Raw genomic sequence first — 72,089 nt, forward strand, 5'->3', positions numbered from 1 at the left:
CTGTAGTGTTGACTACTTCCTTCTAGTATTTGATAGCAACATTCTTCTCTGTCATCAATGTCCTTGCACAATTCATGATTGATCTATTCCTTCTCTCAGCTATGGCATTCTGTTGAGATGTACGAGGTGCAAATACATGTCTTTTGATTCCTCTTTCATTGTAGAATTCATTGATTTCATTTGAGATGAATTCACCTTATTAGTTTCTTTCTCAACTCTAGCCAGATACCATTTGAACTTTTGAAAAGCTTTTGATTTATACTTTAAATACATAACTATCATCATCTTAGAATAATCATCATTAAAAAAATTTAAAAAGTACTTATCTCTAGAGTAGCTTTGTATGTCAATAGGTCCACAAAGGTCTATATGAACCAGCTCTAGGACTTCTTTAGAATGGTAATTCTTGCTTTTGAAACTTGTCTTTCCCATCTTTCCAATTTGATAATTCTTGTACATGGCCATATCAGATTTTTTTAGGTTTGGAATATCTCTAACCCTTTTATTCTTGCTTATGTTGACCAGGCTATCAAAATTCACATGACACAACCTTTTATGCCATAACCAACTTTCTTCTACTTGAGAAATGAAACATGAATTTTTAATTAGATCTAGGTAGAATAGACTACCTCTTATTTGATTGCTAGTCCCAACTAGATTCCTATTTCCATCCAATAGCTTGGCTTTCCTATTAATGAATTCTACCTTGAATCCAATGTTCTTTAATTGTGCCATAGAAAGCAGATTATGTTTCAATCCTTCAACCCAATAAGAATTGTCACATCTAATATCATTAGTTAGTGTAATACAACCTTCTCCCTTCATATAACAAGGTTCATCATTTCCAAATCTAACACTCCCACCATCATAGTATTCCAAGTACTCAAATTTAGATTTATCACCAGTCATGTGGTGAGAATAACCACTATCAATAATCCATGTATCATTCTTACTAACATGAGAAATGAGGGTCATCTTATCATTCTCGTCATCTGATTCATCCTTAACAACAATGTAGACCATTTCATCTTCTTCACTACTATCAAAATCTTTAGCAATTTAGTAAGATTTCTTACCTTTGTCCTTGTAGTCTTTGTAGCTTTTGAAATCCTTCTTGCCTTTGTACTTGTCATGCTTCTTTTCTTCTTTTCTTTCTTTGTTTGGACACCTTGCAACAATGTGACCAACTTCTTTACAAGAAAAGTAGATCAAAGTAACTTTTCCTTTGTACTTTCCTTTGTCTTTGGAAAATCTTCTTTCAAGTAATGCTTCAATGACTTCAAGATCACCATCAGAACCATCTTCATCTTCACTATCAAACTTCTAGCTTTTAGATTTTGCAATTTTCTTCTTGAGTGATAATTTTTCTTGAAATGCAGTCTCAAGGTTACTAGAGTTAGGAATATAATTATCAAAGTTATCTAACTCAAATGTTGTCAACCTTCCCACTAGTGCATCCAAAGTTATATCATTCTTAGGATCACATCTCATTTCTTAAATAGTTGACACTCTAATTTCATAAACAGGAAGAAGTGTTTTGAGTACCTTGTTGACCACTGTTACATCATCAATTTTCTCACCCGAGGCTCTAATTGCACTTACACTAGCTTTGATTCTTTCACTATACTGTGCAATGTTCTCATCTTCTTTCATCTTCATCTAAGCAAGCTGACCTCTAAGACTTTTTGCCTTAGATCTCTTCACACTGTCATCACCTTCGTAGATATCATTTAGTTTGTTCCAAATTTCATGAGTAGTACCACAATCTTTGACTTCATCAAATTCAACATAATTTAGAGTGGAAGCAATGCTAATCATCATTGTGTTATGGTTCTTCTTTTCCACAATTTTATCCATAGTCAAATTTTTAGTTGGTGGCACATATTTTTTCTCTAGATATTTCAAGCCTATGTCATCTATGGTTTCCAAATGGAAATTCATGAGTTCCTTCCATGCTTAGAAGTTATCTCTATTCAACTTAGGAATCTCCCTTCTGTAAGACATCTTGATCTTTAGCTTAGTTCCTTGAAACATTCTCTACAAGCACCAAAAGCTCTGATACCAAATGTTGGAAATATAAGAGGAGTAATTGAGAGGGTAGGGGTGAATTAGTTACCTCAAAAACAAATCCAAGATCCCTTAAGATGTCAATACAATTCAAAACCAAATTTTTCTAAAACTAAAATATTGTTGTAACTCGGTTAACATAGGAACACTCGATTTACACTAACAATTACTATCACTAGGAAAACACTGAAATAATCACTTATTAAGATGTTTAATGTGTTTAACCTTAATTAACTTAGTTGCAAAATCATAAAGCAAACAACATGAACACAAGAGACACTAAGATTAAATGTGGAAACCCAATTTGGGAAAATTACCAATTGCAACTAGTTATTGTTTTTCACTATTCTGAAGTGAGTCCTATTAGGAGCCAACCCTATCAAAGGTTACAAAACACATTGTTAGGTGTCACCCTATTAAAGGATTTAGTTTACCCTATTAGGAGTGTCCTTGCTAGAGGTCTTTAGACACTTCAATCTAGAAATGCCACCTTGTTAGAGGATTTGACAAATAGCTATTAGGCTAACTCTGTCAGGAGATTTGATTCATTGCTACAATTATTAGATAGTAATAATGACTTGACCCGATTGTTGATGCAACTATCTTTGCTAATTTCATATCTCTATGATCTCTATTCTAGCTTGAATACTTGATCCTCCTTTATTAGAATATTCTTTGTAGTTCGATCAACTCAGATACTTTGATATCCTTCTATTTCACTTCCTTGCTCTATTTTTTCAATCACACGCTTCTTCTCAATTCAATACTTAACTTGACCTTATATTATATGTTTTATCTTGTCAAGTTGACTTGAATACACTTTCAAACAAATGAAATTCATCCCATGAGTCAACTAGAACTAACTAACAAAATTGTCAGATCAAATACACTCATGCTGGAAAATCCTTCGTTACCCAACCCAACTCAGTCAACACTAACTCATAAAAAACTTTCCTTCAGACTTCCTTTGGTAACCAAGTGAGCCCGGTTAACATTTGTTTCATGTCAGCTTTTCTTTGGTAACCGAGTGAACTTGGTTGACACTATCTTCCTGCAAACTCCCTTTGGTAACCGAGTGAGCTTGGTTAACATTGGTTCCATGCAGACTTTCCTTAGGTGATCGAGTGAGCTTGATAGACACTGACTCTAAAATTGCTTAACATTCAAACACTTGTCATACACTAGAACTTCCTTTGACTCCTAAGTGAGCTTGACATACATTGATTGCTCGGTATATACTTGACATTTATGTAACATCAAAGATAACATACAATTGAATAATTGTATCCAATAGTTAATATATCACTATTAAAATTCTCCAAGTAATAAAGAAAGACACAATCTACAAAAGGCCTTACAATGACATGAGTTATAATCCATATCTTGTTTTAAATGACTTTGTAAGATGCATTATGTTGGAAATATAAGATAGGCTAAGTTACTGAGAGGAGAGGGGTGAATTAGTGACCAAGAATACTTAATCTTAATTCACCAATTAATCCTTGATTTAATTACATGTATGAAAAAGTGAAAGCATTAAACATTCATAACACTTTGACACATAATATAGTGACCCAAAAACCTTCCAAATAGAAAGTAAAATTGGGGTGGGGATGATACCCTCAAGCTTTAGTATTGCAATATAAAGTTGGCTTGTTAAGGCTTACAATGATAACTTTTGATGATCTGCCCTATTAGGAGCAATAGGGACTGCTAGGTCCACCTTGCAAAAGGATTTACAAACATGCAATGAAGTACGCACTCGATAAAGAGATATACAAAAGACTGTTAAGTCTACCTTGTGAAAGGATTTAACTGTTCCGCCTATTAGGATGAACCAGTGGCCGATCTCTAATCTGCAACCTTAATTTTCTAAATGAGATTCCTTTGAGTGTAATGATCACATTTCTATGATAGATAATCTTAGTTTCTCCTTATACTACTTATAGCCTTCTACTTCACACTTCTTCTCTTATATATATCCTTTTATTTCATACCATACATCATGCTTTGGATGTGATACAATACATTACATATATACCAATCCAAATTAAAATTCATCAAAGTCAGCTACAATACAAGTTTTGCCAAATTACACAAAATCAACCCAACTGCTAGTACTCAGGTTCTGAAGACAAACTCGGTGAGGTTTTGACACTCGACAACCATTGTCAACGCTTAGCACCGACATGTACAAGGTAGACATAGAATCTTGGTTCATACTAATCACTTCCAAGTAGTCTAAACTTGGTCTACACTGATGACTCAGTGAACACTGCAAAACTCATCATATAAACTGAATCACTTGGTTGATACTATATAGCTCGGTCAACATTATCACTACGAGCTCAATATAAAATAAATCACTTGGTTGACACTGTATGACTCGGTCAACACTAGATTCTCATTGTTGAAGCTACGAACTTGGTAAGCATTAGAGAACTCAATTTGTAATAAGAAACTTGGTAAACACTATAAAGCTTGGTTTACACTGATAATCACCAACCCAGTAGATATTGCTCGGTACAAATTAAACATTATTTTTAGAACTCGGTAGCAACTGTAGAACTTGATAGAGCCTGAATTACTTGATTAACACTATTAACCATACTATAAGCTTGGTAGCTACCAATCATCTAAATAAGTGTGTGTGTGACTAATAAACAAATTTGACTATAATGTCAACAATCTCCCCCTTTCACATTAGTGATAAAAAAACTTATCAATCAAAACTAAATTCAAAAAGTTCAAAATATTTTTTACTCTCCATCTTGTGTCTTCAATTTGGTAACATACTTTGTTTTTGAAATTTTTCAAAATTGCTTTTGTAAGAGATGTTTGTCTGAATATCTATACATGTATATGTATAATACTAAGATGCTTCGCCATACATATATATTCAATATACTTTACACATTATATACATCTTCTCATCTTCTCCCCTTTTATCATATCATCACATATTCCCCCCTTTTACATATTACATCTTATATTACATCTTCTCCCCCTTTTTGACATAAATGCCAAAGGTGTTAGCTACATGGTAATGCCAAGAAGTCAAAATGTACCTTTAAAATCAGTGACATTGTCTTGTCCCAATTTTTTTGCAACACCTTTCTTACATGTAATGCAATCTAAACTTCTGCCAATAATTCGATCATGTGATCAACTATGTAGAAGTTGTTATCATGGATCAGAGTTTTAGCATGTGCAATGTGTTTCTACAATACATCCATGTTTGGAAGAATCATGCCTTGTATATCTAAAAGTGTAGCCCTTATCCTAGCTTCTTCCCTTAGTAATTTTGCTTGCATATCAGTCAAAAATCTGATCTTTGTGTAATGAGTAGAACTGTAGCTCGGATCAAGTGACAGCTGATGTGCACTTGCCTTCAGATCTTCATCTATCTTGCAAAGTTTATCTTTGATTTCCTGCATGAAGATAGATGTGTCACATAATTTACTGAATAGAGAAGTGACATTATTGGTAGTGGTTTCTAATGAGCCTAGAATAGTAGACAAGTCTACTTGGTATAGTGCAATCTTCTATGCTACTAGCTCCAATACTTTATTTTCAAATTTCTTCTCTACTCTTTGCACCAATTTTTCTTGCCCATTCAAGTCTTCATTGAATTTATAAATTGCTTCGGGTAATTGAAGCAAAATAGGTTGAGAAGTATCAACCTCAGTGCTAAGTGCCTTTGCAAGAATGTTCTTTGCATCTTCAAGCACTTGATGTTCTCTATTTCTTTCTTCTCTAAGCCTTTGTTGCCTAGCTTTCTTCTGCAAAAGCTCTCCTACTATATGCATTTGATCAAGATTCAGAGTAGAGATATTCCAATTTAGAATAACTATATCTACATCAAGATTAATTTCTTCTTCCTTATCTTTTCCTTTGCTAGAGATCTTAGTACTCGGTTAAGACTTGCTCTCAACTATCTTTGTACTAACTATTTGCAAACTTGAAATAGTAATAACAGTGGAAATGGAAGGACTAGCAACAAAAGTAGATATTGTGTTGATTAAAGAAATACCTAGTTGTTGAGTCGCCAAAATTGATGAAGGAGGATGCATTGACTACTTGGTAGATGAAGTGCTAGTCACTTCAATCAATGAAGTACTAAGTTGAATAGCTACAAAGATTGGTTGAGTGCTTGGATTTGCAGTGTTTGTCACAACCAACTTGGTAGTAGCTTTCTTTGAGGTTGATGGCTTTAAAGCTTTGCTCGGAGAGTGAGGAAGTGAGGCGATAACTATTGCTACAATATTTTCATGCTCAGTTTCCTCGATGCTTTGAATCTCAAGGAGATTCTCCTCGGTGGCTTCCTGTTCTTATTCCTCAACATCTATATTGTCATAATTTGTTTCTTCTTCATCATCATTTTTCTTTCCTTCCTTATCATCTTTACCATCATTGTCTTTATCACTAACATGAACAAAAAAGTCACTCTGCTTATGAAGATTGTAAATATTCTTCCATGTATTAGTGGCATTCCTTACCACATGTTCAATGTCATTAATCATTATCAAGCATGTTTTAAATTTCAAAGTGAGTTTTACTTCATTCTGTTTGATAGACTCTTTTACCTCTCTGTCATTAAGACTCAGCATGAGTTGCCTTAGTGTTTGCTCATAAATATTCTCTATGGTTTGTTTAGCACGTTCCCATCTTGGTTTGATTCTTTCCATCAGTTCATTGGGAATTTGTTGTGCAAGTTGGTTTGGTGAATATTCCCATTTACCTATCTTAGGAATAACCATGTCTTCAACTTGCTTCTTCTCTTCTGCATTTCTAGTTTCATATTAGAATGATTTGAAATTTGCCATGCTAGCTCCAAAATTGATCTCTTTCAATTTTTCTTGAAATGTGGGTGGAGGCCATTTGAAAATCACATCCTCTACTTCTCACTCAATTTCAGTTTCTTTCTGGATGTTCGCCTTGTAAACATTGCAATAGATGACTTGGTAGGTTTGGTTATGATAACCTTACCTTTCTTCTTGACTGGCTCTTATTCTTTTGATTTTTTTTCATCAGCCTCATCTTCTACATCATCTTCTATTATATTGTCTACTTTGCCTCCTGTCAATAGGAGAGTAGAACTAGTTTTTCTTAGTTTTACTATCCTCTTTTTTCCTTTACTAACAACTTGAGGAAGCTTTATTTCTAGTTCTATTCAGGCTTTGGATTCATCATATGTACCAAAATGTGTTGCCTTGGGATCCATAGGTTCATTCAATAATGCCTCAATAATATCCCCGGTGTCATCAATATCAACCTCATAGCCTAGAGGCTTGACCAATACCACTCTCGGTTTGACTGGTTGTATGTACACTTTGTCACAATCTACCATAAAACAAATATCATCCTTGTAATCTTCCATAAATTTCTTTGGAATTTTGAATCTGTTATTCATCTTTTCCTTGAATGAATCAAAATAATTGTCCATGATACTGACATAATTTTCACCCATCTCTGCTATATATTCATTGATTTGATATAGTACAGGCACATCTTTTCTCCATACAATTGTACCTTTTGAAAGGAAAAACTTTTGTACAAAGAAGAATAAATAGGTTAAAAGTGAACCAAACTTACGCAAGTTATTCTTTGATGTACTAATGCTCTCCATGTTTATGTTGAATTGGTTCAACACCAACTTGGCAAGGTCGAAGGACATATTGTTCTTCACTACCTTAAAGGCGAGATCCACTGCCTCATAGGATACACTGTTGAGACAATTGGAGCTATATATCTTGTGTGCAATTACATGAATTCCAAACTTCAGCTCCATGTCAATTACATAGTTGATCTTCATAGCTCTTCCATCCCATTTAGCAAGGGTTTTCTTCTCTAGTTCTACCCAACTTATGGTTTTGGTTGTTTTTGCCTTGGTCAACATTGGTAGCCTTGTGATCTGATAAATCATTTTCTTTGTAATGAGACTAGGCTACTCCAACCATAACTTCCTATTGTGTATGCAACTAAGGATAAACCTTATCAATTTTATTTGAAAGTCTCAAGGCATGTGTAGAATATGAGTTAAACCCTTGGTTTCCAAGTTTTGATGCTCGAGTTTCAACGCACCGTTCACATATAGCTTTTCTAGAGTTTCATCCATTTCTAGGGTTCTCATGTCTTGAATTGAATAACAAAAATGTGAGTGAATATCGTCAACCAGAAGTACCTTAGGTGGAATCTATGAATGAGCTCCAATAGGGTCAAGTGTTTCCATAACTGCCAGACTCAATTTGAAGTCAAGTGCTTTCCATTCAACTCAATGGACTAATATTTTGGATCCTTTCTTGGTTTTGTTGCTAGAGGATGCCATTGCTCGGTAGGGTTTATGAAAACATGGAAAACTTCAACAACAATTCACACAGATCACTTGGATGCATAGAAATCACTCTTCGCATAAACTCTTGAAAATTCATGGTGACAAATAAATTTGACAATTACTAAGTTTTCTAGATTTGGTTGTGTGTGTTTATTTATCATCTTATCATCAATGTTTTGGATCACACTACATGATCATATCTTACTATCCTGCACTTTCTTATCTTGATGATGGATCATGTAGTGTGATCTGAAACGTTGATGATAAGATGATAAATAAACACACACAATCGAATCCAGAAAACTTAGTACTTTACAAATGGATTGTGGAAATTTGTTACTGTTAAATAAATTTTATTTCACCCTTTTTAACAAATTTCACTTTTTGATTGCCATAAATGCCTAGTATGTTCGCTTGCTCAATGATAGACTATCTCACACTTGGTTTGAATTAAATGCTTGGCAAAGCCATTCATGACTCAGTGTCCACTCAATGACTTGGTTACTCTCAACTTTGCTTAGCAGAGTCTTGCAACCCGACCTAGCTCAATAAGATCTAGAATTTCCTTAGATACTCGGTGATCCCTTTGCATCTTGAATATTGATATGGATCTTTCCATCCGACTAACTGGAACTAATGTAAGATGCCTACTTCAAAATCTTAGTTCCAATTATCCTTGTGGGAGATCAAGCATAAATGCTTCAGTCACCCAATTCTTGAGTGACATTTGCTTCATTGCTCAGACTTGCATTCTCAAAAGATTTCGGAATCCAATGTTGTCTCATCTATTTTCTAATGTTATCAGGCTTGGCTTTCTTTTCATCTTCAATTCTTCTAGTGTCCATACAGTTCTTGGCAAGATGTCCAAGTTTTGTACAAATAAAACATCTTTTACTGGTTTCTCTTGTCCTCATGTGATGCTTTGCACAGTTTATTCCAATGTGTCCAAATTCTCCACAATAGTGGCATCTGCACCAAGTGTTGTAGTCCCAATGAAATATAGCTTTTACAATATGTTATGTTAGATTCAATATCTTAGTTTTGCATTCAAAATATGTGTGCCCATGCTTCTTGCATTTGTGACATTTTCCTTCAAATTTAGGTTTCTCTTTGCATTCATTAGCTCTATGACCATGCTTATTGCAATTGTAGCATTTTCCATTAAATTTAGCTTTACCATTGCTCCAACATTCATTTGATGTATGACCTACCTTACCACAGTGACTGCAAGTAGGTCTTTGAATCTTTTGAGCTTATTGCTTGGATGATTCACCTTTTTTTGTATATCCAATTCTTGCTTTGCCTTTCTATCCATATTAGATTTACTCATTTAATAGATCCATGTCTTCTTGAGATTTTATCATCCTCTCATTGGTTTGCTTTTCAGTGTTTAGATCATTTTGTAATCTTTCATTTTCTAATCTTAGATTCATGATTTCTTCATTTGCATTAGTAAGTTGATCAATGAAGTCTACCTATTGAAGGGATAGATGTTGAATTTCATTATTCTTTCCTTCTAATTCTTCTCTTATCTTTTTTTTTTCCTCTTCCACGACTTCACACAATCTTACTGACTATATTTCTTGTTCTCTTTTGAGCTTCCTTACATCTTCTTGAAGTGTACCATTCTTTTCTAATAGTTCTCTAATTGCCTCATTAGCTTCATTTGAATTACTTTCTGAATGGACATATTCAATTCTTTCTTCAATATAGAGTTTGTCATTCATTTGTATTGCAAGGTCTTTTCTTCTCTTTAGGGGTTGAGAGAGTTGCTCCTTTGCTTTCTTAAGTTGTTCAATAGGAAAATCCAAATCTAGCTTTTCATTGTCAATAGCCTTATCAAGTCTGAATACCTCCATTGCCTCTGATGTTTGCTCAAGCTATTAAACTTCTTTTCTGCAAACCACAAAGCTCTGATACCAATTGTTGGAAATATAAGATAGGCTAAGTTACTAAGAGGGGAGGGGTGAATCAATAACCAATAAAACTTAATCTTAATTCACCAATTAATTCTTGATCTAATTGCATGTATGAAAAACTAAAAGCATTAAATATTGGTAACACTTTGACACATAATATGGTGACCCAAAAACCTTCCAAATAGAAAGTAAAATTGGGGGAGGGATGATACCCACAAGCTCTAGTACTACAATATAAAGTTGGCCTATTAAGGCTTATAATGATCACTTCTAATGATCTACCCTATTAGGAGCAATACAGATTGCTAGGTCCACCTTGCAAAAGGATTTACAAACATACAATGAAGTATGCACTCGGTAAAGAGATTTACAAAAGACTGTTAAGTCTACCTTGTGAAAAGATTTAATTGTTTCACTTGTTAGGATGAACTAGTGGCTAATCTTTGATCTGTAAACTTGATTTGTTGAATGAGATTCCTTTGAGTGTAATGATCACCTTGCTATGATAGATAAATCTTTGCCACTCCTTATACTTCTTGTAGCCTTCTACTTCACACTTTTGCTCTTATATATATCTTTTTATTTCATACCATACATCATGCTTTGGATGTGATACAATACATTACATATATACCAATCTAAATTACCACAATCTTGGTAGCTACTAATCATTTGAATAAGTGTGTTTGTCACTAATAAACAAACTTGACTGTAATGTCAACACATTATGTATTGACAAATACCTGATCACTATAGAGATGTAAATCACAAGGCCACGAAAGAAATGAAGATGTGAAATAGTTGATTTTGGAGTACTCTGTATACACATTTAGCATTCAGTATACAAGTACCATCATTCTAGATCAAATGGGTATGTGTTGGAACCCTTCCTTTTTCCTTTCCCTTTCTTGCTTCTCCACTTAAAAAGATCACTGCAAAGATGCAAATCACAAGGGCATGCCAACAATAGAGATGTTGATAAGAAAGGAATCAAAGGAGATAAATTATATATTCATTACATACCATTGAATATCTATACCATTAAATGCCCATATCATTCAAAAAATGAAAAAAAAATCATCACATTTACATGCCTATGAGGTTTTGGATGAATTGAAGGGTCATTCTTGATTTGGTTTTCACATGAGACAAACTTCTACTGGTTTTCATGCGGTTCATGTCTGAAGCGATTTAAACACATTCAAATGAGGGCCTTTTAAAAAAAACCTATATCCCTAGCACTATCACAATATCAACAAATCTGTTGATATTATGATGGTGTCGGTGATACTTTTCATTTTTCTTTGGCAAGTTCACAGTGAAATGGATTTGTCATCGCAAGCCATCACAAGTTGACCCCAAATGTTGTAGTGAGATCTGTTGCCTTCTATATAGTAGGGGTTTGAGTACATGCTCTCACAATCAAGAGCTTCAATGACTATAAGACCTAGCTAGAATGAAGGATTTGAAAGAATAAAGATGAATGCAAAGTAGAACTAGATTATTTATTTGTATTTTATATGCAATTTGATGAAGCAAATATTTATGAAATATGTAGATTTGAATTAAGAACAAGTAAATGAAGAATGAATGCATAAAAGATTAAACTCTACTTTTGAGATTTTCTAATCCAATAGAAATGAGATTTGAGCTATGAAATGAAAGAACAAGACTAATCTAAAATAGATGCAAGTATGAAGCTAGAATGAAAACTATGAGAAAGGATGCACTAAATCTTGAATGCTAAAAGTGAGTACTCAACTTGATAGAGTTTTACTACTCAAAAGAGGGGATCCTTTGCGAGAGATAAGAGATGCAAAGAGTGAGTCCTTAATTCAATAGATTTTCATTACTCAAAAGTGTGGTCCTTTGTGAGAGATAAGAGCTCCCTATTTGTAGGAAATTGAGTTAAAAGTCCAAGTAGAGGAGTGGAGGGAATATGACTAAAAATGAGAGATTCTGCAAGAGTGGGAATATGACATGTCTTCCCACTTGTCATTTGTCTCATTTTGGAGATTATATTTGAAAAGTGTCATGCTTTTGAATATTCCAAAAATGTGTATCATATTTGAATATTTAAATTCAAATAAATGAATATGTGAAGACAACTTAATTTGAAATGAATTAATAAATCTTATTGTCATGTATTATTGACTAAAGTATATTAATTTAATAGAAACTATTGGAACTTTATATTAAATCAATTAATCAAATAGGTTTAGCTAGCCAATTTTAATCGAATATTTAGGGATTATTAAAGTTAATTGATTATTGCAAAATATGGATTTTATGCAATTGATATTCAAATCAAGTAGCGTCAAGTGGGACTAGAAATGCTTAGTGATTTTAGGAATTTGTTGATCATAAATTGATTTTTAGAGTTTAGGAGCAAATTGGTTTAGCGAGACCAATTTTAGGGTATTACATCATCCATATGTTGCGACTATAAAGAGCCTCTCATTTAGTTAAATTATGAATCATAATTGCATAATCTAAAATAAAGGTTCTACTAAATTACTTATTTTTCACACATAAAGGTATAAATATAGTATATTTACAACATATTTTAGATTTTTCCTTAAAATATTCTATGTAAACTATTTTATTTCTCACATTTAATGCACAAACAACATTTAAGAAAATAATCTCCATCCATTACCTTTGAATTCTCAGCTGATTTTATTGATGTCATTTATGATTATAAAGTTAAGACTATTATACTCTTTTTTCTTAGAAGGGTTCCAACAAAATAAGATTTCTTTAAATGAACCTATAACACCTAGGAATCAAAGGGTTGGATTATTGAATTGTTTTGAGGACTATATAGGGGTTATGTGGATTTTACCTTCATCGACCCTGATCATGCCCACACAATCTTGCAATATGGCTCATAGATCATCTATGGATAAACCTATTATGTCCAAGCATGGGACATCAATTTTCATCCCAAGGGAATTTCCAAATCTAAATATCCTATGTGGTTTGAATTCCCATTTCTAAATCTTCAATTATGTCCATGCATGAGTGAAGTAGCTTCTCAACTAAGCAGGGTATTATGGTGTAAATATAACGTAATAAATGGTCTATTGTATGAGTCTAATCCCATGCTTGCATAGAAATGGAAGTCACTCAATCGCTTCCAGATACCATTAAACTTGTAGGACCAGGGTTTGGATTTGACCAACAAATTTCCTACATGAATAAACCAAATGATTTCTTCTATTACCATCGAGAGGGTCACCTTATCTGAGATTACCCAATTCGCAAACCGTGATTAGTACCCCAAATTTCTAGTGAGCAACATCTTTCTATTCCTTCTCCCTCTACTACCACTCCCAAACCTCACACTACCACTAATTCTTCCTCTTCATTGCATACTTCCTCCACTTAATAGCCTTCCTCCACACCCATCGTGCTACCACCACCTCCTCATCTCCTCATTCCTCTCCTCCATGTGCTTCCCCTTCCTTTAGAGATGTTTCCATTGGAGATAGTTCTAGAGCTTTTAAGTAGTGAAAAGATCTCCTAGCTTTGATAGTTCTAGAGCTTTTAAGTAGTGAAAAGATCTCCTAGCTTTGAAACTTTGTCCCCATTTTCTCTGATAAGAATCATATTTCTCATGATTCTCCACCCTCTAATTCCCCCTCTAGATCTCATTCATCCTCTGAAAGATCTAGTCTGCTACATTCATTGATTTTAAAATCATGAAAATTTGTAAATTAATTTGTTGCTCTCTTGATGGAAGAGGAAACCCTCCATGATTCTTCTTATCAAACCACAACATCCAATTCTAGAATGTGTGGGAGTTAACAATCCCCTCTTAGAAATATCAAGTTTGGCAATCTATTTAGAACTAATCACTTTGATATTATCGTATTGCAAGAAGTTGTCTTCTTCCATACCAATCATTTTGATGGTTGTGGGGGGTTTGTACTTGGCCTTGCCCCATGGTTAGGAAACATGTTGTAGAGTCTAGAAGTGATCCAAGTAATTGCTACATTTGAGCCACCATTATCCTGCATGATACCCTATGTGGAATTTTCTTTGTGTATACTCCAAACACCCCTTTAGAAAGGACTTTATTATGGGAATAAATGCATATTTATCTCCTTAATGTAGATTGGGTTCTAGGGGGTGATTTTAACATGGTAAATTACTCCATTGACCATAGTTGGGATAACCCTAGCCACTTGTCTCAAATTAGATTTGATGCTTGGACTCTCGCTCATAATACTTTGGGTGCACATGATTCATTGTTTGGTAAAAAGGATCTTCACATGCCTCATTAGTATACTTAGTCTAATTGCCAAAGTGGCTTTTCAAGGAAGATGAATCACCTTGATAGGTTTTATATTTATCCAAATTGTTGTATTGTGCCTTCTTCATCAAGACTCTTAATCCATCTTCACCTTGTCACCACCCTTTCTGGCCACTTCCCCATCTTGATCACCCTTTCATTCTCTAACTCATCAATACTTCCAAACGATCTTCTTTTCAAGGTCAATGTGACTCATTTGCAACAACCAAATTGTATTGTTGGCCTTCTAACACCTAGACTACTAAGCCAAAGCCCCAATAAGATAGATGGATTAGTTAATGGGAAAATACTATCTCACACTGTACCTCTTTCCTACATGATTGTAGTTGAAGAGATGCTGATAAACAAAGGAGGATTGAAAAGTCTTTAAAGGGCCAACTTGTTCATGGTCACTCTCTTCTTGTAGCCAACCCCCATGATCTTTCTCTTCAACAGACTATTGCCCATACCCAACATCTTCTTATAAAAATGATTATTGACAAATGTAAAGGTGCACATATTCATGCACATCTTCAATGGATCAAGGATGGTGGCCGAGGCTCCAAATTCTTTTTCTAATATTCAAAGCATAAACACACAAAACCAAAAATTGTTATCAAATATGCTAATGGAAATCCACTCACTAATCAATTAGACACTGTGAAAGCCTTTTTCAACTACTATAAACAACTTTTTATAGATGAAACAAAAAAAATCCTTAAATTACCATTATTGAGGAAAGTGTGGCATGCTATATTCCTTGTAAAATCGATGAAGAATATAGTAACTTGCTTGATAGGCCTCTTTCTATGGAAGAAATAGATGAAGCCCTTTTTAGTATGATTGCTGACAAAATCCTTGGGATGGATGGACTTCCTACAAAATTCTATTGTGCTTTGTGGCCCTACATTCGTGAAGACTTTTACTATGCATATCTTGAAGGAGTTCAAACTAGAACTTTAGGACCAGTTACTAACCAAGGCCTAATTAAACTCATTCCCAAAGGAAAAGAAGAAGATTCAATGGTTAGTTAAGGACCCATTACCTTGATTAATACCTCTTACAAAATTATAGCCAAAGCTTTGGCTCAAAGAATTAAAGCCATTACCCAAATGATAGTTCAACCAAAGCAAATGTGATTCCTAGGTGGAAGGTTTATCCTTGATAATCTTGAGTTGGTCCCATAAACTATTGAGTGGGCCCAACACACTACCCAAGGTGTACTTATTGTTTAAGTTGGACTTTCATAAAGCTTATGATTGTATTCAATGGTCTTTCATCCTCAATATGATGCAATGGTTGGGATTGGGTCCTAAAATTCATGCTCGTGTCAAAATGATTTCCATTGATGCTAATGCTAGACTAGTTTTCAATGATTTTCTTTCTCCTCAACCCCCTCTTCAAATATCTATCCACCAAGGTCATCCCCTTGCTCCATTCCTATATGTCCTAGTCGTAGATGTGCTCGATTATTTACTCCACCGTGCCAAGGCAAATCAACTTATACATGTAATCTCTTTTCCTAATAGTGTCACTACCCTCAACTCCCACTTCATTGATGAAAATATGCTTTTTATTCAAAACTTAGCTAATGAGGCCACTAATACTTTGGATACCTTGGATGTCTTCTGTATCATTTTTGGATCCAAACTAGCTTTGCATAAAACTAAATTTATTATGTCTTGTCCCAACTCTCATCCAAATTGGATTCCTACTAAGTAAAAAGAAATTAAGCATGGCACAATTTCCATATATCTCATGATCCCCTTTAGAGTTGGAGTCTCTCTCAAAGATATGTAGAATTGGTTTATCAATAAAATCAAGGACGAACTTTAGAATTGGACAAATAGATTCTTATCTATGGCTGGTCACATCCAAGTGGCCTACAAAATTCTGCTTGCTAGTCATGTGTACATATCTTTTTGTTGATTGCATTCTAAAAGTTTCAATCATCAACCTACCCAACTCATTAGCGATTTCTAATGGGCTAAATGAGGAAATAAGAAATGAATACCTACTATTTCTTGGTAGTGTTGCATTCAAGCTAAGGACAAAGAAGGATTGGGAATCATTGTTCCATACACACAAGGAATTTGCCTAACTTCTAAGTGGATAATCAAAGGTTTGGAGGGCAATGCTCCTTGGAAGGAGTTTACTAGATTTCACATTCAAGCAACATGTGTTGGTAGTTCTTGGAGGATTGTTAGCTGGAAAGATAAGATTCTCTTAGCTCCATTTTTCAAAACTCAAGGCTTGGCACCCTTCAACACCATTTGGAAAGCATGCAAGATTGCTTCTACAAAATTAACTTGGTTTGACTAGTCCCTTAGTCATGGGCTATACTTTCCTTCTTCTTCTATCTAGTGGAACAAGTTAGTCCAAGAAGATGGCAAGCCATTAGGCACTATACAAAGGTTCAAAGGAAAATGACTTTTTAAGAAAGGTATTAAAACTTTTGTGAGATTTATGGGATCCCTCTACCTTTAATTGGAAATCATGACCTCTCCTTAAATCACACTTCCACCTCTTAACTTCTGATAAACAAGTAATTTTTGATATTCAACAACTCTTGATTCCCAAACTTTCTAGCTTTCTATCATTAAATTGTCGTGCAAACTTCTTGAATGACCAAAGATGACCTAATGCTCATGAAATCCATTTCTTCCCCCTTCAAACCATTTACAAACAAATCCTTCCCCTTATTTCCATGTCATCCTATCTTAATTGTAAATGGAAGTGCTCATTTCTTCTGTCCAAGTGAAATAAACCCAACCTCCAAATTTGGAAGTCTAAAGCCGATGCACATTCTCAACTTCTAACATGGAAAGTCCTTCATGTTAAGTTGCCTATTGGCAACCACCTTAAATTTGTTTATCCTCTACCCACTTGTCCCTTTTGTGCTAAATCAAAAACCATTACACATGTGTTTTGGTTATGTATTCATGCTTGCAACTTATGTCGCTCTTTGTCTACTGCCTTATCTGCATTGTTCCCTCGACCTTGGTCTTGGAAATCAACTCTCCTTGGTGTTTCTTCTTCCTTTAACCATGTTTCCCACACTTGCAGATAGGTTATTATCAAATACCTTAGAAAACTTCATTGTAATGTTGTATTTTCTCCCACTTTTTTTCTATTGCAAATAGAATTTCAAATGACATGGGGAAGTTTATCTCTCCAGTTAGACAATATGCAAACAAATTGGCCTAATATTTCACAAGATGATACAATTGATATTCTCCTTCAACAACTGCATACATTCATTGAAAGCAATAGAGATTTAGGTATATATTTTTTATCCTTTTGAAGACTCCACTGGATGAAGCTTATGACACACATTAGTATTGACAAGCAATTTAATCATTTTTATGTCATACATAATTTCCTATTCATTAAAATTGTCTTATACATTGCATTTATAAACAACAGTTTGATTCTTTTATGCTTTTCTAGACAGTATCTTAGCCTATACTTTCTATTGATTACCAATCAATTATTGTCACGTTATGTAAATTTATATTATTTTACTTCATTCAATTAAAAAATTAATAATCTTAAAAAAAAAAACCAACAAAACTCCTACCCTTTACTAATTACTACAACTCACGCTTTGCACAAAGTGTGATTGCTAGTTAACTAACTTATATATATTTGTGTGTGTGTGATATGTCGAGAGTCATCCTTCTTGAGGCACCTATTTTATTTAAATCCTAACCTACACAAAAAACCATATATAGCTAGTAGCAGTCGTCACACACATGGAAGACATTTTATAAGAAATCTGGATAGTTATAGTTAGGAGCAATCAATATAGTATTTTCATTTTAAATTATTTTCACTTTGAAGAAATTTGGTGATAATATTTTTATTTAAAATTTAAAATTCTGTATATAAGTATTTTTCTATTTTTGATAAAGTTAGTATCGAATTATTTGTTTATTTTTAGGGTTAGAAAGGGTTAGGGTTAGAGTTAGGGTTAGGGTTAGGATTAAGGTTATAGTTAGAGTTGGGTTCAGGGTCAAGGTTAGGGTTAGGGCTAGAATTAGAGATAGAGTTAGGATTAGGGTCAAGATTATGATTAGAATTAGAAATAAGGTTAGAATTGGGGTTAGGGTTAGGATTATTATTAGGGTTAGAGTTAGGGTTAGAGTTAGAGTTAGAGTTAGAATTAGTGCTAGAGTTAGGGCTAGAATTAGAGTTAAGGTTAGAGTTAGAATTAGAGTTAGGGTCAAAGTTACGATTAGAATCAAGGTTAGGGTTAGAGTTAGGGTTAGCATTAGGGCTATAGTTAAAGTTTGGATTAGCATTAGGGTGAGGGTTACAATTAGAGTTAGAGTTAGAGCTAAAGTTATAGTTAAAATTACTGTTAGAAATAGGGTTATGATTAGGATTAAGGATATAATTAGAGTTAGAGTTATAGCTAATGTTAGAATTAGAGTTAAAATTAGGGTTAGGGTTAGAGTTAGGGTTAGGGTTAGGATTAAAATTAGGGTTAGAGTTATGGTTATATATAGGTTAGGGTTAGGGTTAGGATTAAAATTAGGGTTAGAGTTATTGTTATATATAGGTTAGGGTTAGGGTTAGGGTTAAGGTTACAATTAGAGTTAGAGTTAGAGTTAGGGTTAGAGTTAGAATTAGAGATAGGGTTAGGGTTAGGGTTATAATTAGAGATAGAGATAGAGTTAGAGTTGGAGTTAGAGATAGAATTAGGTTGAGAATTAGGGTTAGATTTAGGTTTATAATTAGTATTAGGGTTAGGGTTAGAATTTGAGTTAGAGTTAGAGTTAGAGTTAGAGTTATGGGTAGAGTTAGAGTTGGAGTTGGAGTTAAATCAGGGTTAGAGTTAGGGTTAGGGTTAAAATTAGGGTAAGGATTAGGATTAGAGTTAGGTTATATATAGGACTAGGGTTAGGGGTACCACTAGAGTTAGGGTTAGAGTTAGAGTTAGGGTTGGGGTTAAGGTTAGGTTTAGCATTAGGGTTAGGATTACAATTAGAGTTAGACTTAGAGTTGGGGTTAGTGGTAGATTGTACCTATCATTTGGGAAATTAAAATAACAACCTTCTATTATATAATATTAAGTTATCTTATATATAATTAATAAAATTAGAAACTCTTATATTTGATTTAGTTGCAAAATCTATCTCTCATATTTAAATTTGATTTAGTATAATTGTTTGAAAAATATGTTATAAAATGAAAGAAAATTCAATCATTTACTACATTTTATTATCATATTATATAATCATATATAGTAAAAGAAAATTCAAATCAAAACAAGTGCCATGTAGTGGCTTGTATTTGCCGTTATAATTTTTGTAATAATTGTAATTGAAAATTTAAATAATAAATAAAACAAAATAGATTAGTTAGTTGAAATAAATTAAAAAAAATATTTTAGCATTACAATTATTATTTTTCATTATCTGTACGAGATTAGTTTTAATCTTATAGATTATATATTTTTGTTTATAATAAGTTATAAGACCAAAAAACTAGTTATTTCTAATTAGTGAAAATTAATTATTGTCTTTGGCCAATACAATAATGTTGGGTGAAATATTGTATTAATAGAATGTAATAGTGTTAAAATTCTTAATAATGTTATTTAAAAACTCACAATAATATATTATAAAAAATTATATATATTTGTGATATATTATTAATAGATTTATTTATATAACTATATAGTTTTATTTCAATACAATTATATTTTGTAGTTTCATTTTTAAACTATATTATTATTAATATTTGTTAACGAAAATTTAGCCGAGAAAAAATGAATATGGAGGAATTCCGAGAAAAGGGCTCCTATAACACTAAATTGTTAGAGCCAATAGAATTTAAGATAAATAAATTTTATAATATAAAAAATTAATAAATTAAAATCAAAACTTTATAAATATTCAATTTGTGGAAAATACTTATTGTTCATTGGTGCAAAAGAATAAAACTGAATGCAATAGTATATTGCTTACGACAAATACAATAAAACAAATTAGCCTAATATTTCACGAGATGATACAATTCATATTCTCCTTCAACCACTAGAGGTGTTCATTGAAAGCAATAGAAATTCTGGCATATAATTTTCATCCTTTTGAAGACTCCACTAGATGGAGCTCGTAACACCCATTAGTATTGACAAGCGGTTTCATCGTTGTTATGTTGTACAACATTACAACTATAAACAATAGTTCGATTCTTTTACACTTTTCTAGACAGCGTCTTAGCCTATACTTTCCCCTGATTACCAATCAGTTATTGTCAAATTCTTGTTGCTCAATTTCAACTTTATGCAAAATTTATATTATTTTGCTTCATTCAATTAAAAAAAAAAATAATCTTTAAAAAAAACAACAAAACTCACTACCCCTTACAAATTGCTCCGGCTCACGCTTTGGGCAACGTCTATACAGCCACGAAAATGCACTTCCTTACGAAGGAGAAGACCTAGAATTTTTTTTTAAAAGTTTGAAAAAGCAATGTAAAGGAAGTGCATTTTCGTGGCTGTATAGCCACGGGCTTCCTGCAAAGCCTTTAGAGGTTTATAAATCAACCACGTTGGTTTTCTAATAGACGTGTATCCTCTTTGTTCTCTCCATAGAAATCGAAGTCGTACCCTGCAAGTTACCAGCGCTTTTTTTCCAACCTTATTAACTAGCAATCGCACTTTGTGCAAAGCGTGGCCCGTAGCTATACAGCCACGAAAATGCACTTCCTTTACATTGCTTTTTCAAACTTTTTAAAAAAAATTCTAGGTCCTCTCCGTCTATACAGCCACGAAAATGCACTTCCTTACGAAGAAGGAGAGGACCTAGCTTGCAGGGTACGACTTCGATTTCTATGGAGAGAACAAAGAGGATACACGTCTATTAGAAAACCAACGTGGTTGATTTATAAACCTCTAAAGGCTTTGCAGGAAGCCCGTGGCTATACAGCCACGAAAATGCACTTCCTTTACATTGCTTTTTCAAACTTTTAAAAAAAAATTCTAGGTCTTCTCCTTCGTAAGGAAGTGCATTTTCGTGGCTGTATAGACGTTGCCGCGTGGCCCGTAGCTATACAGCCACGAAAATGCACTTCCTTTACATTGCTTTTTCAAACTTTTTAAAAAAAATTCTAGGTCCTCTCCGTCTATACAGCCACGAAAATGCACTTCCTTACGAAGAAGGAGAGGACCTAGAATTTTTTTTTTTAAAGTTTGAAAAAGCAATGTAAAGGAAGTGCATTTTCGTGGCTGTATAGCCACGGACCACGCTTTGCACAAAGTGCGATTGCTAGTTAATAAGGTTGGAAAAAAAGCGCTGGTAACTTGCAGGGTACGACTTCGATTTCTATGGAGAGAACAAAGAGGATACACGTCTATTAGAAAACCAACGTGGTTGATTTATAAACCTCTGAAGGCTTTGCAGGAAGGCAACGTCTAAACAGTAAAACTAAAACGCATGTCTTTCAAAAGCCTTTTTCAAAAATTGGTAAGCCCAACGGCTCATCTTGCTTTTTCTGTTGGTTTCATTTTGTTCTGCTTTGAATTGAGGTTTAATTTCCGTTCCTGTTACTATGATAAGTTATTTCAAATTGGTTTTGTGTAATATCAACTTTGATGATTCCAAGTTAGGTTTTTCTTTGCAGGATTTGTAGCAGCAAATAAATTGGGTTCTGTTAAATAAGTTGATTACAATGGGACTCGAAGTGGAGGTCTCCAGAAACCCTGAAAAAACAAATTGGAAGGGAGACGGGAGCACGAATGCAACAGAGGAGGCAAAGCAAGAGGTGAAGAAGCCGCAGAAAAAGATATGCTGTGCTTGTCCGGATACTAAAAGACTTAGAGATGAATGCATTATTGAGCATGGGCAAGATGCCTGCACCAAATGGATTGATGCCCACCTTCAGTGCCTCAGGGCGGAGGGATTCAAGGTACTTTTGCATTTTCCCGCTTCTCCTTCTTATGTGTTTCATGGTGTACGTGGGTTGGGTGTGAATGATCTCATAAGTCGGAAAAGAAACGAAAAGTTCTGGTAGGGTGAATCAACATATTGTAGTTTCTTTTGTTTCAATATCTAAGGTTTTTTTAATTGAATTCTAAATATTGGTTGGTCGGAAACTCAGTTGGGAAATCCTCGTCTTTGCGCTTTCTAGAGAAGATCTAGACACGGTTTGAGCAAATATAATCTCGGTTACCCCTGATTGACCCCAGACAACAAAACATCAAGAAAAGCAGATTCGCATTAGATTTGCGGCAGATGCGATAAATTGAACTATGATTATTTCACTCAAGATTCTTGTTGAAACAAATAGCTTCGGTTCAGACAATTGCGCTGATCATATGAGAATATACTCATGTATATATACATGTCGATATGTTGAATTCCGATATGTATATATACATGAATATAATCTGCAATTACTTATGGTGATCGCAGCATTCAGAACCAATGATGCATATCATGATTGAAAAATAACTGAGAATTGATCTCAATAATAATCGTATTTATACTGATTGTTAAAAGATTGCAATGGACTTAGTTAAAGTTTTGAAGTCATTAGTTTTGTTATGACTAGTCACGTCGCGTGTGACCATTCCATTGATCAGGTGCATCGGTCAATGGTCATGTCTCCAAATTGAGACATGCTCAATCACCCATGTACCTGTCCAGACTTGTATACATATTGTATGCCACCTGATATTGCAAACATAGAAATTGATTAATGTATGCAGATCGAAGGCAGTACAAACATCGAACTTGAAGGAATATTTATATCATTTTTGCATTGAGATTATATATACTTTGCAACACTTTTGGATTTTTCATTGGCATTGACTGCACCTGCAAGAAATATACATACTTCAGCACTGTTAAAAGAAATCTGTAAGTAAACTTTACATGGTATCACAGTTTGGCTAAGGAAAGATCACACTAAGTTTATTAAATCAGATTTTTACTTTAGACAACAATCCTCTCTCCCTACAAAATGACAAACACAATGAGATTTGAACATCACCTTGGAAGTGCTGATAACTTCGAATCTTGGAAACTTCGAGTAATGATGTTGTTGAAAGAAAACAAATTGGAATCATTTGTAAGAGAGGACAAAGAGGAACCTAAAGATGATCCTAAGAACTCAGAATGGATCGAGAAAAATGAAAAGGCTATGACGATAATTGTAGATGCTGTTTGAGACCACATAGTACCTATTGTGGCAAAACATACCATAGCATATCATATGTTTTGAGCTCTTGAAAATGCATTTATAATCAATAATACAGGCATAAAACTTGCTCTTAAAGGCAAATGAATAGTGTAAGCATGAATAAAGGAGAAGCTATAAATGCTTTCTTTATGAGAATCAGACTTGAGAGATCAATTATTTAGCACTTGATTATGAGATTAAAATTCAAGAATTATCCTTAATAGCATTAGGAAGACTTCCAAACTCCTGGGAATCCTTTGTACAAGGTATAAGTGCTAGTTTTAAAATCCCTAAATTGGGTCGTTTAAGATTTGATTGTCTTCAAGAAGAGTCGAGATTAATGATTAAGGGAAAACACAAAACCCTATATGAAGATGTTCAAGTTCTTAATACAAATGCTCATAAGAAGGGAAAAAAGAAAAACAACAAAAGGAAAAGAAATTTTCATGGAAAAGAACAATCCAAACAAAAGAAAGATTTGCCCAAAATCCAATACTTTAGATGTGATCTATATAGACATTATGCAATAAACTGTCCTGATAGATCTAAACCTCAAGCATCTTTCGCAAAATCTGAGAAGTCAAATGAAGGCGATGAATATGAGAAATATGCCTTCTATTCAGCATTATCCAGCCATATATCAACAAAAAAGAATCCATGGATAGTTGACAGCAGGTCTTCTAGACACATCACTGGATATCAGGATAACCTAGAAAGCATGCACAAAGAAACAGATGAAGAAGTTACAATTGGTGATGATTTTGCACACTTCGTAAAAGGAATTGGGACCTGCACCATAAAATTGAAATCTAGAAATTCTATTCAACTTTCTGGAGTTCTTTATGTACCAGGTATTAAGAAGAATTTAATATCTATATCTGCACTTGAAGATGATGGTTTTAGAATCGCATTCATGGGAGGGAAAGTACTAGCATGGCCTTAAAGTCAACCATTAAAAGGATTCTAACAATAAGAGTAAGACAAGGACTTTTATATGAGCTATGTGCTAAGACAAAACTTGCACTTATACATGAGACCTTAGATTCAAATGAAATATGACATAAAAGACTAGGTCATATCAACTTCCGTGCTCTAACATCAATGGAGAAAGTAGTGACCGGAATACCCAAGTTAAACCATATTCACAATGAATCATGTAAAGGTTGTGCCTTAGGGAAAAACACTAAAAAGCCATTTCCTCATAGTTTGAGCAAAACTAGAGAAATGTTGGAACTAGTACATTCTAATTTATGTGGGCCCATGTCTATACCTTCTACAGGAGGATTCTTGTATTGTTTGATAGTTGTTGATGATCTTTCAAGGAAGACATAGATATACTTCCTTAAATGCGAAGAATCTGAAGAGATTCTCCCTAAGTTTAAAGAATTCAAAACTGTCACTAAGAACTCCTTCGGTAAGAACATTAAAATTCTGAGAACAGATAATGGGAAGGAGTATACTTCTAAAATATTTAAAGAATTTTGCAAACTAACTGAGATTAAGAGGGAGTTCATAGTCCCTTACAATCTTCAACAAAATGGGGTTGCTGAAAGGAAGAACACAACCATTGTAGAAGCTGCTTGGGCTATGATTTTTGATCAAAATCTGAGCATGTCCTTTCGGGCTGAAGCATCCAACACTACAGTCTATATTCAGAATAGATGTCCTCACTCACATTTGGACAATAAGACTTCTGAAGAAGCATTTTTTGGAAAGAAACCTGACATCTGTCACCTAAGGATATTTGGATGTCCTGTATATGTTAATGTACCTAAGGAGAAGAGGACTAAGTTAGAACCTTCTGGAAGAAAGGGTATTTCATTGGTTTTAATGAAATAGTAAAAGGATTCAGAGTCTACATACCTGGACAAAAACAAATAGAACTAAGCCGAAATGTCATCTTTGAAGAAGACATTGCTTTCAGAAGAGCCAAAGCATCCGATGAACTAGATACATTTGATGTATCTCCAGAAGAGACTCTGCTCTTGAGATTCAGAGGGAGTTCCTTGAAGAGACTTTAATTGAAACTGAAATCCTTCTAGAGACTCAGAAAGAGAGTCTTGATCACTCTAAAAGGCCACTTTGGGCAAGAAAAATAATACAGGAAGGAGATGGATTCACAGCCCCTTCCGGAACCTTTCGAGAAAGCAAGAGACCTAGAAAATTAACATATAATGCTTTCTTTTGTAATATAGCTCGAATCCTGAACCTTCTAGTATTTCTGAAGCACTTAAACATCAAGCTTGGAAAGACGCCATGGTGGAAGAATACCAGTTTATACTAAACAATGATGTTTGGGACATATTTCAGAGACCTAAGGAAAAATCTGTTGTGTCTTCAAAATGGCTCTTCAAAGTTAAGTATGCTGCAAATGGCAGCATTGAAAAACATAAAATTCGTTTTGTGGCTAGAGGTTTTTCTCAAAAGGAAGGAATTGACTTTGAAGAAACCTTTGCACCAGTTGCTAGGTACACTTCTATTAGAGCTGTAATAGCCATTTGCATTAACTAAAGGTTGGAAAATTCATCAAATGGATGTAAAAATTGCTTTTCTTAATGGGAAAATAGAGGAAGAAGTATATCCGGAACAACCAAATGGATTTGTAACTCATTATGCTACTTCTCGTGTTTGTAAATTGAAGAAGGCTCTATATGGACTTAAATAGGCTCCTTGGGTCTGGTACGAAAGGATTGACAAATACTTTTTAAGTCTTGGATTCACCAAGAATGTGGCTGATTCAAATCTCTACTTCAAGGTAACTAAAGGTGATATGCTAATTTTAATTCTTTATGTTGATGATCTTTTGATTAGAGGGGAAAACCATCTCATTTATCAATGTAAGAAAGATTTGGCTTCTAAACTCGAAATGAAGGATTTAGAAATTCTTCATTACTTTCTTGGTTTGGAAGTAAGCGAGAAGTCTGGTAATTTTCTACATCAAAAGAAGTATACTCTTGATATATTGAAAAGATTTGGGATGTGGGACTGTCGACCTATGTTTACACCTATCGAAACCAACTTTCACAAGCTAAAGGAAGCAAGTGCTGAATCTAGAATAGTTGATCCCACCTTATACAGACAAATAATTGGGTCCTTGATGTATCTTGTAAATACTCAACCTGATGCCTGCTATGTAGTGAATGCATTAAGTAATTTCATGTGTGAATTGCATGAAATTCATCTTGTTGCTTTGAAGCATATATTGAGGTATCTTCAAGGTACTATTGGGTATGTACTTAGATATGAGAATACCAGTTTGGAGTTACATGGATATACTGTTTCCGATTGGGCTGGAAGTGTAAAAGACTAGAAAAGCTCATCAGGATGATGCTTCAGTTTAGGATCAGCTATGATTTCTTGGATCTGCAAAAAGCAAGCTTCTGTTGCTCAAAGTTCTACTGAGGCAAAGTATATTGCAGTAACTACGGGAGCTAGAGAAGCAGTGTGGCTTCGGAAGTTGTTTTCTAACTTGTTTGGTAAACCTATGAAACCTACCACTATTTACTGTGATAACCAAAATTGTATCAAGTTATTTGTGAATCCAGTATTTCATGATAGATCCAAGCATATAGAAATTCCTTATCACTACATAAGAGAGATGGTGGAAAGAAGAGCTATTCAATTAGAATATATTAATACAGGTGATCAAACAACTAACATTCTCACCAAGGCTCTCCCTAAAGTGAAAGTTGATCATTTCAGAAAGAAACTTGGCTTGATTGAAATATAAGTTTATGGGATTGAGTCTCAACTTTGTAAATTTGTATTATTTAAATAAAGATGTTTAAAATGTAAACTCTTTTGTCATATGTGTGACTCTATGACTCATGGGCCTACCTTATGTTCATTATTTAAGGTGATAATCTTTTATAATGAAATATTGATTCTGATAAGATAAGGTGATGACTTTATTATTATTAGATTACTATCATGATGAATATCATGTTACTTGATATTCAAGGAAAAATCATGATAGTTAAAAGACCATGTTTTGATTAAGTAAAAACAGGTTTTAAAGGACCCAAAACCTTATACATAAAAACGGAAGTCTAAAAAGATAAGCAAAAAGCTAACAACAGAGTATAAAAGCACAGATCAACAAAAGACAAGCCTCCAAGAAGAGCAAAAAGTAGGTCAACCAAAAGCCAAGTTGTAAAGGACAGCAAAAGACAAGCACCCGACCAGCTAAATAGTCTTTATTAGGTCACTAGCCTAGTCTGCTAGAATGTGCATATTCTCTGCAGTGGCCTTCACCTCTTCCATCTTGTTCACTTCCTCATTCTTCTTAGAGTGAGCCCGAGTGCGTTTACTAGGACCCTGGTTCCCTATCACCGAAGGGGAATCTTGTTCTTTGTCTTGCTCAAACTTTTTCAAAAGATTGCCCACCTTATCAACCATAGCCATAGTTAAAAGAGCATGTTGATGGATATCATGTGACTTGATATCTGTTGAAGATCAATATATTCAAATTCATGGTGGATATTATGTGACTTAATATCTATAGATGTACCATGATCTTTTATGGTGGATATCACGTGACTTGATATCTGTATACACACCATAACTAGAAAGAATATCACGGGACTTGATTTTCTTATATATATCTTGAGGATATTACATCTTATAATGAGAAGAATTCATATGCACTTTGTCTTCCCTAGCTAAGAGGGAGTGTTGGAACAAATAGCTTTGTTTTAGACAATTGCGCTGATCATATGAGAATATACTCATGTATATATACATGTCGATATGTTCAATACTGATATGTATATATACATGAATATAATCTGCATTTACTTATGGGGATCGCAGCATTCAGAACCGATGATGCATATCATGATTGAAAAATGTCGGAGAAATGATCTCAGTAATAATCGTATTTATACTGATTGTTAAAAGATTGCAATGTACTTAGTTAAAGTCTTGAAGTCATTCGTTTTGTTATGACTAATCACATCAGGTGTGACCATTCCACCGATCGGGTGGATCGGTGAATGGTCATGTCTCCATTTGGAGACATGCTCATTCACCCATGTATCTGTCCAGACCTGTATACATATTGTATGCTGCCTGATATTGCAAACATATAAATTGATTAATGTATGCAGATCGAAGCTAGTGCAGATATCGAACTTGAAGGAATATTTATATCATTTTTGCATTGAGATTATATATACTATGCAACACTTTTGGATTCTTCATTGGCATTGAATGTACCTGCAAGAAATATACATACTTCAGCACTGTTAAAAGAAATCTGTAAGTAAACTTTACAATTCTAATGCCATTCCTTTCTATTCGCATTCCCTTTCATGACTTTAGCATATATTCAGATTTGCAATGTTTTCAGTCCTTGCATACAATTCTTGAATAAATATAGGCTAAAAGGTATACTATTGGTAAGGTTTTCAAGTCTAATGTTATTTCCATACTTGCTTTGTCCTTTCTTTGTCAAGAAGAGCTCAGTGCGTTAATTCCTGAATAGGATTGAGGTGGGCAGTTCAAATAATAAGGTTATCTGAGATGCATTGTGATTCTTTCCTTAATGGCTACTGTTCTGCTTTATTGCCATCTGTGCCTGCCTTTTGCTCCTTTGTCATTGTTGCTGTACTTGATCTCATTAGTCTGTCATATCAGAACCATGGAAAGGATGTCAGAGAGCTTTGACAGTGATATAGGAGTTAAACAGGGTTGGCCCCCCTCTCCTACCTTGTTTGGATTATATATGACAAGTTAGAAGAATGTCTAGATAAGAATAATGGTGATGGGATTCATCTAGCTAACTATGCGATAAAACTTTTCCTACTGGCTGATGATCTCATTCTGATTGCTAAAACAACAGATGGGCTGAGGGAGCACTTGAAGGCACTTGACGTCTTTTGTTATTTAGTCGGGATGTAGGTGAACACCACCAAAACAAAAGTGATGATTTTCTCTTTGAAATGGACCAAGAAACAGCAAAACAGTTTTCTTTTTGAGGGCAGCCCTTTACAGATAGTGGAGGAATACAAATATCTTTGCATCGACTTTTACAACAAGCTCAATTGGGAAACATGTAGAACAAAAAGAATTCAAGGAGGATGGAAAACATTATACTCGCTTTAGAATAGATGCAGGAATGCAAAACTATGGGATTGGAAAACCAAAAAGATGCTCTTCGGGCTGTTGGTCATTTCAGTAACTCTTTATGGGTGCGAGATTTGGGGCAGCAACTTATCAGTCCATAAGTGGAGAGAGGTGAAAAGAATCCAAAAACGTTTAATCACCAACAATCTCAAAATTAAATCAACAGTTCCCTATGGGATCCCATTGGTGGAAACAACTATGTTTTTGATAGAGGCTTCAGCTATGGTTTGGTTATTATGCTATTTAAAGAAAACTCGAGATTTATAAGCACATCGCTGGCCCAATCTGATCATAGAGGAATATTGGATACAAGAAAGAACACGTGGATGAAGCAAACTATCTAGTGGATGGCAAAATGGAATATCAGTATACATGAATGCCCAGATAACATTGATGGAATAACAAAGTTTACAAAATAAAAATTCAGGAGCCCCCTATGGACAAATCAAAATGGGCACAAAACAGAATACTATATTAGAGAATTTAACCCAATCAAAGATCTTGAAGAGAAGGCATACATAGGAGCAAATATCAGTTGGAAAGCCAAAATGATCATAGCGCAACTTAGACCTAGCTCACATCAATTGAGGTGTGAAACTGGGAGATGGGTGATTCCAAAAGAGGAATTGGAAGAGAGAGTTTGTCTATTTTGTGGCATGGGAGTGGAGGAAACAGAGTGACATTTGATCATAGATTGCCCAGTCTACAATGACATCCACTCCAGCTATGGTGATATTCTAGAAATGGGCAACTTGGCTACTCTTTTTGAGGACAAACTTAGTGGTCAACATTTACTGTCAAAGATCAGATCTAAGGAAACAACTATAAAAGAACTAAGATTTCGGGTGTTGGTCGTTTCTAGGTGGTCCCATAGGCTGCTTGGTCCTCGTGGACGTTATTAAAATATGTCATTCATTCATTCATATCCTGCTCGAGCTTGATCGCTTAATAAATAATAGGTCACTGCACTGAATAATGAAACTTAGAAACAAGAAAATAAAAATAAAAATAATAATTAAAAAATGCCACTTAAGGGTAGGGACTGTTGCAGAAATAAGGAAGAAATAAAAATAATAATAATCATGACTAGGCAAGGGGGAGCAATCAAAAGTAGCGATTTGAATAGAAAGGGGCTGACTAGGCAAAGTGGAGCACTACAAAAGCAGCAATCTTGAATAAAAAGGGGATAACTTAGTTTATGTAAAAGGCAACCTCCATTATAGATCACCCAGCTTTGGGCAAAGGTTTGGATATAATAAAAATATATAACCAACTTGCTAGCTGATCTGTATGGGAAGGTTGCAACCTTTGATGAAGAGGTGTTATTTGAAAGGTACAAATAAGAAGCACTTGCGATCATTGAAGGACACACTCATAACATATTATTCCTATTGGAATAGCAGATTTACATTGAAGGAGAATCGGATAACAAATAAAACAAGCACCTGATCTATGATGAAAAATAAGAGAAATCAGGGAGAGGAAAGAGTCAGTAGCAATGATCTGTGAGAAAGGCAGCAACTTGTTATCAAGATAAAGCAGCAATTGCTAATGAGCTAATGGAAGCCTCATTGTCCATAAAGGTGGTTAGTGATGGGAGAGATGAGGGCATAAATATTCAACTAAGTGAAGGAAAATACACCCATTGCTTAAGTTGAAGAGAGTTAATAACAACTTTGGTATCCTTCCTATTAGGTGTTTTTTTCTCTAGATGACCACTTAATCTTTGGTAGGTCGCAGAGGGCATTGATTGGGTTTTAGCTACATTGTTTTTCTTCAATTATAGTTTGCTTATATGTTTACTTTTATGTCTTGGGCGATGATCTAGTGAGGATATGATTAGGATTAGTCCATGGAGCAAGAACATCCTTAGCTAATATAGTATGGTAATTTTATTTGATTCTTCTTGGGGTGATTTAGGCAAAGCTTATTTTTGGGCATTGGAATTTGTGCCCTTTGGTTGTGTTGAAGGAAGTAGTATCACAAAAGAATCAACCATTACAAATGGATGGGGTTTCGAGGCAACTCAACAATCATAATAAGAGCTTATTTTAGAGGGAAATTTTTAATAAAGATGATATTTTAATTATTTTTCAAAGAAGAAGTCATTTGGAGTTTGTCCTCTATGTATTTATGATGCAAGAGCATTTAGGGGTTGTTGGCATTCTAACATCACCTAAAAAGATTTTCTTTCTATTTATTTGTATTTTGTTTTAGTTGGATGATTTTTCAGTGTTTTAGGTAGCGATTGATCCAATTGGTTCATTATCGTATGCAATCATGGTGTGATCTAGGAATCATGGAGATTCTATGTCTAGCTTCGCAACTTAATCTAATGTTTCCAGATGAAGTTATCTTATGTTTGGTCCAATCCTATATTTAGTTTCCTATTCTAATGGCCGGGTTGGCAAGATTTGACTCTCGATGGAGATCTACATCATGCAAAACCTAATGGAGCATCATTAATGTTGTTATACATTTGGCAAACCTCGTATGTTCACATGTCATGATTTATATAATTCAAAGCATTCTTATGCATTTGGGTCCTTAACTTTTTGTTTGTAATGCATTTCTTTGTCTTGGATATTGTTGATCGGATAGCCAACGTGAGGCTGGCAATCTTGTGTATAAGTAGGGTAGTTGTTCTTTCTTAGAGAGAGTTTATAATGAGTGTAGAGGGCTTGGTGGTAGCTCAACTTTGAGAGCTTGGTAAGGAGGAGAGTGAATAAATCTGGTAGTAAAGGTTTGCGTCCTTAGTAACGAGGCATGTTTGTTGAGTAATTTTTAATCTGCACTTGCAAGCCAACTTGGTGATAATTTAAATATAAATTTCCTTGTTTTCTAGTGCTGTTTATTGCTTTGTTTTGTCATTTCTGCTGTGGTGTTTCTAGCAACAAGGTTGGACATCTCCTTTGGGGATTTCTCTACCCTTGACAATGTCAAATGTTATTAAAACAAGTTGTGATTCTTGTGATTGAAGATCCGAGTTCCTGAGCTTATGAAGTTGCAGATTTGTTGTTTGCGGGGAGGCAAAACTAAGGATGTGACCTACATCAACATGTGGCTTGTGCAAGGTGGTTCAAGTCTGTTGCAAGTTGTGCTTGACAACATAGTTTCAGCAATAGGATTGATCAGATTGAGTTTCAAAGGTTGTGAATCCTAAAGATCTTGGTTGTGGGCTCGTAGATGGTAGATCTCAACTACAACTGCAGAGGGTTGCACAAAGGAAACCATAGGAAAAGTTGGTGGATTGGTTGAAGGACAAGTTGGTGATTTCAAGGACCGTTTAGACAATTTGTTTGAGACATATTGAAGGTATTGGTAGATTTTGCTTGATTGGGTTAGGGCAATAAACACTTGGATCAGATTGCCAAAGCTGAGGAAATTAAAGGAAATTCCTAAGATTTGCAAGGATGCCACTTAGAATAATAAACCTTAGAGGATGGAGCAAATGATGGAGGAATTCAAGAATGAGATAAGGGCTAAGATCCGAAATGTTTTGATTAGGGTTAGGAGGAACCCTAGGACCAAAGATAAATTTGAAGAAGCTGTTAAAGATCTTGAGGCAGCTGAAGTTAAAATCCTTGTAGAAGAGGAAAGACTATTACGAGCTATGACACAAATTATGAGTCATAGAATGAAAGTTTTGCTTTGTTGGTTCATTATATCCTGAGGAATTGATAGTTGGATTAAATTTGCTAGAGGAACTTTGAGCTTTAGATGTTAAGGATCCACAAAGGGTTAAGTTAGCACAAACTAAGTTGAAGGGTAATGCTGTCTTATGGTGGTAGAATTGTAGAAAGATAGAGAAGATAACGATGAATCTAAGATCACTTGGTGGAGGGTTATAGCTTATAGACTTGAGGCCAAGCTAATACAAGAGAATTATGAATTGGAGTTGTTTAAGAAATTGTATAATCTAAGCAAAAGATTTTGATAGTGAAGTTGTACACCCAAGAATTCTACAAGATGACAATCAGATCTGGACATCAAGAGTCATCTAATGAGAAGGTGCTTAGGCATGTTAATGGTTTGAGACTTCGACATTCAAGATGAGTTAAGTATGTTGAGGATTGGTACAATTGGAGATGCTTGTCAATATGCCCTAAAGGCAGAAGATAAGTTGAATAGAAGACAAGTTACACCTAAAGTAAGAGATAAACTGGTTGGTAATAAGAGCAAGGATAAGCTTGTCATTGAAGAGAAACCTGATTAGAGGATTCATGGAAGAGGCAGTGGTAATAGAGAGTTCAAAGGTATTTGTTTCAAATGTGGAAATGTTGAACATAGAGCTTTCCAATGTTCAATTGATTTTAGCAAAGGAAAAGGGAAACATAACCTAGTGGCATATGAGGACTAAGCTGATAAAGATGAACTTGTTGAAAGAGAGGTTGCACTTGAGATGGGAGAATTTCTAGTGTTTACGAGAGTTATGTTAAACAAGAAGGGATTAGTTCCTGCCCAAATAAGGTAATTGTTCATAATTGATTGTAAATCTGGTGGCAAACGTTGCAAGGTGATAATGGATAGTGGAATTATTGATAACCATGTATTAGAGGAGAGGGTACAAAAGCTTGGATTAAAGAGATTTAAACACCCTTGTCCATATGTGATAAGTTGGTTTCAAGATGGACATATGATGGAAGTGAAAGAGTGGGGTTGGGTTAAGTTTATCATTGGGCCATACCAGGATGAGGTATTAAGTGATGTGGTTAACATGAGTACTTGTAATGTTTTGTTAGGAAGGCCTCGGTAGTATGATGTTGGAGCTATTCATGATTGCCAAGGGAATGTCATGTCTACTGTGAAGGAGAGAAGGGAGTTAACTATAATTCCATTGAAGGAGGAAGGAAGGCTAAGAACTTGAGTGTGATGAGGACTTATACCTAGGAGATCAAACTGCTTTAGAGCAGAAGGTGATGGGTTTTCAACAAGTGGCTGAAAAGGTTTTTGGGGTTGTATAGTTGTTGAAGGATTTGATGAATTGATCTAAATTGATAAGAGTTGAAAAATGACTTATTCATGATTGCCAAGGGAATGTCATGTCTATTGTGAAGGATGGAAGGGAGTTAACTCTAATTCCTTTGAAGGAGGAAGGAAGGCTAAGAACTTGAGTGTGATGAGGACTTATACCTAGGAGATTAGACTACTTTAGAGTAGAAGGTGATGGGTTTTCAAGAGGTAACTGAAAAGGCTTTTGGGGTTGTATAGTTGGTGAAGGATTTGATGAATGGATCTAAATTGATAGAGTTGATAGATGACGACAATCGGATGGCTTTCCAACAATAGGTTACAAAAGTAGTATCAACTGAGCAACAAGATCTTGTGAATAGATTAAAGACAAATAAGATATTGAGTAGTGATAGAGGTGAAGTCAAGCAACAAAAGAGGCAAACATTATTTTTTGATTGTAGGAGAGTCGAAGGCAGAAGCAATTGGTGTGAGTTGTATAATGAGAGTAGATGTTGTGGAAGCTATAGCAGAGCAGTACCTCATGATGAATGGTATACTATTGGGCTTGTGAATTGGATAGTCGACACAACCATTTTTAGAAAATGTACCTTACAAGTGAGGAGGACATGTGGATTAAGAACAAGCATTGGATTTATGTCTTGAATCTTGTTAGATGTTCATAAGTTTCTCTTATGAAACATCTATATGCTTGGGGTATCTAATTTAGGAGCATCTAGGGGTAGTTGGTAGCTTTGCATCACCCAAACAAATTTCCTTTTTGTTTGTTTGTATTCTATTCTAGTTGGACAATTTCCAATGTTTTAGGTAGGATCAATCTAGTTGGCTCGTTATCTTATGTGATCCTTATGGTGTGATCTAGACCTCATGGAGATCCTATGTTTAGCTTGACAACTCGATCCAATGTTTCCAGATGAAGTTATTTTATGTTTGGTCTTGTCCAATAGTCATTTTTTTGTTCTAACGACCAAGTTGGCAAGATTGGGCTTGTGATGGCAATCTACGTCATACAAAGCCTAATGGAGCATTGTTCTATTTTATACACATGTCAGACCTCCTTGTATGTTCGCACACCATGATGTATCTAATTCAGAGTGATCTTATGGATATGGGTTCTAACCTATTTGTTTTTGATACATTTCCTTGTCTTGGAGATTGTTGATCAGATAAGCCAACTTGAGGTTGGCGATCTTGTATATAAGTAGGGTAGTAGTTCTTGGAGGGGGCTTGGTGGTAGCTCATCTTGGAGAGCTTGGTAATGAGGAGAGTGAATAAATCAGATAGTAAAGTCTTGTGTCCTTAGTAATGAGGCAAGTTTGTTGAATAATCTATGATCTGCACTTGCAGGCCAACTTGATGATAATTGAAATTCATCTTTCTTTATTTTCTAGTGTTGTTCATTGCTTTGTTTTGTCATTTCCTTAGTGATGTTTCTAGCTGCAACATTGGACATCTCCTTTGGGGATTTCTCTATCTTTGACTGCACCAATTTGTAGGCAAAGTTGCAATTAGTATCATTATGCCATTTCTACATCTTAATTAGTTCATTGCTTTGCTTTTCTCATTTCCGCTGTGGTGTTTCTAGCTGCAAGGTTGGACATTTCCTTTGGGAATTTCTCTATCCTTGATTGCATCAGTTTGTAGACAAAGTTACATTTAGTATCATTATGCCATTTCTACGTTTCAATCTTCATTGTATGAACTGCATGTTTTGCATTATTCTTCAGTGATTGAAAACTCATTGGAGATTGAAGGCTTATGGATGGAAACCCACAAATTTTCAGTTGATGGTGGATGAAACCCTGTTGTCACACAGAGCAAGTTCATCCAAGAGGTTGCATTTGAGCTTCAAAATTTTGGTAGTTTTAGCAGTTTTTCATCATTTGTGCACTGGGCTTCATTGCTGTTGGTGCAATGATTTCAGATGTGTTGCTATTGTGTTTTAATTATACTTTCCGGTCTTTTGCGAGAGTGCATCATCAAATATCAAAGATCAACTCTGGGTTTGTTGTTTAGTGTTGTATAATTTTGTCATTGTCGGTTGTGTTGCATAATGAGTTAGCTAGCATAGTTGTGTGTTTGCTGGTAGGTTTGACTCTTTGTGAGTATGCTACACCATTATGCTGCTTGTGATATTGCTAGCAGGATTTAACTGTGTGGTTTTTGAGTCAAACTCATTGACCCATATATCATGAGTAGTGATTCACACATGAATCCATCTCACATGAAAATAAACGGAACACTTAGCACTCATTGGATCCACGTGATTCTCACAGAGGTGAAGCACTGGGACTTCTCAGGAGATCACCCATCCCAGTACTACTCCAGCTCGAGCGCGCTTAACTACAGAGTTCCCTCAAACCCACCCTGCTTGCAACCCCATCTGCAAAACCTTCACCAAGTGTTGTGCCTTATGAACCATTAATTAGAAAGCCCCTTAAGCTCATCAATTCATAAGCTCATTATGCTGCTGCTATAATGTTTGTATCAGATCATATTATCTGTAATCTCATTTTGAAGTTCAAGCACTCTCAGTTTGTTGTGTGTAGAATGAATTGAGTTATTTCAATTTGTCATAACTTTGTGGGTTTTGGTGTGTGAAGATATAACAGTTGCTGCTGTTGTAGATTAGATCTCAGACCTGATCCTATGTTATTTGACATCAGAAAAGTCATTTTATTTATGCTCGATGAAGTTTCGTTTGATTTGAGTCTCTTTCATATTTTCAATGAAGAGTAGTTAGCTAGATTATCGTGAAAATTGAGTCTTATGCAATAAAGTCTGCAAATCTAATTCTTTTTTTCTATTAGATATAATATAATCACCATACAGACTTATGATCAGTTAATTAAAAAAACTGTTCGAGTGTTTATGCAATTACATACTCAGTCCATCTCTGCTAGGATTGTCGCAGCTAATACAAAAATTTAAACCATACATTAAAATTTAAAGATATACAGAACTATATGATATTAAATTCTGCAACTAAAGGTTTATCTCTGTTCTTGACCCTCTATGTCTTCAACCCAGGCTGTCATCCTGGCAGGTTTATCTGCTCTGTTCTGATACAGGTATCACTAGTTGTACTGCATTAAAGGGTACAAGGGCTGCTGCAACTGGTTTCTCTTTTCCTTGACCCATCAACTCTCTCTTTCTCTTCTCTTCCAATTTCAAAGTGTGTCATTTCCACCATTTGCCGTGTCCATGTGAAGCCTTGAGCTATGCCCCAAGCGAATATTCTTGTAGTGCCATCTTGTTGTCTTTAGACATCCTCATGGTAACTGTGACCTGTCAAAATACATCATAGGTTATGAGTCTTCTAAGAGAAGCACTCTACTTCTGCCCACTAAAAACATCATTATTCCTAAATTCCAAATCACTTATAGAATTTCACTAGAAAGAATAGACCAAAAGATGTTGGTATCTTTCTTGAGGTATGAAGCACAACCAATAAGAATCTCCCAGACACTGATATTTCAATTGACTGAGATTCCAATTGAATGCCAAACTTCTATTGCAAAAAACTTTAAAGCAATAGAAAAATAGATGTTTCATAGTTTCAGGTAACCTGTTGGCAGCACATATATTGGTACCCCCATCTGATTTAAGAGTAGGTAGCTTAAGCAACAATAGATGTTACAGAAAGCACTCTTTTTGATTCAATGGGTATGGTCCAAAGATTGCTGAGAATTTTATGCCAATAGGAGGAATCAAGAGTAGAGTTCCAGCAGCAATGGTAGGACAGAACATCATCATTATCTACAAGCTGGGTGTAAATGGTTTTAGCTTTAATGTTATCTACAAGAGAACCATTCGGTTAACAAAATAGGATGAATCTATCATCAGAATGTTAACAGATTTTAGCTCCCTCAGCATAGTGCACGTCCTCCATTGAGTTCAGGGGACATCAAAATTTGAACAGATTTCATTGCATGGCAACAAGTGACCCTGTTTAATAATATAATTCACAATCTTTATTTCGGTAGCAGCCCAATGTCTGGCCAAGCGCCCTTGTAGGGGTGCTAACGACTTGTTTTATGTTTCAAGTTCCTCCAAATTGATCTTTTTGCACAAACTTAATTGGTCTTTCCAATGATGCTGTTGTGAGTGAGAAGTAAGGAGGTGACTAACACTTTCCCATGCTTTCCACATTGACTTAAATGTAGTTGAGCCGGTTTAACAGGAAAGTGGCCAGCAATGAGGGTCACTAAATGGAAGCCTTATCCAAGCAGCTTTCTGGCTAGGGAGAGCTTTAGAGATTCTCTGTCTTATCATGATCTTTCATGGCTAATTACCTTGCAATGCTTTGAAAATCTATCTGGTTGCAAGGAAAGTCCCTGAATCTTTAGCTCCTGCAGACCAAGCCCATCTCATGGCATGTTTCTTCCTATCGCCTTTACCATTTGACCAAAGAAACTCTCTAATCTGTTTCTGCACTTGGTTAAACTGATAGTTTCTAAAGAGCCAGACGGAAGTATACTATATATTGCATGAGGACAAATTTCTTTGGCAAGCCTATATATTACCTGGCATGGATAAATGTTGTTTATTCCACTTTTTTAACTTCTTATCAATTTTTTGTTTGATCCAATTCCACGTTTCTTTGAGGTTTGGGCTAATGGCAAATGGTATGCCCAAGTAACTCACTTGATGACTTGGCCCTTCCCACACTAAGGGGTATTTAGTGAACCAAGATGGTGGGTGACAGTCCTAGCCAAGCATAATAGATTTAGCCAGGGAGATTTTGCTTCTAGAAGCTTCACATAATATATCAAGGTTACTAGGAGACTGGTGTACTTGGAGACCTTGGAGACTGGTATTGGTACTGGTACGATTACTTTTCAAAAATAGGAGACGGGGGTACTTGGAGACGTTAATTGTTGTTTAATATAATTTAATAATTTCTAGAAAATATCATGACGTAAAACTTTGAAAACAAGAATAGTGGTATTATAACATGAAGTTTAGATACACAAAAGTCAAAAGTCATTGTGTTGAAGGGTGAAAGAATTCAAAACTCAATATATATTTTATATTAGATGCCAAAGGATATGGGATGTGTGACTATGAGAAATTTTGTATTGTTCTTCTGAAATTGGAGAAGGTTCGCATGGATTTGTCCCTGTAAGATACTTGAGAAGGTTGGAGATACCCAGTGGCTTCCATTATTTCCAACGACTAAGTTGATGTTACGCAAATATCTCTTATTACCATTTATGTGATCTCTTTAAATGAAGAGTTGTTAGTAGATCATAACACTACAAGAAAAGGAAATAATTATACATCATTGACAAGCCTTTCTAGAGGCAATTAAGCAAATTGATTGGAAAACTATAGTGGCTATCATTATCATTACTAACATATAAGTAATAATGATTTTTAAGGGGTGATGATAGAGGATAAGATCTGTCATGTCCCCAATTTCTGCCCTTGCTTAGTGACAACATTTCTAGCAAGGTTGGTCTATTATCTGGTTCCCATAGGCCAGCAGAGCATAGAGGGGAACCAACCCAGGGGCTTTGAGAGTCATGCATGAGCTTCCCAAGTGGTTTGGAGTAGTAGACAACAGTTTCCTACAATTTAGGAGGGATTCCTAATTTGTAGGGATTGACTAGGAGTGGTCTAGGAGGCATTTGGAGACCTCGGCAAACGTTTTGGAGACTTATAGTGCATCTCCTATTTTTTAGGAGGAACTCCCAGTTCAGTGATAGTTCTCTCAGAGGTGCACACAATAGGGGAGTCATTGGGACTCAATTTTGGTTGATTGGGGTTGTCTCTTACTTTTTAGGAGCATCCCTAGATTTTAGGGATGGACTGCCAGTTGACCCATCTTGACCGGCATCAGTCACAGATAGGTGATAAGGTCAGATTCATGTTTGATTGGTCATTTTGGGCCTTTTGGACCATTTGGGAAATATTTTAATATATTTAAATATTTCCTAAGTTGGTGATTAAATAAATTAAAATAAGGTTAATAATATAACCATTTTGGAGTAATAAGGGGATTTTGGCTTCAGTTGATCAGGTACACCTATGTGTTATAGCTCGCTGGAAAGGTCTCGAATTATTATACATGATTTTTACTATTTATAGACTTTTTGATGCCTTCAGCTATGGAATTTTAATAAAGTAATGTTTTTCCTATAGCATGGACGACTTTAATTGGGAAAATGTTATTTTATCATATTTTATTTAAAGGGCAAAGTGTAATTTCCCTTTAGGGTTCGATTTACAGTTGGAAGGGGATATAAGGAGATGGAGACCTCATTTCTTATTATCTTTTGCATATTGAAAAACTTGTTTTTGTGAATTGGCTCTGAGAGAGCAATTCTTCATCTGGGACGCAAACCCCAGGATCTGGATTGGCTGGGACGTAGCCCTCAGCAGTTATTGGCATTGGATTCTTCAGACAGTGTGCATTGCTATCAGGGATAGAGTACGCCATTCTTTATTGTGGATTCAGGTTGCAATGGTTTCAGCGTTGCAGATTGATTCTTTCAGCTGGGACATGATTCCTTGCAGTCTTAGGGCCACCATTTGCAGCAGTTTGGCATCATTGTTGGATGTAAGCTCCTTGGAAATGCATTGGATTTATTATTTGGCTTTAGAAATCAGAAATCTGCCTAGTATGATTTATAGCAATTCTGATTTGGCTCTATGCTGTTATTTATTTTCAGTCTCCTCTCATGTTTATTGTTCGTTATTCATTACTATTGTGAAAACTATCAAAAAACACAAAACAAAAACAAAACCTTCTGCAACTTCTATCTATTCTCAAAGACAATCAAAGAAATCACAGGAAAATATAGTTTATTAATTTAAAAACTACAGCAGATCAGCAAGGGCATCCATCAGGGATCTTTCAAGATTTAGGAGTTTTTATGATGCCTTATGCTCAATATTTTTGGTGGGAGACATCAATTGTTGGTTGGGGGACTTTGGAGATGGCAACCAAAACCTTGTGCATCCAAACATTTTTGGGGACGTCTCCAGTATTGGGGGTCTCCGAGACGCGTCTCAGGGTGTAGGAGACAGGTCTCTTGGTAACTATGTAATATATCCATTTTAGTCATCAAGGCAGCTAAATTATTCTTGTCCACATCAACCAATATAGCTATATCATCTGCTACTTGTATATTAGATAGGTCATCTGAATTAGGAAGAAAAATACCTTTGACCCTTGTAGATAGGAGCTTGTCTCTCAAAAGGCAGTACATCGCATCTGCAACTATGACAAAAATAGCAGGTAAGTGGACAACCATGCTCAGTAGATCTGGTAAGATCAAAACTCTCAGATCTGATCCAATTGACTTCCACAAATGCCTTGGCATCTTGCATCAGGGTCCTAACCATGAGACAAAACAGTTTAGGAAATCCAAGATCCTCAAACATCATAAATATAAAAGTACATTCTATTCTGTCATAGGCTTTTTCAAAGTCTATCAGGAACACAGAAGCAGATTGCTTAGAATCTTTTGCCCAATACATTGCCTCCCATCCTGTAAGAAGGTTTTCCAGTATATATCTACCTTTCACAAAACTAGTTTGTGTGGAATTCACTGCCCTTTGAAGGACATTTCCCAATCTTCCAGCCAATATCATAGCTAGGATCTTCTAGGATACATTAAGTAATGCTATGGGTCTCCAGTTTTTAATAAGAGATTTGTCACGACCATTTGGCACAAGTTTGGGGAGTCCGCTATTGGTATCTTTTCTAATAGACCCCTTATTAATAGCTTCTCTATAAACCATCAGAAAATCTTCCCCTATCTGTGTTATGTTCTTGTTGTAGAATTCCACTGGTAGTCCTTCAAGACCTAGTGTTTTATCAATCCTAAGAGCAAGGATAACTTTATTAATCTCTTCTAAAATAATCTCTTTATTCAGATTATCTGAGTCTTCTTAGTGATTTTACTAGGGATGATGCTTTATTTTTTTGCTGATTGCCTTCTTGTTTTCTTCATCATCAACTGAGGTAAAGAGATTACTATAGAGCTGCTTAAAAGCATTCAAAATGTCTTCTTAGTCAGAATGTTTCTATCACCTTCCCAGATGCAATTAACTTTTTCCTTTGCTTTCTTAATTCTAAGGATTTGAAAAAAATAATAATACCTTGGAGCTGAAATTGTTAAAGACTGAATGAATGAAAAAAATGGAATTCATAATTGCATTAAACTGACGAGACAAAGTCTCCCTAAATAACAAATTACAAGGCAGAAGTTGCTAGAAACAGCGAAACTAAAATGGCTGACTAAAACACTAAAACTATCTGAATTTAAATATAGAACCTAAGATGACCATTATAGTAAATATAATATTATTTTAATACCTTCTCTTAATGGTCCTTGTACTGCCCTACAAAAAACTAATCATGTCTTGTGGTCACAAATACATCAAAACATTCTGTTGTTGCTGAGACTCCCCTTGGACCTAAAGAATGTCAATGACCAAGAGTAGCCAAGAAGATGGTGGTCCCCTTCAAAATGATTTTTTGGTTTGAGAATAGAGCCTGCCTTCCTAGAATCGGCAAAACTGCTGATCAGAAATTATCACAAAAACATCCAACTTGATGTTGGATAACAAAATTGTCCTTCCTTGGAAACAAAGATACAATAAGAACAACTGTGAACCCACCAAAATTTGTAGATGAGCAAGATGCCCCAAAACAAACTACAAGATTCTATGATTTGAAGTTTACAAATCATTGTTTTTTTAGTAAAAGCCCTGAAATAACATGCCACAAAAACTTTGCATATTACAGAAACCAAAAACAAATTATGAGGAGAAAATCGACCAAAACCAAAAGAAGCAGAGATACAGATCAAAAAATATGGAACTCCGTCTTTGAGGGAAAACAATAAAAATTAACTGATATTTTAGCTCATTATTCTAGAACCTTAACTAATGGTTGTTTAGGTTCTATTTTTGAGTTGCTAGACAACTTTTCTTTTTAGTTCATGCTTTTAGTAGTGTTTGTGAACTCTATTTTTTTTTATGTGATTTGTTAGTGCAATGATCTAAATATTCCATTTTTTTAAAGTTTCATGGTATCAGAGCACAAGAAACTCAATTTTTTAGGAAAGGCAGAAAACCCAATTGAATTTTTTTAAAGGGAAAAAATTATGAAAACCCACCAAATTATTTGTGAGGAAAATGATCAATTTTTTTTTTTTTTAATGGAATTTTTTAATGAAAACCCCATTGTTTTTTTCCTGAACTTGGGCTCTCTCATAAGGGAGTCATACAATTGTTTGAAAGATAGAATGATGTATTAATTTGCACACTCTTAAAACTACCCTAAAAGAAAATGGAGAAAACAAAATTTCTCTTACACAGAAAGGAAATATGACAGTGGAAATAACTGCTTTCCATTTCCTATGAACATGAATAAGGATTTCATTAGCTTAATTGAAAAGGAAATTTCCAACTAATTTCACATGAATCTTTTAACTAGCTTATTCTCTTACTTAACAAAGGAAATCCAATAAGAAATGTAATATTTAGCTTTAATATGAAAAGAAACTAACAATACTTTATCTATAGATTGTTATTAGAGGTAAACGACAAAATTAACTCCCAAAACAATTCATAAAGCTGTAACTTGATGGTTCAATCTCCCTGCTGTACTCCTTTTTAGCTTCTGACCTCCATAGGATGAAAGAGTATTATTAGGGATTTTTGCCACCCAGTCTTTGATCTTTATGATTGTGACCTTTTGCTAACCTGCACAACTTCTATATGGAAGTTGCTCGGCCCTTCCCAAGAGCATGTGAACATGGCTTCATTTTTCTTGCCATGTGACACTTGGTGTAGAACCCACAATTGTCTTTGTCAGCTATGGAGGTGGGAATGGAAGAGGGACAAGTAACACCGGAAGTGTATAAGAGACAAGTATAGTTTAGGTCATGGGAGTGGTAATCATAGGATGAAAAAATAAGGACTGGAAGAGAAGATGTAAGATCTCTTGTAACTATAAGCAATTTGTTCACACACCATACAGTTCAAAGTAACACCTTAATTAAAAAAGCTACAATTTAAAATAAGATTAACTATATTAGGAGTGGAAACTTGTGCACCAATATCCTACATTTTCTCTCAACTATTTTAACTTGCACAAATAATAGCCGAAGCTTCCATTTGATTTTTGGAAACACAAATCAATTTCTATATTTAATTTTCTATAGAGAAAATCTATTACTAGCAATTGCTTGCAGACAACTTGCAACACAGTCTATCAAGAAATATCAATCACTTGAATCAAACTTCACAGGCACAGTCAATTGTTAAACCATTATTAGAAGCCATGAGAGCACTAATATTATGACAAATATATATGCCTTAAGGGATACCAACTAATGCAATGTGTAAAGTAGTAGCTAATTGTTGAGGAGACTCAACATAAGTTCATTGATAAGTAATTGTCCTAGAAGGGCAAGCTGTAATGCCCCCTTTTGGGGTAATCTTGGATCGTGCCCTTTGATGGAACCTTAATTTTTTTTGAGTTTCCATTTTTAAATATGACAGAATATAATAATGGTTTTCATTTTATAGGCCATATACATATGGAACTGAAAATAAAAGAAGGCAATGTACAAATAATTGGGTTGAAAATCAATATTTCCATTCACAGTCATATCAGAAATGAGCATGAATATTACATCCTTTATTACTACTGTACAAATTAGAACACAAGGAAATTAAAGGGCTCCTTGGCTTCACACATATGCACTATCAATTCCTGGAGACTTGAAGACTTCTCAATATCTTCCCAAATCACAGATTGACGTACAGATAGTTTCTGAACAATGTTATGGTTGCAGATTATACTCTGGAAAATAAAATGGACAGAAACATAAATATTTAGCATTCTCCTATCCTAGGCTCAGACAGAAGTACACATTCAGCTCTCTACATGGCTATGACAAAACATCGAAAGTCTGAACATTTGGAACCCAAGGATATATTGTTCCTCTTTAGAAAGATGTTGGCATATAAAGTTTTTCTGGCTGTAGTTGTGATGAATACAGAACCTGCAGGAGTTAGCTTTGTGCCATGGATTTGATTTTTGAAAAGACCATGGTGAGAAGTGCTTATCAAACCCTATGTTAACGGTGTAATGACTCCACTGAGAAATGGAGAGAAGGGAAGTATGAACAGCTTTGAACATCTGAAAGTATCGTCCCCAAAAAACAAGCAATTTGTATGTTGCATATGTGTAAAAATATCTTACTGTGTGGAGAGTCAGAAGACATAGGGATTAAGCCATGACAAATGATAGAATATTTCTCCTTTACAATAGTACACAAAGGCATTAGAATATGCATGTCATTTCTGAATGCATGAGAATCTTCAGGCACAGTATCAAGTTGAAGAGGCCGCCCCTGTGAAAGAATAATTTCTGGATACATGCTTAGAATGCGAACTGGATGTGCTGGAGAGGTATTTCCAGTAAAGAAAATATCCTATGTCAGGGGTGGTGGATTAATAATACAGAGTAAATATATTCAAGAATGAATACCTATGTTTTTCAGAGATTGAAATCATATAAAATCTCATATGGAGGATGATAAACGTATAAGGAAAAATATCAATAATTTTCCAACCAATATTTTCTTGAAGATGTTTAATATGCAAATAGCATCTAATTGATATTATTGTGAAGGATAAAGAAATAAAAGCCTGATGATGTTAAAATTAATTACGGCAAGGTGCTAAAGTCAAATATAGTTATGGTCACAGGAGAAGGAGACATTTTATGTTAGCGAGCGCCAGAAGTTAAATAAAGTTAATGGCTGCTTTCCGTGTAGTCAGGATCGGCCTGTGCTGGTTATTCCTCCGGAAGCAATAATGGAAGATGTGGACTATTTGGCCACACATGCATTGATATGCAAGTTTCTTGGTATCCGGATTTCCCTGTCGGCTCTGGAAGCCTGGATTCGCCGTTCATGGCAAGTGGAAGTTGATATGGATATTATGCTGGCTAGTAATAGCTACTTTTTGGTGAATTTCTCTTGCATGTCAGATCGGAACCGGGTCTTTGAGGGAGGCCCATATTTTTATGACAATGTAGGTCTTTTTGTCAAACCCTGGCATACGGGGTTCAATTCTACTGAGGATCCCTCGAATTCCTTCGAGGGTTCCTGTTTGGGTTCGCCTGTCGCGACTTGCTTTGGAGTTCTGGCACGAGGATATCCTGCGACAAATTGCTGCTATGCTTGGAAAGCCGACTGCTGTAGCAAAACAATCACTAGACAAAAAGGTTATTTCTTATGCCCGTATTTGTGTTGAAATTGATTTAAATAATCCTTTGCCAGAGTCTTTAGAAATTTGCTTAGGCTCTTCTTCTTGGATCCAACAGTTAGACTATGAATCTATTCCCTTCCATTGCCGCATTTGTCATGCGTATGGTCATTTACAGCGTAAATGCCCTCAAGCCTCCAAAGGCAATGGTACCCCTGGTGGGTTCTCTGGCCCAAGGATGGCCAATGATGGTAAGGGGAATGGTCAAACTATTAGTATTGGAAAAGGAAATGTTCAGATTGATAGTACAGGTAAAAGGAAAGCTCAAATGAACACTTCAAGTCAGGGGCAAGGGCCATCCATTACTCCTGGTCCTGATAAGGATGGTTTTATCTCGGCTTGAAATTGTGCTAAGGGGCGAGGTTAGAAGCGATCTCATCTAGATCGGCAAGTGGACTCAAGGTTCAATCGTTTTGAGGTTCTTGACAACATGGTCATAGAAGAAGGTATTCCTGTAGAGGCTTAGTGTGCAGCTATTGGCTCAGAGGGGAGGAGTTCTATTCTTAGTGGCAACCAGGATGTTGTAGCTTAGTAGATGCCAGAGACTTCTATTGGCCTTTAGTCGGGTGCCCTTGTGGTTTCTCCTGCTCCATAGGAAAAGGATGTTCGTCTAGCAGATTTGGTTAAAGATGTGTTTGCCTCTGGTAAAGGAAAGGGATCTTCTCTTGCTTTGGGCCTGATGCAAAGACCATTTAAGAAAGTCTTATTTGCTACTCCCTCAAGAGTTGGGCAAAAGCAGGATCAGGAAAAAATTAAACTTACAGGGGATTTACTGGTAGAGTCTGGGGTTGTCAAGACCTTGGATGAGCATTTTCCCCACTCTACTCAATGATTATTCTCTCGTGGAATGTGAGGGGGTTGAATAGCATCCCTAGAAAAAAAGCTATTCACAAGCTGGTGGTTGATCATTCTTCGGATATCCTTTGTATCCAGGAGACCAAGCTTTCAGTGGACTCCATGTTTAGATGTGCTCCTAAAATTTAGTTTCTAGGCCAATGTCAGTGTGTTGGTGCTTTGGGGAGCTCTGGTGGTCTTGCCATTTGCTGGGATCCTAGGAAATTTACTCCACTTTACTGGGTCTCTTGCCTCTCGACTCTCTCAATGGTTGCATCCTCTCTAGAAACTGGAGAGATGATTCTTGTTACTAATGTGTGTGCTCCTATTGATCTCCCTAGCAAGCTTAAGCTCTGGGAACATATTAGGCATGTTAGAAGCTGTCATCCTTTCTTGCCTTGGATTGTGGTTGGAGATTTCAACTCTGTTCTCAGTCTGGAGGAGAAGAGGGGTGGGCTGGCTCGCTTGGGTCCTTCTGAGCTTCTTCGACAAAATATTGATCTTTTACATCTCTCTAATGTCAAACCTCTCAATGAGCTCTTTACTTGGAACAATCGAAGGGTTGGAAATGATGCCATCTTAGAACGCTTGTATAGGTTCCTTGTTTCTTGCTTTTGGAATTGTGGCTCTCTTTCTCTCTCTTTTGAAATTCTTGATTGGAGAGGTTCTAACCATTGGCCTATTAAGCTCACAATTAGTTACGTTGCTGTCCCCAAGAAGCCTCCCTTTAAGTTCCAATTGATGTGGCTTCGAGACTCTTCTCTTCATGACTTAATGGCTCACTGGTGGAGACAGGGAGGCCCTGCCTATGGCATTGCTATGTTCTCCTTCTCTAAAAAACTTCAATATGTTAAAAGGAAGTTGAAGCATTGGAACAGGAATTGTTTTGGTAATCTCCACATTATGAAGAGGGCTTGGGATCGTCTTGATGTTGTCATTAGGCATATTCGGGATCTAGGTTTTTCTGAAGCTCTTGGCATAGCAGAATCCTGAGCTTCTACTAATTTAGCTGAGTGGGATCTTAGAGAAGAAATTTATTGGAAATAGAAGGCTCGAGTTGACTGGCTTCAGGAAGGGGACAAGAACACCACATTTTTCCATAAATCTGTGCAAGCTCGACGTAATAGGAGTTACATTTCTTCTCTTGTGACTTCTGATGGGATGCGTCTGACCTCCTCTCAAGCTATATCCAAGGAAGCTATTCAGTTTTACTTTGCTCTCTTTTCAGATGATTTACCTCCATCGGAGATTGAGGAGAATACAATCCTATCCTGTATTCCCTCTATTGTGACTAGGGAGATGAATGACTCTCTTATGAGGCCAATTAGTATGTCTGACTTGGAGGGGGTGGTCTTCAGCTTGCGAAAAGGCAAAGCTTCGGGGCCTGATGGCTTCCCTGTTGAATTCTTTCAGGAATTTTGGGATATTATCAATCATGACCTTTTGGATGTGGTTTAGGAGTCCTATTCCAACAAAGAAATGCTTTGGGCCTTGAATGCTACTTTCTTAGTCCTTATTCCGAAGAAGGAAGAGGCTAATCAGCTGGACTTCTTTAGGCCCATTGTTCTTTGTAATGTGGTCTATAAAATCATTACCAAGCTCCTAGCAGAGAGGCTTAAAGTTTGGCTTGCCATGGTTATCTCTGAGGAACAAGGGGGTTTTGTGGTAGGAAAACAAATTTTGGATGGGGTGGTTATTGCTTCTGAAGCTATTCACTCTGTGTACTTCCAGGCAAGGTGCCATGTTCATTAATCTTGATATGGCTAAGGCTTATGACAGAGTCAATTGGGATTTCTTGCAGAAAGTTCTAGCTTTTGGCTTCAGTCAGGAATGGGTTAGATGGGTTCTTAGCTGTGTTACTACTCTTTCCTTCTCGGTCCTTCTTAATGGTGAACCATCAGAGCTTTTTGGCGCATCTAGAGGTATTCGCCAGGGAGATCCCCTCTCTCCTTATTTGTTTATCATTATGGCTGAGGGACTTGGTAGACTTATCAAGTTTCATGTTTCCCAAATTTTGATTCAAGGATGGCAATGGGGAAATGGTTTGCCCACTCTTTCCCACCTCCAATTTGTTGATGATAGAACCCTTGCTGGGAGAGCTCGGATTCGAGAAGCTAAAGCCTTTTGGCTCACCTTGGATATTTATTTGGCTGCCTCTGGGCAAAAAATTAATGACCAGAAGTCCTCTATTTTTTTCTTCAACACTCCTGAGCCTATCTAGCGGAGGATTGTTAATATCCTGAGATTTCAAATTAAGTCTCTCCCTCTGACTTACTTGGGGGTCCCTATTGTGGTGGGTAGATAGCCTAGGCTTTTCTTGCAAAGCTTGCTTGACAAACTTCGTCAAAAAGTCAATCATTGGACTCATAGGTGGCTCTCTACTGCTGGCAGGGTGATACTCCTACAATTTGTGATTCAGGCCCTTCCCATATATAGAAGCATGGTTTAGGTTGCCCTGGTGTATTTTCTTAAGGAACTTGATGCTCTCTCTTGCCAATTTCTTTGGAGTGGCAATTTGCAAAATACCAAATGGAGCCTCATCAATTGGGATATCGTTTGCAGGCCAAAAAAGGAATGAGGCCTCGGCCTTCATTTTGCTATCTTGTGCAGTCAAGCTCTTGCTGCCAAGCTCTATTGGCGTTGGTGTTCTAGTTAGTCTTGGCTTTGGGCCTATATCCTGTCACACAAGTATTTACCTGGTGTTGAACCTTTAGATATTTCCAGGTTTTCTCTTGAGGGAAGAGGCTCTATGGTGTGGAATACCCTCAAGATTGGTGCTCACCTGGTGAAGTGAAGCTTATTTTGGATCTGTAACAGAGGCATTGAGGCTCTATTTTGGAGTGATTCTTGGAATGGGCATCCTCCTCTCTCATCCTCTCATCCACACTTGTAGTCTCTTTGTGATTTTTTCCATTCTATTGGATGGAATAAGGTGGCTCATTATAAGGAGGCTTATAACTTGGGCCTTGCTTTGGGTTACAGATGGAAGAATTCTTCTGATTGGCCGCTGGGTGGCTCTCTAGGGGATCGGTGGGAACTATCTTAGATATTGGCTTCTAGGGAGTGCAACTATCTCAGGAACCTGATGTTTTGGCTTGGGGAGGTGCTTCTTCTGGTAAGTATTCTGTTTCTTCAAGGTACCTTGCGTTGACGAAGCAACTTTTTGGCAAGGTGGAGGTCTCTTGGTGGAAGAAAGTTTGGAATAGTTTTTCATGGCCTAAATGTAACTTTTTCCTCTAGATTCTGGTTTACAATCGTTGTCTTACTTGGGAGAATCTCTGCAAGCGAGGCTTCTAGGGGCCTTCCATTTGTGTTTTATGCTGCAATAGTGAAGAGACTGTTTCTCACCTTTTTTTCCAATGCCCCCCGTTGCCAAACAGATTTGGCACTTCTGGTGGAGTGTGTGGGGGTGCACATGCTGGCATGTTTCCTCTTTGTTTGAATTTTGGGACCATTTAGGCCATCCCCCTTCCAAGACTTCTTTTCTTTAGGTTGCTTGGACTATTGGCCCTTCCCTTATTTTATGGCATATTTGGCTTGAGAGGAATAGGAGGATCTTTCATGATCTGCAGTTTGAGATCAGGCACCTGTGGGGGAAAATTGTTAAATCTCTTCATGACACACTCCTAGCTAAATGTGGCATTGGTGGAGGTTTGTATCCTAGAGATGCTAGTATTTACTCACGCCTTTCCTTTCCTCTTTAGGGCTGCACTCCCTCGGTCCCCCACAACCGCTTTGGGAATAGAGCTAGGCAACACTCTCGGCATGTTAATCGCAAGGGGCATTGGTCTCCTCCTGAGGCAGGCATTCTTAAAATCAACACTGATGGTTCTTCTCGGGGAAATCCTAGTCCGGTTGGTATTGGGGGAGTTGGGCATGATAGTTCTAGCGATATTCAGTTTCTATTTTCTATATACAAGGGTTACCATATTGATAACCTCATGGAAGCCCTGGCTATCTTGGCTGCAGTGGAACAATGTTGTCAACGTGGCTGGAAAAGAATTATCTATGAGATTGACTCGTAGGTGGTTATGAATTTATTGAATAGAAGGAACTTTGTGCATGTGGATTGGCATTTGGTTCTGGTTATTCAACAGATCATTCTGTTATGCAATTCTCTGGATTCTGTGTCTTTTATGCATATCCCTAGTGAGTGGAACAGTGTGGCTGATTGTCTAGCTAAATGGGCCTCTGAGCATGGGCCAACTTGGAACATTATTGATCATAGGATGCTTCCCCTTGATTTATCTCAGATGCTGGTTCAACTTGTGGACCAGGATAAAGCTCTGTAGTTCTCTTTGTTTCTTGTGTTGTTTTGCTCTCTTTGGTATTCAATAAATTTTTTACCCCTCTTTTAGTTAAAAAAATAAATAAAATAATATTTATTATATGTAAATGATCTTAGTTTCTTATGGTGAAGTAGTGCACCTTTAAAACAAAAGGCATATTTGTTTGTTCTCAAGATATAAAAAGGGAGCTATTCATTTGTAGAAAATATTCGAAAAACATTCAAATTCATATTCTCAAAGAAGAAGCATATTTATATTATTTTGTATGGAGGGATAAGGAGCTTAATATGACTTTATAATGTAAATTCAATTATTTTATTTTAATAATAAAATAAAATGTTCGTTGTTTATTATATTAAAAGCATGGAGATTTAAGCTGCAGATGAATTGTCTTTTGTAATTATTTTTTGGAATTCTGTATATAATTTAAACGTCGGATAAGTGGACATGGTCATTTAGCATTTTAAATTTGATCGTCACAGATAGTGTGAAATATTTAATTCTTTCTGCATCTGTGTCTAGTTTGTCTCCTTACTAGAGTAGTTAAAATTCAATTTGGACGAATTTAAAATTGCATAAATATTTGATTTGTCGCATCTTGATTATTTAATTGGTGGCAGTATAAGTGCATAAGAACTTTACGAAGTTGTACGTGAAAATTCACTGAAGTTAACTCTATTGCTCAGATGAGCAGAGACACTGGCCTTTTATTATTGAAGTCAGAAAATCTATATATTCCTTCTACAAGCATCAAATCCATTATTTTCAAATATTATACAAAACATCCAACCATTATTCAGTTTCATTTTGATTGAGTTCAAAGACTTTGCCAGCCGAAGAACTCCCAAAGCTTAAATTCACTTTAGAAAAGCTGTAGACCAAGTGATCAGGTTCGAGGAGAAGGTCTACCCACCTAGGTGTAATGGAGCCTGAAGTGCAAGGGAATCGAAAAGTATTCCTGTTTGTTGGCCAGAACTGATTGAGAAGTCCTATCAGAGAAGTGGCATTAGAGCTCTTGGATTTCCAATCTGCGGTTTTGGGAACCAACACCCTTAAATTGGGAATTTGATCGAAATAAGGGATGTTGTATGGTTATCAACATAACTCTTGCTTAACATCATATGCTCCATCATCAGTCTTTTTGTTCTTTTTCCTCAAATGGTCCTTAGTTGGAGCAGTATTAGCCTTCATACCAGAAAGATAGCCTTTTTCATTTGAGTTGCTAGCTATAAAAGGATTAAAACAAGCACTCATTTGGAAAGGAAGATTAGGATTACTTGTAATTGTGGCTCAAGCAAACTCTAAAGTGATAATCAAGATAAGTGTGCTTGTGCATTGTAGAAATTAAATTAGTTTTGGATTAAAATAATCCGAAAAATCCAAAGATAAAACATAGACATGGAAACCCTGAGGGGTGTAAGAGCTCCCACCTATGAGAGGGAGAATAAGATCCCTGAGGGGTGTAAGAGCTCCCACCTATAAGAGGGAGAATAAGATTCCCTTACATAAATTCAAGTGAATTAAATAAATAGCATCAATATTTAGAGTCTACCCTAGATCCGAAGAGTCGAGATAATGCAATTGAAAGAGCGCCTCACGAATTAAATAAAACAATAAGAAAATTGTGACAGATGGCAGAATGCAATTTGCCAACAGTGCAGAAATGCCAGTGAAAATCAGATGGATGCCTTGGAGTGAATGATTGCTTTGTCCGTCACATTGGATCGCTTTTGCAGCCAAGTTATTGGCTTGCATGTGTGGATTCAATCTTTGTTGCAGATCTGATTTGGGCAGGCAGATTTAACCTCTGATGATTTGCAGGTTGTTGCTCTTTGCTCGTCTTGATATTTTTAGTCCGCCCTCACTTCAAAACTGGTTCTGGCTTTTGATGATTTGCACTTAGCCAGAATGACTGCTTCTTTGTGTCAAAGTATGCAAGGATGTTGATTCATCAGCTTGATAAAAGTTTGTGGGAAGGATTTTAATCATGCAAAAGCATTAGGAGCTAGTGCACTTCAATTTCTTGGATAAGTGTTGATATTGCTTTATTTAATAATTCTAAGCCTGTAATGGTTGTATCTAAGCTATGCTCTATGTGGTCTAAAAGAACTAGGGTTAGACCTTTAAATGCAACACCGTTGGCTGCAAACAGAACATTTCACAGTTTAAGCTGGCTCATAATGGTCACAAGAAGAGGGCGAGTTGGGTCTAGAGAATTATAATTTTATAATTTGTCATTTCTGCAAGTGCATGAATGATCAATATGCCTGCAGATCTGACCTGGGACACAAAAGAGGTAAACTGGGGGCTAGATTTGGTCCTTTGAAATAAGTTAAGTCAGAATGGGTAATGCTTGTGTTGTATGATTGTTTTTGCTTAAAAACATGCCATTTGTATGCTCGTTTTTACATAAAGATCTCTAACCAAAGCAGGCCCAAAAAATAAGGGCAAAGGTCTGAAAAATGTAAATTTCACCATTACAATGGTAAAGTGTTGCATTATTTTTATTGATATTTGTGTTTTCTGTCACATATAAGTTTTCTCTTCTAGGTTTGTCTTTAAAGGTTGGTGACATTAGCACTGAATACAATTCATGTTTGTAGCCTATACAATATTTTGTACTTTTCTAGTTATGTCTGTCTTATGCGTTTAAACAAGATCTGTGTAGTGTCCCTGCCTCTGAATAGTAATTGTTAAAGATGCTCCATTCACATCGCAGGTAGTTACTAATAATTGAGGAGTATTATAATACTCCATATCGCAGGTAGTTATTAATAATTAAGGAGTATTATAATACTCCTCTAAGAAGAAATTGATCACAAGCCACCGAACCTCATACTGCAGAGAAGAATACCTTCAGGGCTGGACACTCCAAACACCTCTCTTGCTAGCTGGCTATAGAAAATACTGCCTCCAATGTGCACATTTGTCTGAATCAACCCAAATGTACACACAGCGTCGTTCCTGAACATGAAAGGGTGTTGAATTTGTTTCTAATGCTAACAAAAATTCCTTCTTCTGCATAATACACAGCATATAAGAAAAGAACCCACAAAATACAGAAGCTTGTCTCAGAAAGAACTCTTCCGCAGTCTTGCGTTTAACAATAGCAAAGAATACAATCAAGCGATGTCTCTTATCAATCCCTGCCTCTGCAAAGTAGAGAAAAGCACGGGCAACAGAATGACCATTCCAAGTGCAACTGCAGCCTTCATCTGAATTAGCACTCTGTCTTAATATCCACAATATATATGATGAAACAAATGATACTCAGATCATGCACTCAGAACTCCACGGAAACACAGTAAATTATGATATACTTGAACTCTTCAACAGGATTCTCCAATACAAATAATACTTACCAATAATTGCAAAATCTTCACATGGATACAATACCAAGAGTCTCTATCAAAAGATCTGCTCAGAAAATGCCACAACCACAAAAATATTCAAACTCAGAAATAAACCACATCTGAACTTAATACACAGCAGAATCATCAAGACACTAGACCTCCACCATGAACACACATAGCACCGGTCTTGGCACATCCCCAATACGCAGCATCAAGAAGATCTTTCAAAACACTCACCAATAATCATATACGAGTAAAACAATGAAGGAAAAATAACTTATAGCCATTTCATTTTGAACGTATGATTCTTCAATAACATAGCGCAGGACTCTATGCCTTCAATACAGAGGACTCTCAAGTCACTTAACTTCATATGCTCAGAAGTCTTTTAATACATATGCGAGATTTTCAACATCTTTAATGCATTCATCCGCGTCAAATGGGAAATGCCAACAATAAAAGGATGAATTACAATCTCTGGGCTGTCTCCATTATCTCCTGTTTGAAGTGACGATGACTCAGCATTTTTCCTTCATCAATTAACATTGAACAATCCACGTTGGCTCCAGATTACAGTTATATTCTCAATCACAACAAGAGAAGACACACCAAGGAAAAGATCATTAGCTTCATCATATTATCAAGGAAGAGAAACAATTGCTATAAGCAACTGATCTAATCCATTCACAGATCATATAAGTTCTTATAATCATGGTTTGAAACAGGTAATATTTAGATTAGAAGATGAAACTAAATCAAGAGCAAATCTATACTACAAGAACTCCTATACTTATCTCCAAAATGCACCAATGACTCTTCTCTCCATGCACGAGATGCTAGCTTAAACTTGGCTCTGATACCATGTTAATGTTTCTATGAGGGAACTAAAATAAACAGCAAAACATGACAAAATAATGAACAAAAAGGCACAATTTATCCTGGGAAAACCCTCCACTTGAGGGGAAAAACCCCTAGTTACTGGATTCGTGCCCAAGAGGCCGGATTCGGATTCAGATCCGATCCTGATCCGGATTCGTGCCAGATTTGTTTGGATTCGGGCAGGATCCTTGTTCTGGACTGTGGATTTGTCTGGATCTGTGGACAGCGAATCCGGACGAATCCACGCGGATCCACACGAATCCATCATGAATCCACACGAATCTGTCATGAATCCCCAAGGACCCACAAGCCAAACCTGGAATAAATATATATAATGTGTATATATATATATATATACACACACACACATGAATCCTCACGAATCCTAATGGGAAAAATAAAAAATTACGAATCCACGAATCCGATTCATGTGCCCAAATCAGATTGGTATCCCGAATCGCTAACTAAGGACTTAAAAACCCAGCCACACCAAGAAAAATCTGTTTATTGAATAATAATCTGAGTACAGTGCTTTTGAAAACTAACTCCATATAGAGTGCTCTGCTCAACACTTGAATGCCAAAAAAAGGAATACAGAATAAATGGCAGGCGACAGATATATAATATACATATCTTAACATTCAAGAACTGGATTGATTCCATGCGGAAGGCTCTCCATCACAAGTAAATAAATTATCATCTGCAGGTACAATCTTCAACACAGGTTGGGAAAAATCTAGCAACTTTGGGCAAAAGATGACTTGGGACATTGGAAAGAGGTGGTGAGTGATTCTCTTGCATTGTTGTACAAATAACATCATGTCTTTTCGATCTCATAATGATCTTAGAGTGAAGATATTAGGTCACAAACATGCAGTAAATTATGGTGGTTAGTAATGCTTAGGTCATGTAACCAATAATGCTGAACCTAGTTGATATGTTCAATGATACCCTCAACAATCAATGGGAGATGTATAGCATAAATGCCACTTAATTGTCGTAGTTAACCTAAAAGGATTTAAAAAGAAGAGGAGAAAAAGAGGTACTATGTTTGAAACAATACAGTGGAAATGTAGTAATACAGTGGAAATGTAGTGCCATGGGACATTGAAGGAGGTATCATACTGTTGACTGATAGCTTTGAATTAACTGGTAGGCCTGTGATTAATTTTTAGATGAGGAACCTTAGTGACCTCGCATGTCATGCCCACTTCCCCTGGGAGAGCGGTTAAGAAATACAAAACAAGATAAATTTAAATAAAGGCTGATATTGTCATGCCCACTTCTCATGGAAACAATATTGTCATCTGACACCAAAATGTGCTCATACATGCTCATAAAGCTTCATAAATGATAAACAACGATATGCCCCCAATGATGTTCTCTGGTAGTGCAAGAAATGAAACCATGCAATGCTAGAGAAAGGTTTACTTAAGTTTTATAACATAAGCGTAAGAGCCATAAATAATCCTGTATGTATAGAAGAAGACAATAAAATAGTACTACATGTGACGAAATTTCTAAAGATAATGAAACAAATAATAGATCTTGAAAGCACCAAGGTGTATTTGATATTATCGTGATAAGCTATAAAAAAAAAAAAAGAATAATCATGATGGAGCATGTTAAAATATGAAAAAGCATAGAATCATGGGGTGTGAGCTTGATAATCATGGAAGACCATAATCTTCATGGAAAATCTTCCTATTAGTAGATCATTCTGATCAAGAATAATAATTGCAATAATTGGAACTGCATGGAAATATGTTGAAGTATACACCATCAGTATAGTAGAATAGAATGTACCCTAAGTGGGAGACACCTATGTGCATCTTTGGAAATAAGGAGACAATAGTGCTTTAGCTTGGAGGAGTGGCACAATTGGTTAAAGGCTTCTGTTCCAGGTACTTTGAGGTCCTGAGATCAAGTCCCACTTTGGTTCACTAGATGATGGGGGCTTATGGGTGGGCTTTTGCTATTCCTTGGGATTACTCTTGCACCATCCTGCCCGAAAGGGGCAATGGGCTGCATTGTGGGATACCCTGGGCTACTTAAAAAGAGGAGAGTATAAAGCTCACCCAACTGCACGATCATGATCAAGGAGATTGCCATCAATTTTGGGGAGGAAAATTTGCCGAAAATTTGCCATCAAGGAGATTGGTAAACACTTAAAAAGTTCTTGATACATGTGGAAATCAGAGATGTACCTTTACAAAATATGAAATGTTACATAGTTGACAAGGAGAGAAGAAGATTTGTACTTGTCATTAAAGATCACGCTGTATCTTGAGTCACACCTGCACACACTGACACGAGTAATGTCTGCAAGCATATCTGTGAGTTATTTCAAGAACAGCCATGCCTTCTTTGTATTTCTCTTGAAAGGTTGTCTTGATTCATGTCTTTCAACATTTCCACAAAGTTGTGCTTCTGAGCACTTCCATACTTTGTTGAACATTATAGACTCGAATAATGTAGTCTTTTGACATGCATTGTGATCTCATCACTTGTTGCTACAATATTAAACCATAATGGGTTACAGTATACTTGTGCTTGTTAGGATGCCCAAGGTCAATTTGCTTGTGAAGATTAGGACGGGAATTCAAAATATTCAACCAATAAAAATCTGATTCAACATAGAAAAATAATTTCTTGGCACCGGTAAGAAAATGCAGGTGATATAATTGGTTCGCTCTTCGTTTTTAACTAATAAATTTGTAAAATATATTAAATGGTAAGAGGCATGACTTTGTATTTTTGTATTTTCAGTTTAGCATGCCCAATATACTAATTTTGATAGAAGCTTAACTTCTAAATCTTATGATTCTTCTTGCAGGTATGACAAATTCCAGATAAGGATGGAAATAGCTGGCCAGAATAAGTGTGTTATCACCACGACATAAAGTATCCTGTCGAAGTTTTTGCATTTATAAACTTGTACATATTCTTAGGGATGCCTAAATCACTAAGAAATATGCGTGCATTGTCTGAGGAAATTTATTTAGTACACGATGTAATAAGTTTTACTGAAACAGGAATTGTGGTCAACTGGACTATTTCATTGTTACATGTGGCCGAATTGAAAAATATATAATTGGGCTTTACAACAGTTGTCTCTTTAAATGTATGTATTTTGTGGGTTTCCATTGGAGCAATAAGCTCAAAATTGGATTGAACGTGTTACGAAGCTAATAAGACGTAGACCAATGGAAAAAAATCATATTGAAGTTTTTGAATCAAGCTTACGAATTAAATGCTTTGCAGTATCAGTCATTCTTTTAAAATCTCTGTGAAGTACATGTTTAATTGTTTACAACCCATACGACTGCACAGGTTTGAGTCATTTTAGTAATAGAAGTGGTCTCCTCTCATAGGGCTTCCCTAAAGGAAATTTAGGGTTTTATGGTGGTGGTTGTGGACTGATTAGTGCCAGTGATTTGGGATAAGAGATGATCTAAAGGACTGCCATAGTAAAGGCACGAGAATTTTCTCTTTAAAAAAAATAAAAATGATTTCTAATGGACATATGATATCATCATTATTATAAAATTATGTCTATTATTAAATGAATGTTATAAAAGAAAATGATTTCAACAGATAATTTTATTTTGAAATACAATTAGAGCTATCAGATTTCCATCAGTATTTTTTTTTTATCTTATAGATTTGGTAGTGAATTTTTTTTTGTCATCAGTGTGTTGGATCCATCATTATGATGCAATAGAAACATAAGAGAAGAAAGGGGAAAAAGATTATGAAGTGTGGTCCAAAATGTTGATAAAAATTGTTCACACAATCAAATCTAGAAAACAATGTTATAAATTATTTTTTATAAACAATATTTTATAATTATAAACAAATCATCTTTGTTAAAGTTAAAATAACTAACAGTAAATTATCTCTATTTAATATTGAAAACAAATTTGAGGGTAAAACCATTAGGCAAATTTAAGAGGGTATGTGAAAGGGTATATTGAGAATAAACTTGGAGAACCATTTTGAATAGGCAAGTCTATAAGTCTATCCAAATTTGTGTTAACTAGTGTAAACACTATATCTATCCAAATTTGTGTTAACTAGTGTAAACACTATTGTTATCTTTTACATTTTACATTTTTTTCTTTAAAATCTATAGTAGTTAAATTCATCATATATCTCATAATCATATATGAATATTGAACTAATTTGATTCAACAATCTTATATAAATTCAATAAGTATGTTTTAAAAATAAAATTATAAAATAATAATAATTAATTTTTTAAAAAGTGACATTATTATTATTTTCTTTAATAGTGATAATGATTATAATGTTGTGAATATCACTGTCTTCATTTAAAGGCCTTCAGTATAATTGCTAAAATAAGAATATCAAAAATATATAGAATCACATACAAAAGAATTAGAAAATAAACAATATAAATACAATATAATTTGTGCTCTCAGCTACATCAATAAATATAATGTCATGCTTTGATACTACTAATAAAATTGAAGCTAATCTTGAAGGCACCCTTCAAAAGATTTATGTGGGAAGGATTCAAAGATGTCAAGAAATTTCTACTTCTTAGTTAAGTTGTTGTATGCAGAAGTCAAAAACTATTGGTGGGGTTGACCTTCATAGACTCAAGAAGCACAATTGTGTTTGGAGCTAAACTTATCTGGAAGATGTTACCCTAAACACCTTTGGCGTCAGATTGTTGAATTCACATCCTTGTGTTGGGACTTGTTCTTTAGCGCTATATAGTGGGTTGGCCCCAGGACTATGTTGTCTTTTAATAGTTTCTTCAAGGATGGCCTAAGTTTAACAAGAATGCGAAGTGGGATATTACTTGGGTAATTGCTTCTTTGTTGCTCATATTGAATATATGGAAAGAGAGGAATCCAAAGATTTTTAAGGAATCAAGGATGTCGTGGGAAGTTTTTGATAACAAAAAATCAAAAAGGATATTGTTGAGGTTGCTAATTCTAGAGTGAAGATCAGAAGGTGTACCAAATTTACTAAGCAAGACAAGTGAATTCAAAAGTAGCAGGGAGAACTAAAGAAGGCAATTTGTTGTCCTTGGACATGAAGGACTGATCATAATCAGATAGGTTGAAAACCTCCTTAACTTTCTAAGTGGAAAATGAATTTTGATGGGTTGCCAAAGGGAATTTGATCCTTTTATAGTCACTATAAGTGATTTTTAGATATGGTTTTAATGGTCTCATTCATGATGCTATAGAAGTATTTATCTATCTCAATTTGGTGTGTCATGTATAAGGTTTGGCCCAAAGCTACAATATTTGCCCCTTTAACATCTTCAGATATGTTGTAATATAATTGCAAAGTAAAATGGAAAAACAAAGATGAGGATATTGATGGGGAAGCTAGATGAGATTGAAGGGAAAATTATAGGAAATTTCGTGCTGCAAGTAATGGAAGGATGCATTGCTCTAAGGCACTTGGAAATAAGAGAAAATATTTTTTGAGTTATTGATTTGTTTACTTTGCTGTTGTTCCTCCTCCCAAATAGTTAAAGACTGTCATGTTATTTCCCTGATGATGATGCTAGTGTGCTCTCATTATTGAAGAGATCATAGCCGTGGATATAGTAATTGCGTCTGTAGGCATGCACATGATGGGTAGGGATGTGAGGATGTATTTGCTTTTAGGTTGGCAGTGAAAATAACTTGATATGAATGTCATTCATAATCATTTTAGTGTCAAATAAATTTTACCATCTACAATATTTGTAATAACTAAAGTAGATGATAAAATTACAAGACACCAATGCTGATAATATTTCAATCATAATTCATATTTGTAATAGTGAAGGATATGGAAAGAAATAACTTAAGTGATAGAGGAGATAAATTAGAGTAAAAAAATTGGTATGGAGGTAGAGAGGCAAGGAGGGAGGGAAGGAGAGACCTAGAGGGGGGAAGAGAGGGTGAGAGGGAGAGGTGATGACCTATAATGTGTGTGTGTGGGGGGGGGAAGGTGGGGTGGGGGATTCGGGGGTAGGGGGAGAAGTGGGGCACACAAAGATGCTAGTTAATTAAGTGGCCACATGATGAAAAAACTACAAATTTTAACAAAACTTGTATGTGTTATTAATTTTTTTAAATAGCATGCTCTTGTTATAGCTTAGGAAAATTGGTCCTAAGATTTTTCAAAATATATACGTGTTGAAGAACTAAAAAGTTCCAAGGTCCTTATTAGTTCTTCGTAGCATGTATGCATTACGAACTATATGCTCTCCTCTATGGCTAAACTATGTCCACAGTTGTACAAAACCCAATGTTTTGAAAATTAAACTTATCCTAAATAACATTTACCATTTTTTTCTTGTTGGGTATATATATATATATATATATATATACACACATACATATATATATACATACATACATACATACATATATATATATATATATACACACATACATATATATATACATACATACATACATACATATATATATATATATATATATATATATGTATGTATGTATGTATATATATACATATGTATGTATATATATACATATGTATGTATATATATACATATGTATGTATGTATATAAATATACATATGTATGTATATATATACATATGTATGTATGTATATAAATATACATATGTATATACATATGTATATATATGTATATACATATGTATATGTATATACATATGTATATATATGTATATACATATGTATATGTATATATATATATGTAGTGCCTGCCCCTAGTTCGCATTTCTGTTATCATTGTCAAATTCATTAGGCTGATTTTATGCATTGATTAGTTTTAGAGATACTGGATTTACAATATTATGATATTATTTCATGTCTTGAATTACAAATATATCAGTTATAATTGTTTAGTTGATTTCATTTCACATGACGTTAATGATGTTTTGATGATTCCTAGTTAGTAAATGTGGTTTCTTTCATAAAAATGTTAACATGATGTCTTTAATGATGATTATGTTGTATCGATAGAGATGCATTATTATATGTACGCATTTGATGTTAGACTTGTTATTTTTACGATACTTACCCCATACTTGCATGTGTATGGTGTGTGTGTTTATTTTATCTTTCTGTCTGACGTGTTTGATGTAGTTAAGGGAGGGAGTCGTAGTCACCTGCTAGTCGGGATCTACACGATGAACCACTCCCTGCCATTGCCTATTTAGTTTAGATATAATTATATACATGTACATGCTCGTCTTTTATGCAGGATGCAGGTACTGGGCATCGACTTCCCTGAATTGCCAGGATGAGTGTGCCCTATTACATATACTCAAATGGTGAGAATGGGAAGATAATGATCAGGTTGAATCCTAGCCAATAGCCTAAAATACTTGTCCTGCAAGGAGGACTCGTAACAAACTGTCTACCTTTTTTAAAACCCGTGAGTATTTTGTGTGTATGTTGTTTTATGGGTCTTTGATGAATTTCTATTAATTAAGTCTAATTAAAAGATTAAATTGATGATTTAATTTAATGGAAAATTATTATGACATTTTAATATTCAATTATATTTAATCAATTGAGAAATTAATTAAATAAAAAGAACTGAATTTGAAGATAAAAGTTTTAGAATAAATTTAGAACGTGATAATATTTATTTAATTTAATAATAATATATTTAGAGTCCATTTTTTAAAAATAAATGCTAAATATTATTGTCATTTAAGTTAATAAATATTTATCAAATTAAACGTTCAAAAATAAATTAAGAAGTGAAAAGATATTAATTTATGAAAAAGATTTAAGTTCGCATGAATGAGTTTAAAATATAGAAAATTAATTAAAAGGATAAAATATGTGAACTTAATAAAGATATTTTAATAATGTGTACATTAGATTTAAAAGTTAATAAATTAACTTAAAAGTGAAGACAAGTGGAAAGTTAAATAAAGTAATTTAGTGATTCACTTAACGTGCATGAAAGGAATAATAAAAGAATATCTTAATTAAAAAGAAAATTAATTGTGCATGAAAGAATTAATTAAATTAAATAATTATAATTTTAGAAGTGGTGGTGACAGAAACCCTAAAAGGTAATTAGTTCTATATTAGGGGTTTTCGAGTCATTATTGCACACACAGGTTTATGGAGAGCAACTAGAAGGGTTTGGAAAGAAAAGAATTTTTACGTGGCTTGGGAAGATTTTGCTTGCGGTAGGAATTTGCATCTAGTTTTCAGAGGTTAGCATCGGATCCAGGTAGGATCTCATGACTTGACTGTATAGTGGTTTTCACCCTTCAAGTTCTATCTTCTCCGTGTCTTTTGCATGTGTTTTTTTTTTGGTATGCAATATTGTTCTTGTTTGAGAAATATCTTTACATGGCTTAGATGGATACTTTGTTGAATTTATTTTAGAGGATTGTATTTTAATATGAATAAGATTGAATAAAAAAATCAAACAATACGAGAATCTATTGGATAATTGAAATAGGGTTTGAGATTTAAAAGTAAATTTAATTTAGAAATTCGAATGTTAGACAAACCTTTTTATTAGATGGTTTGGGAAGAATTTGAAAATTGAAATTGGGTTTTGCAAATTATATATATATGGTTAATAGAAATTCTTCTATCAGATCATAATTGCAAAATATGTTATATATATATATATATATATATATATATATATATATATATATATATATATACATACATATTATTAAAATTTAATTGTAATAGGGGGGGCAATGGATTTTGTTTGTTTATAAAAAAATCAAATTGGGGATGTAGGGGCCACGACCTCCCCCACCCCCTCCCTAGCGTACTGTCGCCGGCAGTTCCTGCTGACGCAAGTACTACGCAGGCAAGCTGCCGCAGGCCCTGCATCAGCAAGCCTGCCACACGGCAGCAGAGCCTTTTAAAAAGGCTTGCGCTTGCAATACGCTTTTTAATATTGTCATTAATATTATTTAGTAAATAATAATTAAATAATATTAGAATGGTTTTGTTTAAGTATATGTGTATTAATTAACTTAGTTAAAGTCTTATTTAACTAAGGTTAATTAATAAAAGAAAGATATTTGAATCAAGTATTGAACTTATTTAAATTATCGATAATAACGACCTTATAAAATTGAGAATCTTATACACTTAAAACATTCTTTGAAATGCAAATTGAAAACTTTATTTTTGACTTTATTGTGTAATCTCAAATCAAACCCAAACTATGAAACTGTGATGTTGCTTGTACTATCTATGCTTTTGGATTTTGGAGTCGATTAGATGTTGACCGGTCTAGGATGTACACCATAGGTTTTGTGAGATTTATTTTATACCATTTATGTGGCTGGATGTCATGATATGTCTTGTGATTCAAATTGAGATTATATTTATGAGGTTACTTTATGGAGCAGTTATGTGTACTTGGGTGGGAGAACCATCCTATTATCAGGTTGCCTGTTAAGGAACCGAGTTTGATCTTTACGGTTGTTGTGGTATGGGACACAACTATGTTTTTATGTGCTTAGGAGAGGTTGTCTAGGTACGTGACTTGGGAGTGGCTTGCAATAGGGGTTTGGGACCCAAAGTGGTCAGTACCATGGTAACCTAATGCAAGTTATGTAATAAGTGATAATCTAGTAATTAAAATTTATGGGGGGGGGAAACACACTAAAAAGATAAGTTAGAGATATTTGACCCACCCATGCCTTGAGTGCTTGTATAGACTAAGGATGAGAATGGGATGAGTGCCTCGTCTTCTTGAGAGGGCTTTCTGGTTTCCATATGTGTGAAGTTGAGGGTCCGGGGTTCAGAGTAACCAGTCCAGGGTAACTCAACGCTTCAGGGTCTCGGGTCTATTAAAAGACCAGCCCAGGATAACTCAAGCAACCATGTGATGACACTCCCTAGTATGTAGCCTGAGTCTCCTCTGTAGATTTTGTGTACCTCTGGTGGCGTACTTATTATTGGATGTGTTTCTTATGGTTATTTACTTTCATTGATGATAATTGGTGATTTATGGATAATGTACTTTTGACATGTGGCTTTTGACTTGAGGTGATTATCTTTCATTGACTTTATCTTATGATCTTGGTATTTGGTTTATACTTGATATGTGAATGATGTTTGGTCATGAGGTGTTGGTATTGGATTGAGTGTTCTTACTTTTGGATTATTTTATCTTCTTGAGTAGCATGTGTTACCTTTGAGGTAGTTTTGGCTATTAGGGGTTCCTTGCCTAGGAATGTTTTATGTTTGATTAGCCATATGAGGATCGTTCATTATCTTCCCTGCACGGTGGGAGTAGAAGCCTGACTAGGTAACCACGCAGTCGGGAGGTAGTGCCTTCTTACCATTTGGGTTTTCCCTCAGATTTCCAGTTGTTGGATGTTCATTGCAAAAGATGTACCTTTATCATTATTATTTCTTATCTCAGAGACTTCTTTTCTGTTGATGTATATATGTTATCATATATTCTAATGTATTGTATCTATTTTCACATACCCTGCGACATGTGCAGTGGATGTTATTAATTGGATGTACTTTCATTGTATTAGAAATACTTATGCTTTGCTTATGCGATTATGTATCTGTTATTGCTTTATGATCTTGAGACATTGTACTTGGAACTTAAACTAATTAATTTTAAACTATTAAATGTGACTCAACGTAAAGGAACCCTTGAGGAATTGAAATTGTATCTGTAATTGCAAATGTGTATTTGATGTGTATGTTCTTATTGCTTCTGCATTAATGTTATCTTGATGTTGTTAAAACTTTTTTTAAAAAAAATAGTTCAGTAAACATTGTAACATATTAGGTTTATTTCTCTTGGGTTCCCAAGCAGGGCGTTACATCTGGTATCAGAGTCTGAGTTTCAACATTGGGAACTCTGGGCATTATGTGCGCCATCACTTGAGCAATTAGGAAACTTGCAACTTATTTAAATGACAAACTTATATTGACATCAAACTTGAAACCAAACTGTTGAACAACAAACTTTGAAATGATACAAATTCTGAACATGGAACTAGAAAACTTATAAAACTTTTTGAATTATTGCTTTATGTTAGTTAGTTATGACCTTATGGTTATGATGGATTCTTAGATGTCGTTGTTGTGTTTGGGTGTTGTAGGAGAGATGACTTCTGGTTCTAGATCCATTGCTAGGGGTCGTAGCTCAGGACGTGGTAGAAGTCGTGGAAGAGTTAGTCACCGTATTCCTTCCTTGGTCCATTCAGGAGACCCTATTAAGGAAGAGGCTAGAGAGGATGATAGTGTTAAGCATCATGCTGAGATAGAAGGACCAGTCACTAGAGACTTGGTTAAGGAGATCCTAGCACGCCTACCCTTGCAGGATAGAGCTCATCATTCAGAGCATGGAGATAGAGATAGGTCCATGAGTCCTAGAGGGAGGAACCTAGAGAGCATAAGGCAGTCTAGCCAGTCCATCCAGATGAAGGACCTATTACGGGTCAAGATCAAACCTTTTAATGGAGAAGGTATTGGATATGATGCTGAGAATTGGTTGATTGCACTAGATAGATGTTTTTCCATGCAAGACTTTGACTCCAACATCAAACCAAGATATGTCATCACCCACGTAGAGCTCTTCGCAACAAATTGGTGGAATATAGAGGAGAAGAAACTTGGGATAAATATGCAGACTGTCACATGGGAGTTGTTCCATGAACACTTCCGTGAGCAATTTCTATCAGAGCAGTGGCAACTTCAGAGGGCAGATGAGTTTCATGACTTGAGACAGGGTACTAAGACTGTGGTGGAGTATGAGCGTAAGTTCTTCGAGCTTATGTCTCATGCAGGAGTTAGTGATAGCTCGCCATTGATGGTCCAACATTTCATTAGAGGACTTAATGTTAACATCATTGGGGGTGTTAAGGTTTTTCAACCTAAAACCTTGAAGGATGCAATTTTGCGAGCTACTTTGGTTAAGATGAGTGTGATTTCGGGTCAAGGTGGCCTACCAGGTGTTCAGGCTAGAGGGGCACTTTATTCAGGAGCATTGAGGGATAACCAGTCTCAAGGGGCTGGAAGTTCTAGAAATTCTCCTAACTTCTCTAAAGGTAATCAGGAGAAGTCGGGAAGAAAGTTCTTCCATGGTAACAGTGGTGGTTCACAGTCAGGGAACTATCGCAACTGGAATCATAGTATGTGCAATAGGTTGGATCGAGTTTCTCAGGATTATAGTCAGGATGCTAGTGTTGGTAGTTTTGATCAGTCGCGTGCACCTGGAGCTCAGGGAGGCTTTAGTGGAGATTGCTACTTTTGTGGACAATATGGTCATAGAGCGACCAATTGCCCCGATTGTGGACCTTAGTTTTGATTTTTTTGAGTTTGATTCATGTCTCTTAGTAATGGGCTTCTAGGAGTAAGCCTAATTCTAGGGGGGGTGGATGTAGTTCCTGCCCCTAGTTCGCATTTCTGTTATCATTGTCAAATTCCTTAGGATGCTTTTATGCATTGATTAGTTTTAGAGATACTGGATTTACAATATTATGATATTATTTCATGTCTTGAATTACAAATATATCGGTTATAATTGTTTAGTTGATTTCATTTCACATGACGTTAATGATGTTTTGATGATTCCTAGTTAGTAAATGTGGTTTCTTTCATAAAAATGTTAACATGATGTCTTTAATGATGATTATGTTGTATCGATAGAGATGCATTATTATATGTACGCATTTGATGTTAGACTTGTGATTTTTACGATACTTACCCCATACTTGCATGTGTATGGTGTGCGTGTTTATTTTATCTTTTTGTCTGACGTGTTTGATGTGGTTAAGGGAGGGAGTCGTAGTCACCTGCTAGTCGGGATCTACACGATGAACCACTCCCTGCCATTGCCTATTTAGTTTAGATATAATTATATACATGTACATGCTCGTCTTTTATAATTATATACATGTACAATCATTGGAGTGGGAGTGACACCAAAAAAGAATTGGTGGAAGGACATCCAAGTTGAATTAGAAAGTTGTTGATGACACCTACACGCTTGCTAGACAAACTTAGAATCCTTTTGCACAAGACCAAAATTTTGATGAAAATATGAAAATGTGAGATTTTAGGGGAGGGAAAGGAAAATACAAATACATCTAAAGTAGGTGAAGAGGGGAGAGCTGTTGGAAGTGGATTCACTCTGAGATAGTGGGTGAGGGGATTGGGGTGGTGGTGAATCAAAGTGAAGGGATTTCTATAATTTTTTGACTTGAAACACGAAAGAGAAAACTGACCTTGTGATAGTGAAAGTGCTATATGCAACATCACAATTAAGTTGGTTTATTGTGAATGAATTAACTTTTCATTTTAAAAACAATTTTGTGATTGTTCCAATATAAGAGTAAACAATCTTTTTTATGCTTTTACAAAAAACAAATAACAAATCTAAACACTTCACTTTTGTAAACATAGACCAATGACAAGATCGAATAGTGAAATGAAAATTTAGTTTTGAAGGAAGACTAAAAGTATCTCAACATTACACAATCATGAGATAAAAATATTTTGCTATGAAAAAATTTAGACAACAATGTAACTTCAACAATTTAATGAAAGATAAATGGGCATAATAGATCATCACATAACACATGCATTTGTCAAGTGGGAAACCCTCAAAACCAAATTGGTTTTGTCATAGGAAAGAAAACCCACTCCATATCTATATCTTTCTTAGAGAACCAACTCCTTACAATGTACTTGGCAACAACAACTGCAAGGAGCACCAACCCTTATCCAATGAAGTATTTTATACAATATCAAATGCCAGTGACCTTACAAATGCATTAGAATTTTTGCAATCGAAAGATCAATATCAACTTGTTATAAAATAATCATAGATAGAATACTCAACATAGGTGTACATGGACACATGCTTCCAATTTGTGCACACATACATCCCTACATAAAGAGAGTCTATTGTGAGATAATAAATTGAAAGAAACATTTGTTTCCTCAAGACTGTCTTTTATAACTAATTACATTCTGTCAATATTTTCCCATTGAAAAATTATTTAATATCTAATTAATACATCAGAAGAATCTATTATCAAGGACATTTGTATCTCTTTTCTTATTACTCCGTCAAACACCCAGATTAGAGATTGCTATCAAACTCATTTTCTTTTAGCAATAACAAAACTCAAACTATCAAGAAAGTAAAATCCATCATGCTAATCACTATTTAATTTAATCACCATCAAGATTCCATTTTTTGTATTCTTGAAGTAAAATAGTAAAGGAATGATAATACTTGATTAGTTGGTAAACATATGAAACATTAACCAATGAAATTAAAATGAGATCCCATCAATCTTGGCAACAAATATCACTGTTTGATCCATTCATCTTTTTTAATAAGAATAATCAAAACCCACAAGAAGGTCTGGTTTGAAAACTTTGTAACTATTACTAGGCATATCATGGCGACAACTGTTCAACTAGGGTTTAAACTGACAAAACTAGCACTTGTACCCCATAGGTCCAAGAGTCATGTCAATTTCTAGTGCCACAATCTTGATTTTGATTATTCATTTCTATTCACTTTTAATCTACAACTTCTTGGAACTCAACTAAACTTTTCATCCTCATCTGCTATAGGTGTCAGTCCTTTGACCAAGTTGTCATTAGAGGAGGCTAGGCATTGTTAGGTGTTAGGGATAATCTTACTTCCGTTAATACATAATGATATAGTTTGTAATTAGTAAATAACTTATTTAGAGGACAGAGTGAAGATTTGAATTTTTCCTATCCAATTGTTATTGGAAGTGTTGGCTTGTCGATTTATTAATAGAGTTGATGAAGGAAGTTAAGATCGATAGAGCTGAAACTAAGTGTGGCTAGTTGATTCTTAAGACCTTTGAATGCATTTGTAGCTTAAGGATATTTTTAGAACTGTAATATAAAAGCTACATAAGCACGTTTTCTTTAGTGCATGATACAATGGTAGAGGAAAGAGTGGGATACCTAAGGGAGATGACAATAGATAAAAATTATGCCAAAAAAATAAAGCCTCTACACAATGCTGGATGTTAGGTGCCAAGCAGTTTCTAGAAATGCCCGTTAAGGTCCCAAATTCTGCGAGTGCCCAAATGAGGGATTGGTAGAAAGAGCTTTGTCCAATGGAAAAAAAAGGATTCCTTGAAAATTGGTTTTTGGCCTCAAGTTGCAAAGCTTAACGCAAGATTTTGTGACTTAATGAGTACAATGAAACCAAATGGGTTGCTTAGAGGTGCTTGTAGTATTGAAAATAAATGTTTGCATATGTTAAAAAATTGACGAGTCACATTTTACCAACAAAGGTCACAATGAAGGCATATTAGCACCAACATAAAAAAATATTAATTTAACAATTTTGCAAATATACCAAAAATTTAGTTGTTTTTTCTTTTTGTTTAGTTCATATTATGGATTTGATTTTTATTGTGCTTTTATTATTTTTGATTAAGGAAAATAGTTTTTGAAGGGTGTCTGAAACCACTTATAGATCAAATAATATTCAATGAAGCCCAAACATTATAACAACAAACCTTAGTTGAAACAGG

The 72,089-nt window shown here is 35.3% G+C and overlaps 1 protein-coding gene across 2 annotated transcripts; it reads left to right on the forward strand.

Moving 5' to 3' along the window:
- Nucleotides 1-21,854: 21,854 nt before the first annotated feature.
- LOC149547950 (cytochrome c oxidase copper chaperone 2-like) lies at nt 21,855-59,670 on the forward strand. 2 transcript variants are annotated; one of them, XM_089791984.1, is made up of 3 exons: nt 21,855-22,092; nt 22,250-22,534; nt 59,398-59,670. In XM_089791984.1, the coding sequence occupies exons 2-3, from the start codon at nt 22,298-22,300 to the stop codon at nt 59,401-59,403; spliced, it is 243 nt and encodes an 80-aa protein (XP_089648110.1). In that variant the 5' UTR covers nt 21,855-22,092; nt 22,250-22,297; the 3' UTR covers nt 59,404-59,670. The 2 variants fall into 2 exon arrangements, with proteins under 2 accessions (XP_089648110.1, XP_089648111.1); XM_089791985.1 differs by having other exon boundaries at nt 22,079-22,154.
- Nucleotides 59,671-72,089: the final 12,419 nt, after the last annotated feature.

The sequence above is a fragment of the Cupressus sempervirens genome, chromosome 7 (genome assembly GCF_028749045.1).
Source record: "Cupressus sempervirens isolate cs-2001-9-10 chromosome 7, ASM2874904v1, whole genome shotgun sequence".
Taxonomy (NCBI): domain Eukaryota; kingdom Viridiplantae; phylum Streptophyta; class Pinopsida; order Cupressales; family Cupressaceae; genus Cupressus; species Cupressus sempervirens.

Bases quoted from the DNA above. Each gene is read 5' to 3' on its own strand.
- LOC149547950 (XM_089791984.1), top strand. From the start codon at position 22,298: ATGGGACTCGAAGTGGAGGTCTCCAGAAACCCTGAAAAAACAAATTGG.